This window comes from Pleurodeles waltl, chromosome 3_1 (genome assembly GCF_031143425.1).
Source record: "Pleurodeles waltl isolate 20211129_DDA chromosome 3_1, aPleWal1.hap1.20221129, whole genome shotgun sequence".
Taxonomy (NCBI): domain Eukaryota; kingdom Metazoa; phylum Chordata; class Amphibia; order Caudata; family Salamandridae; genus Pleurodeles; species Pleurodeles waltl.
In genome coordinates, this window is record NC_090440.1 from 151154864 (window position 1) to 151226952 (window position 72089).

General features: G+C 44.8%; 1 protein-coding gene across 15 annotated transcripts; it reads left to right on the plus strand.

Annotated features, from left to right (window-relative positions):
- Positions 1 to 19399: 19399 nt before the first annotated feature.
- On the plus strand, positions 19400 to 52426 carry TPM1 (tropomyosin 1). Of its 15 annotated transcripts, none has more exons than XM_069221986.1 (10): positions 19407 to 19745; positions 23855 to 23980; positions 35404 to 35537; positions 35634 to 35751; positions 36191 to 36261; positions 36933 to 37008; positions 37547 to 37609; positions 37989 to 38058; positions 39685 to 39763; positions 41304 to 41513. In XM_069221986.1, exons 1-10 carry the CDS (start codon positions 19632 to 19634, stop codon positions 41305 to 41307), a joined length of 855 nt encoding a protein of 284 aa, XP_069078087.1. In that variant the 5' UTR covers positions 19407 to 19631; the 3' UTR covers positions 41308 to 41513. The 15 variants fall into 15 exon arrangements, with proteins under 15 accessions (XP_069078088.1, XP_069078087.1, XP_069078101.1 ...); XM_069222000.1 differs by lacking the exons at positions 36933 to 37008; positions 41304 to 41513 and adding exons at positions 23560 to 23685; positions 36474 to 36549 and having other exon boundaries at positions 19518 to 19745; positions 39685 to 39845; XM_069221999.1 differs by lacking the exons at positions 39685 to 39763; positions 41304 to 41513 and adding exons at positions 23560 to 23685; positions 51494 to 51726 and having other exon boundaries at positions 19519 to 19745.
- Positions 52427 to 72089: the final 19663 nt, after the last annotated feature.

Below are 72089 nucleotides of genomic sequence, written 5' to 3' on the forward strand. Positions count from 1 at the left end.
CAAGGAGGGGCATATTCCAGCTAACTGTACACCATTTTTTATTACACTAATAGTGAATAACATATTATTCACTATTACTGTAATAAAAAACTGATTGAAAACAAGGACGTGGAGCATCAAACAAGCTGACTCTGCGTTCCTGGCACTGATTTTGCCACCTCTGAGGCCAGGGGTGCAGAGGCTGTGCCAGGGGGGCGCAAGGGGCAAACTGGGGGTCGCAGCTCCGACCCCTGGAGATCCCTAAATGAGGTCCGTGGGGGGGGGGGGGGGAGGAGGAGGAGCTTCATTCTTCCCAACAATCTCTCTGGTCAAAATACATTATTTGAGAAGCAGGCAAGAGGGAGGCTTAAGGGGCAACCGGAAGGGAGAGGAGTGCGAGAAATGAGGGTGGTTTAAAGCTCAATATTTTGTGAAATAACAGTGTGTGTGTGTGTGTGTTTGTGTGTGTGTGTTTGTGTGTGTGTGTGTGTGTGTTTTTCTTCCGAGTGAAATCAAACTCCTCGCCATACCCGACATAAAGCACCTGTACCAATGTATTTATTGCTAAATACAATTTTTAGAGGGGTGTAACACCCCCCTGAAGTTATGCCCCTTGGCAGGAGTGTACATTGCTACAGGTGGTTCAGAAGGTTGAAGCAAGGGCTTTATGTGAGATGCAAAAAGTGAGGGGTCTCTGAAAGGGGCACGGCCTACATAACTAAGGATGTGGCTTAGGCATCTAAATTACATTTCTGTGATCCCTACAGTGTGCTGTACAAGATAAAGTAAATGTGAACTATAACAGGAAATAAATCGCTGATATGGTTCACAATAATGTTTTTACATGAATTGTTCAGAAATCAATCAGTGTTATTTTCCAGTAAGGTTGAGGACATGAGTATAGGGCCCAATAGAGATCCGTTCCAATCCCGGTTTTTATTACTAATGAGACTATCTCCTGGAGGGACCAGGCCCACTTTAAGCCATGTTTAAAGCACTGTTTGGAAATATCTGTGTGTAATCCATGGTCACCAACTTGAAGCTTCATCAAATGACTTAGTTGATTAAAGAGTTTATTACAGAGGTTCTTCTGTAAGTTTCACGTCGTACGTTATGATCATGGTAAAGTACTGTAGCAAGTTAGGCACCAGCTATGTGTAACTGGCAATGCACACATTTTAATCCTTACAGGTGTTATCCTGCCAAGGATAATAAAGTGAGTTTTGGTGACTAGTGATAGTGGAAGAGATAAGGATGGTGTTTGCACCACAAAAACTTAGCACAAACTTGAATCTCCACTATGTCTTCTGGGATGGACCTTTATCTGGAACTGAGGCTAAAATCATAAAATTCAGCAATATATCAATGACAGTGAAGCAGAGTTTGCCCATGAGAATGACCGGGTTGGGTAATTTTTCAAATCATGAAGGTTTATTAATAAATTAGTAAAGCTAAAATCTCACATTGAATCAGTTAAGCATAAATCAGTAATCATCTGAATACAGCCTGTATGAATATAAATCCAGGCAAGTCAATTCGGCAGGTGCGATTACATGTTATTAAAGACAGCAGAGGCAAAGGAAAATAAAACTCCTTCCCATGAAGGGAGACTCCCTAATGCTAAGCTAAGGTTGTGGGCAAACAAAGGGGAATTTTAGAATCATAATGTGTCAGCAAATATAAAGTTTAAATGGAATCAACTGAATGTTCCAATCAAGAAAAGGAGAAATGTTCTTGCTCTAGAAAGTAAGTCTAGGAGCAGAAATATGAGGGGCTTTGGGGATCGAGAGAGGGAATGAAATGTCCATCAGCAAAGGTGGACAGGGGCAAGTCTTCTAACTAACTCAGATTCACCCGGCTAAAATATGAAATTAAGTCAAAGTGAAAGTCTCAATAAGTCCCCACAGAGGACCAATCAAATTGAGTTTTCCAGGTCTCCTTAGTGTCGGACACCTTCTCAAGGTTGAAGCAAGGCCAGATTCTTCCATCATCTTGGCCTTCACGATATCGCACAAAGGAGTATTCACCTCCTCTGCTTCCCATGCAGTGCTGGTGCTGAGAACCATTGCCCAACCAATTAGTTGCAACATGACCTTCAATCAGTAAGCTAACAGAAAATATACATTTATTGAACACAGTAACTCTGGTGCCTGAAACAAAATCAGAGAAATGCACAGCATGCAGAAATGCAACATTTCTATGTGCAAAATAGAGTCTGGCACCTAGGTCCACGTTGACTCTTATATAAAATTCACATATTCTAGCTATAATTAGTAGAAAACCATACAAATCACTAATTTCCCTAAATTTAAATGCAAAGATATATGTGAAGATTAATCATTTTCACAAGTCACTATATCATAAAGCTTAAATAAATGAGAATAACTTTGCATCACCAACAGTAATAACCACTTATTAGTAAGTGCCAAAAACCAATTCAATTTGTGGTGTAAATGACTAAGAATCATTACACACAACTAGCACATATACGGAACACATAGACCTATATATTATACATAAATTCAGAGTAGTAAAAATGGGTTCAGTTTACAATTGATCTTTTGGCACTTTCGGAATCGGCAATCTTGACTGAGAGTGTCATTTTATTCTCTGTGGTGTGGAGCAGGGTGAGGAGATGTGAGCTTCCAGCTTTTCTACGTTTGACCTTAAACACCTGATACCATTCAAAGCACAACTTAGACAACCCATTACTGACTGTCCGTAATATTAGACCCCTGCAGCAGGGTGTGTGCTACAGAGGGAAAGGAGTCTCCTGCTATGCACGTCGCTAGCACTGCAGTGCGTATCACAGTGTGGCACAGTCCACTGTTGGGACAATTGGCTTGGGCACGGGTAGAACCCGGTTATGGCACAGTACAAGCTTCCAGAGACAGAATCTAGCTGGTTCCCACTGGATATTAGCACTGATTATGATCTTGCAGATATTCATCAAAATAAAATCTTCAAGATTAGGGGTGGGATAGTTTCAGAGGAAATCTCATTGTATGCTTTGGAATCTAACTTAAGTATGGTAACCATTAAACGTGACATGTTTCAACCTGTGTCTAAAAACCTTTATTTGAAACTACTGACGATGCCCATCCTTCTGGATCTCCTTCAGACTCTGCTCCATCTCTTGGGATACACTCTTTTAGCATTCATTCAGTAGAAGAATATATACATCTTTACACTATTCGTTCTTATCAGCATGTTTCATAAAGTCTCCAGCCCAGCGGTCGTCACAATCCCACCCTCGGGTTTACAACCCGGCCTACCGCCATGGTTTTCGTGCCAAACTTACCGCCACGAAAACCATGGTGGCAGGCACTATCAGGGCCAGGGAATCCTTTCCCTGGCACTAATGGGGGTCTCCCCTGCCCGCTTCCCCGTCCCCAAAGGCCAACCCAGTAGTGAGATAATATTTTCTTCTTTTCAGCTGTGTTTTTCACCCTGCCCCCATATTCTGTTCCACCCACAGTTTTCAGGATCATAGTTGCCATACTTTCTTATACACTTCAACCGCTGCTTGGGTGTGCAACAGGGTTAGACAGCGACAGAAAATAGGCACACGCACCAAAATAAAAGTGTCCCACATTAGTGGATCAAATAACTAAAAACGTGGCCCGCATTTGCAAATAGGGAAGTTCTGAACTTTTTTATAGGTGTTTTGCAAGGTATTGAAGACTGCATAAATGTGTGCTTGCTACAAGCAAACTTTGTGGTTATATCAGGGAAATCAACAGTAAAAACTGGTGCATCTGACCCTAAAACAGGCTCAGAATCCTCCACAAATCTGGCCCACACAGTGACCTGTCAGACCAGCCCCTCGGGCACTGCCTGATTGCCCTGTGGGCCAGTCCGACACCGGTGCGCAGTCTAATATACTAGTCTGGCCTGTGGAACTCAGAGGCTCCTCTGTCAGCCAGACAGCTTCCCAGCATTCATTGCGTGTGCTGCCGCTCATAGGCTGCCCATCACAGGCCGTTGACAGGCCACTTTCCAAATCAGTAAGCGCTCATTCAAGCACTTAGTGGGCCCAGGGTACTCTGAAAGGCGAGTTCTAGGCTTTGCTACGAAAGCTTTAGCTCACTGCTTCAAAATACTTCAGAGAAAATATCTCAAATTGTGGACAGTTACTATCCCAACACATTCTGAAAACAGCGTGCTGCCATGTCTGCCCGGGACTGTATCAGCCACAGTGCGACACCGGCGTGTCCAGTCGTGCAGAAAAAGAGGAACACGTTCACTTTCACCAAGTGCACCCAGACAGCGACACGCCAGCAGAACTACCTGCACCGTGTGCAGAAAAAGACGACAGTGGCAGTCATTGAGGGCCATATGTACGAAAGCTTTTTCCCATAGGCATAGAATGGGTAAAATCCTTTGATACATCTGGCCTTAGGTGTGCAGAGAGTGTGCGGTAGCAGAACTATCTGGCATGGGCTATGGAGAGATTGCAGCACCAGCAGCTTTACCTGCACTAGGTCTACAGAGAGAGTGCAGCAGCACTACCTGCACAAGGTCTACAGAGAGAGTGCAGCAGCACTGCCTGCACTAGGTCTACAGAGAGAGTGCAGCAGCACTACCTGCACTAGATCTATAGAGAGAGTGCAGCAGCACTACCTGCACTAGATCTATAGAGAGAGTGCAGCAGCACTACCTGCACGAGGGACGAGGTCTACAGAGATAGTGCAGCAGCACTACCTGCACTAGGTGTACAGAGAGAGTGGAGCAGCACTACCTGCACGAGGGACGAGGTCTACAGAGAGAGTGGAACAGCACTACCTGCACTAGGTCTACAGAGAGAGTGCAGCAGCACTGCCTGTACTAGGTCTGCAGAGAGAGTGGAGCAGCACTACCTGCACGAGGGACGAGGTCTACAGAGAGTGTGCAGCAGCACTGCCTGCACTAGGTCTACAGAGAGAGTGCAGCAGCACTGCCTGCACTAGGTCTGCAGAGAGAGCGCAGCAGCACTACCTGCACGAGGTATACAGAGAGAGTGGAGCAGCACTAGTTGCACGAGGCCTACAGAGAGAGTGCAGCACCAGCAGCTTTAACTGCACTAAGTCTTCAGAGAGAGTGCAGCAGCACTACCTGCACGAGGTCTACAGAGAGAGTGCAGTAGTAGTATTACCTGTGAGTGAGTGACATTAGGTAATGGATAGAACAGCACTATGCCCAGTGGGTAGGTAATGTTACCTTAGCATGCCACAGGACTGTGGTCAAGTGGGTGAGTGGCAGTCAGCTAAAAGTATGGGACTGCACTACAGTCAGTGGGTTAGTAACATGAAATAATGCATAGGACAGCACCACGGCCGGCCAATCGATAAGCAACATTATCAGGGTCGGACTGGCCTACAGGGCATTAGACAATGTCTAAAGGGCTAGTCTGACAGATCAGTGTATGGGCTGCGTTTCTGGCCGTTTGTGTGCCTGTTTTATGGTTTGGGATGAAGGATTTTACTGTTGATTTCTCTGATTTTACCAAAAACATTGCATGCAGCAAGCACACATGCATGCAGTCTTCCATCCCTTGCGAAATACCTATACAGCTTATCTGCACAAGTTTAAAACTGCCCTTATTTGCAAATGTTAACCACTATTTTAGCTATTTGTTTCGCCACTTTTAATTTGGTGCCCGAGCCTATGTTGTGCTCCAGTCTGACCCTGGACGTTAGATAGACATGTGTTTACAGAGCCAACAGACCTTTGGCTTTGCCAAAGTAGTCCTATCGGTTTTGCCAATGCTTTTTGGCCAGTGTTGTTCAGCATTGGAAAAAAGTAGTTATCGCTAATACCAAACAGCATCAGTAACAAAAATAAATCATTTAAAAAATCACAATGTCGCATATGCATGCATGCATTATCAAGGATGTCTATGTATTTGTCATGATGTGTGATGGCCCCAGTGCAATCCACCATTTTGTTTTTATTCACCATTTTGGGTTGTTATACTAGATATCTATGAATTCCTGCCCTCATCTTATCACACTTATCTACTCATCACTCTTATGTCATATCTCTATCAAACTATCCTCCATTCTCACTCTGACTCATCCCAAATCACTTCTACCACTTTCACTCCTAAATATCTCTGCCTAATCTCTTCCCTCCACAGCTAACTCACCAAACCTCACTCTACCTCTGTGACCTCCCACACAACCCTACTAAATTCTCCTAAATACGATTACAATTACAATTTCAAGACGGCAGAGACCTATCTTGAAACCATAAGTAAAAAGAAAACATAAAATGTGTGACGAACAGCATTTTTTGTAAAAAGGAGCAGTCTGGGAGCAAATTGGAGATGGTGGGCTGCCCAAAATACTATTTTATTTAATTTAAAAAAGCGTCGAGGCAGGTGGTAGGAGAGATGAGGGAAGGAAAAATAAAGGCCAATAGGTGGGACAACTTAGGACCTTAGTGGTGGGTGAAAAATAAATAGAGAAATTAGCGGGACAATGAGAGCAGAGTGAAGCAACATGGGAAGTCGCAGGAGAAGCAACACACACTGTGCAGAACAAAAAAGAGCACCACTGAGAGGATGGAGGTGGGGGATTCAGCAGGAAAGCAGAATGTGAGACACCATTCTGCATCCGTTTTTGCGACTTGCAAATTGCGAGTCGCTCAGACTCGCAATTTGCAAGTCGCAAAAACGGATTTTGCTACATCTGGCCCCATGTTGTTTGTATCTACAAGCTTAAGAGGGGTAGAAAGGAACTATTCAGTTATTGATAAGGAAGCGCTGTTAATATTTTGGGCAGTGAGGAATCTGCTGAACTTTTTATGGGGAAGCACATTTCTGATTAAGACTGATCATAAATCTTTGAGAGAGATATTTATGTCTAAAGGCACCAATGCAGTATCTACCAGAATTTGCATGTGGGCAATTGCGTTGCATAAAGTTGATTTTAGAGTAGTGTATGTGCCAGGCATTAAAATTAATTAGTGGACTGCATATCTTGCATTTGTGGGGAAGAACTTACAGTTGAGGAAAACAATGAAATCCTGGAGGGGGGAGCTATGTGAGGATGAAATCAAAATTTGTGAGGTCACTGGGCGTTCTATACTCGAAAAAGAATGGGTTGAGAAGATGGAAAATTATCAGGATCTGCAGATGGTGAAACAGTGGATATTGTCAGGATGGTCAAGAAGGGAAGGTGGTAAACGTGAGGTGAAAGGTTTTTGGCAAGTGACAGAGGAGCTGTCCGTTCGTGGTGACTTGCGTTTAAGAGGTAAGAAGTTGATTCCTCTCATCTCGTTATCGAATCAAATCATTTCATTGGGACATGAAAGTTACCTTGGGATGTCAAAGACAAAAATGAGGATTAGAACTGACTATTTGTGGCCTGGAATGGATATGATGATTGAAAGAAAAGTGAGTGATTGTCTGTTTATCTGACTACTGATAGAATTTTGAAGTGCAGAACCCAAACAATGGTGGTGTGGATGTTGCCTTCTGTGCCTTAGGAGGGGATTTCCCTTGACATTGTTAGGTTGGGGAGTGTTAACCAGTATATTTGAGTTCCGTCGATCGGTACTCGCGTTGGCCAGAAGTGGCAGTTGTAAATTCAGTGGAGACAAGGACTGTAATAAAATTCCAGGAAAATGATTTGATCAAGAGGGTTGTCCTTCTGTGCTGCTGACTGACAACAGGGTACAACTGACTTGAATAGAAATGGAAGATTTTCTAAGAGACAAAGGCATAATTCATTAAAAAAACTGCCATTTAGCATCCAGAATGCAACAGCATCATTGAGAGATTGAACAAAGTGATGAAAGAAACATAAAGCTTTCAAATATGACCAGTATGTCATGGATGAAGGAGATTTAGGGTAAAGTAAGAGTCTATATGCTTACACCTCATTCTACTACAGGTATGACACCGTTTTAGCTTTTCAGGGGAAGGAAGCCCAATATCATGATGTGTCTTAGTTGAGTAAATAAGAGGAGAGATATTTGTGAAAGGAGGTGTTGATGAGGCAATATAGAAGAGTAGAGTGGAAGAAAGAATGGGGAAAATGAAGGTAGAGTTTGACAATTGAAAAAAAGTGAAGGTGACTTATTAAGGTTGGAGACTGGGTAAGGATCAAACTTCCTTAGTTTAGTGGTGGAATTTCTAAATCTGGCAAGTCCATAAAAGTTATCAAATTGTTTACCAAATGCTATAAAAACAGATGACCATAAACTATGGAATGTGAACAGAGTTGCTAAATTCAACATGGTGGAATTAGAAGGAATGGAGAAAAAAAGCTCAGAGTGCCACAATGGTGGAGAAAATCAGGAGGGTCCGAGAAGAAGTGCAAGATCCATCGTCAAGTTATCATACTTAGAGGATTTTGCATCCTGACTTTCACAGAAGGCTTGATGGATAGGCCTGTATATGGATGGGAGGACAGAATGGTGAAGCCACTCTCTCTCACACACACGCACACATACAGAATCTTTGGGCTACAGACTCACACATGCATCCATAATATCTGTTTGCTACAGTCACACACAGTGGGTTTGACTATGAGTTTGGCGGACGGAAAATTCTGTCCTCCAAACTCTCATCAGGGTGGCCACCATCTACACGGTGATCTCTCCGCTGGAGCTATTATGAGTTTCCTGCAAGGTTGGCAGCTGGAAACCTACGCTTTGTGCCCGCTAGCCCTAGCGGGAAACAGGCTACAGCATTGTCTCAAGTTCGTAATCGAGCCGGCAGCAATACTGTTACCTGCAGGGTGCACCAGCATCCTCACAATGTTCGCTGTCTGCAAAGCCAAGTGCATGGGCAGTGCAGGGGGCCCCCTGTAGTCCCCTGCACCTGTTCTCTGCCAGTCTTTTCATGGCAGTGTTACTGCCATGAAACTGCTGGCAGAGAACGAGGTCGTACTCCCTAGGATCTCCACCACCACCAGACCACCAGGATCCAAAATCATGGTGGACCTGGCGGTCTGACCACCAGGGTTGTGATGTGTCTTTATTTGGGCTCATCACAAAAACATTTCACTTGATTGTCCTAGTACTCCTCCTAGCTCGGTGTTGAAGTCAAAATCCAGTAAACCTCCTTTCATCTGACCTTTCAGAGAGATAGTTCTGCTGTCACTGCTGCCTTTTTTAGGTTCTAGTAGGGCTTTCCTGTCACTCAGAAAGCAGGCCTCAGTCGACCATTAAACAGGCAGCAGGTCAGACTTTCTCACTGACCAAGGCATCATTTATTCAGACGCCACTATCCTGACTGCAGTGCTTCATCATCATTCTTTTATTTAATTTTTTTTTTTTACTGCTTTCCTCTTCTTGTCTGTCTTTTCCATGGAGCATGGCTTCTTTACTATCCTTTTTAATGGATGACTTGTAGCCTCTACTATGTGCATTTATAGCACTCAGGGGGTCATTACGACCTCGGCGGTCTTGCAAAAAGACTGCCGAGGCCGCGGGAGACAGAATACCACTATTGCCGGCGGTATTCCTGGCTCCCTATTATGACATTTCTGCTGGGCCAGCGGGCGGTAACAGTGTTACCGTCCGCTGGCCCAGCAGAAATGTCACATCAACATTGCTGCCTGCTCGTAATTGAGCCGGCGGCAATGCTGATGTGCAGCGGGTGCAGTAGCACCCGTTGCGCATTTCACTGCCCGAAATTCGGGCAGTGAAATGCGCGACGGGGCTATGCCTGGGGGCAGGGGCCCCCAGGGGCACCCCAAGTCCCCTTACCGCCAGCCTTTCAATGGCGGTGTGTACCGCCACGGACAGGCTGGCGGTCGGGGACTCATAATCCCCAGGGATGCCTTCCTATTTGCGAGTCGCATTCCCAAATTGCGAGTCGGTACCGCGTTAGGCTGTTTGCATGGCGCAAACTGCGATTTTCGCAGTTTGCACCATGCAAACAGCTACCTACATCTGGCCCATGGTTCTTTCTTCACTATTAACTGCTTGTAGCAGACTGGCGCCCAAACCCTTCGAACTGGCATCCATCATCAGCACTGTTTCCTGCCATGGTTCAAAGTCTGAAAGACTGGGAGCATCCTTAATCTTATTCTTTATTGTCACACATTCTTTTCAGCAATCCTCAATCTATCTGAATTCCGTACCTTACTTCAGCAATTCTCTTGTTTAATACTCTTTTCTGCAAATTCTGCTACAAATTTACCATAGTAATTGGCCATTCCAAGAAATGTCATCAACTCTTCAATGTTCTCAGGTGTTGGCATACTACTAATAGCAGTTTGCAGTTCCACCATCCATTCACCCTTCTTTCATTCATCCATCCATTCACTTATCCTTCCATCCTTTCATCCACCTTCACTCATTCATCCTTATGTGCATCCTCTATCTATCCATCTACCCATCCACCCTTTTACTTAGCCACCCATCCACCCTTTCACTCGCACACTCATCCATCCATTCTTTCACTCGCTCATTCACCCACTCACCCTTTCACGTTATTTATGAGCCTTTGTCAAGTTGTGGATAGAAGAGGCCCATCAAGTAGCCCACCCCTGCAGTAGCTGCTAAAGTGGGGGGGGGGGGTCTGGGGTTCACAATGCCACCTGCTGCTGTGCAGTATGAAAAGCAAACTCTGATGTGAAGTTTGGGAGCTTGATAGAGGGTTCAGGCTACAATGCTCTGAATCCAGCACCTTCTGCGTGCTCTCTCTCAGCTGTTACCGCCCCAGCCCACAGGCCCTTCGTAAGCACTGGACTTTTGGAAAGTCTCCTGCTGCCCCCTTTTGGCTTTCATTTAAGAGCTAGATAGGGCGGGCATGGTCGTCAGTTGCCTCAGTTACTCCTCCATTTTAAAGGCAACCGACTGCTGTCATATCTGCCAGTGCCCCCAACTAGCAAACTTTACAGGGTGAGAACAAACATCTGCCCTTTCTTAGCTGAGATGGCTCAGTGATTTGAGAAGTTGTGGCACAGATGTATGGAAAATGTAGGTCATAGTGTCAATTTCCAGAAGCCAAAATCTCAAAACATTCTTTGTCGCTGCTATTTCCTGCCCTGAGACAGTGTTTTATGTAACCACCTCTTACTACTGTACCATAAGTGGGTGTGTCAAAACAGAGAAGAATGTCTACATATTTAAGCATGCTTAAGCAGATGGAATGTACTTAATTAGCAACAAAACACATCAACACAATACACAACACACAATGTTACATTAATGCAAAACCACAAGTCCTGAAAAACAATTTGACTCAATTCAACCCAATAACATACCAATACATCAACAAAATGCAACAGCAGTACACAACAGCAATGCAAAACACAGTAAACACGACAGCACTACGATTGAGACAGTGTTTTTGTAACCACCTCTTACTACTGTATCATAAAAGTGGGTGTGTCAAAACAGACAAAAGTGTCTCTACGTATTTAAGCATGCTTAAGCAGATGGAATGTACTTAATAAGCAACAAAATACCAACAGAATACCACAAAAACATGTAACAATAAGCAAAACCACAAGTACTGAAAAGCAATATGACTCAATTCAACCCAATAACAAACCAACACATATGCAAAATGCAACAACAATACACAATAGCAAAACACAATAAACACAACAGCACTACAAAACAACACACAAACAGAACAAACAATAAAACGCAAAACATTAGCACAACAAGCCAATACAAATCAAAAATGCAAAACAACAACATACAAGACACCAACATAACACAATAACAAAACAAGATAACAACCCCTCACACACACAGCCAAACAATAAAATAAAAAAATGAAAACACAATACCTCAACAAAACAACATACCAATACAACAGTAGAACCACACAACACAGTACAACATAACACACAATACAACAAAGCACAACACAACAATTCAACACTACACAGCTATGCTTTACAATTCAAAGTTTTTTCTGTCAGGAGACACGGGAATCAGGAAAGAAAAATTAAATCTGTCATCATTTTGGGAAAAAAGTGAAATATTGTAGCACAACTTGGACCAGCCCCAAAAAATGCAAAAATACTATTTAAGAAAATATTATTCATCCAAAACAACCAAATAAAATCCACGGAAACCACTCAAACCCCAAAAAACATTAAAAGACAAAAAACATTCCAAGAAAACTGCAAAAAAACAAAGAAAAATAATATAAAAAGATGGTTTAAAAATTCCAATTATTTTTCTTTGTATAAAAAAGACAAAAGCATATCCACCATCCTAAAACACAATCAGGACTTCTAACACAAACCCTGAAAAAAAGACATAAAAACCCACCCTAAAAACAAGCAAACACTAAGAAATAAATCAGAACACTTACAAATAGTTGAAATATAACATACTAACATTAACAATACATACACATAAAATCAAAATTAGGCATAATGGACCCACTGCAAACTAAGACAGAAACCCACACTAACAATAACCTAAGAAACACATACATATACAAATACTGACCTAACAGTAACCTCCTACTCGGACATATAAAGTACAGAAAATAGATAAAAAATAAACTTACCTTTATAGAACAGCAATGATAAACTGCCAACCTGCACAGCTACCAACATACAAAACTGACAAAAAAAAGTCTACAACATAAAGAAAGTGGTAACAAAAGGCATATTAATGGATATGAATAAAATATATTCTTACTATGCAAACCAATGGAGTAAATGAATACAAATAATGTCTTTATTTTTATAAAATGTACAAAATATATGAAACATTTTAATATATACGTAACAATTGTGTAAACAATGCTATAACAATATAAATATTTATGACAAATTCTTTAAAAATTAAATATAATATATTTATAATATTTCAATATACATGAAATAAAAATGTAAATGGAAAAATTGAACGCCTTTTTGTTAAAAAAATGATCACAACAATATGCACACAAATGTCTGTAAAAGAACTTGCAAAAATGTAGATGTAAAAATTATATAGCATTTTTTATTACAATAAAAAAAATGCCCTTAAAAATGAAACAAGTATGAACATCAATAAGTACTGTTACAATAAGCCATTTTTTTATTTAAGAATCTTTAAAAGTACTAAACGTGAAAAAATACTACTAAAAGTTAATGGGCCTCCTTACGAGTGTGGCAGTCCAAGGACCGCCACAATCGTGTTGATGGTCGGAACGCCCAATTAAAACTTTGGCGGGCGGACCCACCTTAAGACTACCACCCCCGCCAGGCTCATGGATCCCGACGGGGTGACGGTGGTCTGGCTTGTAACCAGCCATGGCGGCGCTGAACTCAGCGGCGCCTGACTGATTACAACCCTACTATCCGCCAGTCTTTTTGTGTGCAAGGATGCTGCCATGAAAAGGCTGGCGGAAAGCCAGTGCCTGGGGCTTTGCAGACAGTGCGTATTGCGAGGTTCTGGAGTGCTAGGATATTGGCCTCAGCTCCTTTAAAAGAGCCAAGGCCAATATCCTAGCACTGTTCCTGCCGGTCAGCCTGACAAGAATGCGGTCAGCCCGGTGAGAACATTGTAATATGCTCAGGGGTGATGCACCGCCATGGTGGTAGCCTCCTCCTTGCGGCTTTGGCGGTTCCGTGGTGGGACCGCCAAATTCATAATGAGGCCCTATATCATGACAAAATTAAATAAAGCTATATTAACTCCAAACTAACCAACATAATCAAACTAAACACTGTAGCGTCCTCCCAAACATGGTACCCGCTGAATGACTAGGCCACACACAGAGTTGTAAATTGCATGTCTTTATTCCTCTGCTTGTACCTGTGAACTCCAGCATTCTAAACCAAACTTTCATGACATTGTGTTCTAGCGATTACATCATACTGTTACAGAGTCCTCGGGGAGCCAGAAAGGTTCCATTCTAAATCATGCAAGACACTACAAACACCATTTAAGTGATGTATATAAACCATTTCTACTCCAACCTTAACAGCACTGACAAAAGTATTTGACTTTAAAGGGGAAGAGATCAGATTTACTATTTCTCCTACTAACGTAACCAGCCTGGGAAAAGAGTTGCACATACGGAAAGTCTGATTAACCATTGCCATTACAAACTTAACAACCCAGGGGAAGTTGTCCGGCTTTGGTGGTGGTGTGCGGTTTGTCAAATTTATTATTTCCTCTCCAAACTTAACCACTTTGGGGAAGGCGTTAGACTTTGGGAGAGTCAGATTTACTATTCCTAATCCGAACTAAAGCCCTCATTACGAGGCTGGCCTCGCTGTGGCGGTCCTACTGCCGCGGAGCCTGAGGTAAAGACCACCACATTAAGAGTTGTGACATTTGGCAGACGCCAAGCCTCCACAACCCCGCCAGGCCTGCCAGTGCAGTTACACCGCTGCGGCTGGCGTGCCGCACCTCCAACCCAGAGGCAGGCCTCAGCCTGCCGTCCGGATTATGAGGCTGCAAACCACCAGGCTTCCTGTGGCGGTCATGCACCTGGCGACAGGAATCTTCATTCCTGTCACCAGCACACACATGTCCCCACACATGCACACATCCCACCCCCACCCGTCCACACACTCACACACACCCCTTCATGTACGCATGCATACACATACACACCCATTCAGCATACATGCACTCAGACACACCCACTCACTCACATTCATCGCGCACACAAACGCACACACACATTCACTTGCATACAGGCACACTTTCACCACCTCCTCTTCAAACATGCACACACACACCCAAACACACAGACCCCCCCTGGGGCACGCATTTACCTCCTCTGTCTAGGGGGACATCTGGGAGGGGATGGGTCCTGGCGGTCTTTCCTTGCTGCCACCACCACGCCAGCAGGATCCGGCAAGCTGTATTACGGCTTGTAATATGTAATATGGCAGGCGGAGTCCTGCTGGCATGGCTGTGCCTGTGAGGAACCCGCCTCTGCAGCGCAGACCACCAGCACGACTGGTGGCTGTTTTCCACCTCAATAATGGTGGAATGCAGCCAGCACTCATAATACGGCGGTCTGCTGACCACCAACACTGACGGTTGCCTGGCGGGTTGGGCTTTCTGAAATTGAAATTGACTGCCAAAGTCCAAATGAGGGCTAAATCATATTGGGAAACAGTATAGGCCTTGAGGGGGTAAGATTTAACATTCCCACTCTAAACTGTTGCACATTGTGGAAAATTGTGGTCCTGGGGGAGAAGAGTTAGTTTTACTATTCCCACTCCCAGCTTAACCACATTGGAAAAGGTGTTGAACTTTAGGGGATGGGGGGTGAGATTTACTAGTCCCACTCAAAATGAAGCACATTGTTAAAAATGTTGGTCTTTTGTGGGTGACAGGCAGATTTACTATTCCTTCTCCAAATGTAACCACAGTGGGGGGGGGGGTTGGATTGGGAGCTGTCACATTTACTGATTCCACTCCAAACTTAACCACATTGAGGAAAGTAATAAACTTCGGGCGGTTCAGTTTATCATTCCTACTTAAACACTTTGAGGAAAGCGTTTTACTATGGGTGAGTCAGAGTTATTCTTCCCACTCCAAACTGAAGCACATTGTTGAAAATGCTGGCCTTTGGTGGGATCAGATTTACTATTCTTACTCCAAATGTAACAATATTGGGGAATATCATTAAAGAGAACCGAAGCACACTGAAATAGTGTTAAATCCAATAACCACAAAGTAGTCATTCTTCAAAGTGATGCTTTATTTTCCCAATTGCCAGAAGAAATGTTCAAGACCTGTTGTACGTGTTTGTCTCCACACACAAAAGCTGCTGACACGTGTTTCACCCCTTAGACGTTTTCAAGGCTGAGAAGGCTTATTAGGTAGGAAACTGCTTGACATGGGACACAGTGTTGCTGCTACACACTATGTGTATTATGGCCAGTTTCCTTATGATAGAATCCTGCTCATGAAATCAAATTTACTATTCCCACTCCAACATACTAAGGATTTAATCCATTTTGTTGCAATTGATGATTGAATGTGCTGCCCCATTTCTATTCTAACTGCAGTTTTTTGAAGAATGACTACTTTGTGATTATTGGATTCAACGTTATTTCAATGTGCTTTAGTACCCTTTAATGTTCGTCTTCCGTTCTGGTAGTTCCAGGATGGGTATCTTTCACCCACGGTAACACTGTGATTTGTACCAAGTGAGCACCTCCCTTCTTACTATGGACATTACATGAGTCCAGGTGTGAATTTCTATCTCCCATCCCGTATTGTTTTACTATATTCGTATGAACGGACATTATAGCATTCTTACCTTTTTGCATTATTAATATGTATTTCAAAATATTGGGGAATATGTTGGACTTTGGGGCGGGCAGAATAACTATTTCCACTCCAAACTAAACAACACTGGGGAAAGTGTTAGACATCAAGAGGGCCAGATTTACTATGTCCACTCCAAACTTAACCACATTTGAGAAAGGTTGGAGTTCAGGAAATCAAACTTACTATTCCCACTCCAAACTTAACAGAATTATGGAAAGTGTTTGACCTTCGGGGGGCAAATTTACTATTCCCACTGCAAACTTAACATTGGGAAAAGAGTTAGGCTGAGGAGGTGCACATTACTGTTCCTCCTCCAAACATAACAATATTGTGGAAAGTGTTTGTGTGGGGGGCGGGTGGGGGTCAAATTCTCTAATCCCACTCCAAATTCAACCACACTATGGAAAACGTTGGACTTTGGGGGAGAGGGGTTCCACTGAACAATCAAATTGCAATCTTTATCACAACCTACTTAAAAATAAAATATATTTTTAAAAACACTAAAACAAGCCAACTGTATTAAAATAAATAATCTTAAAAACACTTATACCTATTAACACATTACATAAAAAAATATTTAAAACATAAATGCAATGTGTTAATAGGTTAAAAAAAAAATGATATTTAAAAAAAAAAATTCTGACTTAATTGCGGAAAAATAATAAAGTAACTGATTTTTAATTTTGAGTTTGTTTTGTAATTATAGTTTGTTTTTATTGTTTTTTATTATTCATCTCTTTAAATGTTGAAATTAATTTTAAATATATGTATATATACATATATATATAATTATATATTAACAAAAATTAAATACACATAAAAATATAAAAAAACAAACATAATTTCAACATTGTATATTCATACAAAATAGAGAATAATTAAAAAATTATATAAAAGAACACTTCCCACCCGATCCCCCCTACAAACCCTATGCCCTGCTCCTTAATTAAAATTACAAAAATGATAAAAAATATTTTTAAAACATACACAGTAAATAACTTAAAACATAACAAAATAACCAATATTACATATATTGGTATGTAACAAATCATTACTCAATATATTATTTTTAAAAATATATTCTTACATACAATATAAGATACCACAATATAAAAGACATCACGCTATTACTGCAATGATATTAATGACTGCTGATATTTTTTTCAAACAATATTAAGGTCGTGCACTGCTGTATGACTTCCATTCTCAGGGTCCAACTGTAGGACTCATTTTGGAGGATGTTAGTATAGTACTCACATTCTGGGGACTTTTAGATAAAATTCTTTATTCTTCTATAATCATTTCAAGACTCCAGTTTTCTGGGCATTGTTCAACAATCCCGAGCAAGGTATAAATGTAAGACCTTATTCTCAGGCTGCAGTTTATGAGTACTGGTTTCCGTGTGTTTGAATAGCACAATTTCAGAACACTGTAAGGTCCTGCATCCTCCAGGTGATGTAACTCAGTGTATTGTAAGGCTAATTCTCAGGGACTTATTTAGCGAACTCTGGTGTGACTGCTTTAAAATACTCCATCCTTTGAGTTTGTAAGTGTTCCTCCCTGTGCTCATCCTGGCTGCAAGGTGTGAAAGACTGCCTTCACCCCCTCTGAGTGGTGCAGGACTCCAACCTTGGAGTGACTGAATGTGCCCTCCACTCTGGGCATTGTAACACTTGTTAGCAGTATATTATTTAAAGAATGTTATTACCACTCTATTGGAATACTCCATCCTTGCCATTTTGTAAGTGTCCACACTTTGGCACGAATGGGTAAAAGACCTTCCCCTTATGCCTGAAAGTGCTGCAAGGTCAACTTTCCGGTTGATGTGATCCATACTCTCGGGTACCTTGTGTGTCACCTCAGGGTTTGGCACATCCTGGCCTCTGGGTGCTCCGAGGCCCCTGCCTCAGAGTGTTGCAAGCCCTCCATCCTGAAACCGCTATAGGTCTCATTATCATGGTGCTGTAAAACTGGTTCTTGTTGAGTAGTAAGGTCCCGCTTTATCGGGGTGATAAAAGCACCCGAGTCTCAGGGCGTTGTAAAACCAACTCCCTTCATAATTATGCAGGGTCTCTGTTGTTGATATTATTCCAAAACCCTCGGGATGCTGCAAGATCTCATCCTATAGGTGAAAAATGTGTGTAACACACTCAGAGTACGGTAAGAGCTCAGCACTTGGGTTTTACAGTACGACAGCTGAAAATCTTATTCTCAGAGTATGTGCTTTAAATGGGCCGGTTCTGTCAGGTACGGAGAGGAAGAGTACCTGCGCGTGTCAGCAACTGATGATTAGCGGCACTCCTCAGAAGCAGGTAGGTACTGTGGTATAGGGTATCTGCACATCTATATTTTCATTGCAAGCCCTGGGTACGTTTTACAATTTGCATCGTCACTATTTGGCAGAGTCCATCCATAATGAGCTGCAAATTAGCACAACGCGCCTCCCCACCCTGCTAGAGAGCCCCGCCCCCACTGAGCTGCAAGGCACATTCTCGGGTTATTATTCAAAACTCCAGATCGCATTGTGTTTAAAGTCTAAAGTCTTAAGGGTAGAAAGCCCTTTCTCTGATGTAGACCTGCCCCTATGCTCTCTGTGAGTGCAATTTCCACTCGGGGTGATGTAGAACTACTGACTTAGAGATGCTGTGCGCGTCACTCTAAGGACCCTGCCAGCCCCGTTCTCAGGGCACTGTATGAGCCGCACCTTCAGGGCACTATAGGCACCATTCTCAGGACACAGTAACTTCCCTACCCCCGTCCGTAGGGGGGCCTTATATCCCCATCGCACCCTGTAAGGTGAGACCCGCCCCCGGGGTACGACAGCCAGATTCTCAGGGTGCTTAAACTCCATTTCCACGGTGACGTAAATGCCACGTTCGTGGTGTTGTAAACTCATCCACAGGGGACCTCGGGGGGGTGTAACTCTCACTCTAGGAACCCACATTTATTCCCAACGTGTACTAAGCCCCAATAGTTTATGCATTTTCCTAAGACCCACTCAGGTACCCTCAGGGTATGTAAGTCCCACCCTACAGGTCTGTGCGACACCCTGGGCTCCCCCCAAGTCCCACCCTCAGGGGCAGCTCTAGCAGAAGCACCACACACCACCCCCATCCCCCTCCAACCCGTCCCGACCGAAGTTTAGAAATAGCGGCCCCGGCCCCCTCCACTAGCCCTCGGCCCCATATATAGTCACATCCTCGGTCCAATGTTTGACGGCAGCGAATGGGCGTCGGGGGCCGACGGGCGGGGGGCGGCGGGTGCCTGGGCCAGGCCGGCGCTTCCAAAAAAGTCTAGCGCCCGCGGAATGCGCCTGCCCCCCCCCTGCCGCCGTACTTATAGTGAGGGAGGCCTGCCTGGCAGCCGCACTCCGCTCCCGCCTCCGCCGCAGCACCAGCCGCCACACCGCGCTCCGTTCACCGCTCACAGCCGCCCGCCCGGCCCGCACTCCCGCCGCCATGGACGCCATCAAGAAGAAGATGCAGATGCTCAAGCTCGACAAGGAAAATGCCATGGACCGGGCAGAGCAGGCGGAGGCCGACAAGAAGGGGGCAGAGGACAAGAGCAAGCAGGTCTGCACCCGCGTATCCCTCCGCCGCGGGCTGGAAGGGGCCGCTAGCCGGACCCAAGGAGAAATAGTGCGCCGGGCAGGGGGTCGCGGGGGAAACCCTGGGGGAGCCTGGCCGGGGCTGACAGACCACTTAAGGAAAAGTTAGGGGGCTCGCAGCCTCCGCCGGCTCGATCCAGTCACGAAGCATCCTTACTGCAGTTAAGCGCCCTAGCACCATGGTCAGGTCCCAAGACTTCTCTACGGGCTGCTTTTGTGGTCTGAACGGAGCCCAGCACCCAGGTTCTAAATAGTGGATTTTTGTCACTTTCCTGGTTCGATTTCTTCTTTTTTAATTATAAGTGGATCTAGGCACGTAGAATATTCTTTTTTGTCATTGTTTCCACGTGGTGCGTTTCTGGCGAGTTCTAAGAAGCGCAAAATATTGGGACACTCCAAAAGCCTTCGGTTTATGATTGAAGGGTAAAACAAAGTGTATATTCTGACATGCACTGCTCCAGTTTCTGGCTGTGCTTAGCTCCAGGAATGGAGAAGATACTCCAGTATGTTGATGTCGTGCCATCTGCGAGTAGTTATAGCAGTGGGCGGTGCGGATTGGGGATTCGTACACTTTAACGTGCCTGTGGTTAGCTGTGGAATCTATTAATTCGATATATTGGAATGTATCTGACTCACCCTGTGGAATGCAGACTGGTCAGTGAGATGTAGCCATCTCATCTTGTCTGTGGGAAGCTCTTATGGCGAAATATATTTCAGTTTGAGTGTAGTCTCCCTTTCAGGTCTCTGACTATCAGGGCCTAGCAGACATTCATCCTCCAAGAGTCCCCCACCGGCTTCCCCTCTTAAGGTAGAAAGGTGCCCCGTACATGAACGTGCCACCTTACATGGTTGTGCCCCTCCCTGTTCAGCTCCGGAGTGAGCGCCCGGGGTGAAACCATTAATTTCCCATAGAAGGCGTTATTCCGAGGGGCCCGTAGCAGAAAGGATATCGCAATACTGGTGTGTTACAGGGGCCCCCCGCCGCCTCAACAGAGTGCACTCTTTCTGAAAGTACATCTATTTTACAAGGGCCTGGGGTGGGACCTGGTTCTTGCCGCAAAAGAAAAGAAAGTTATCGAAATAGGACCCCGTTGTAGGAACTTTCGGTGTTCTTTGGGGGCTCCGCCCCCTCGTTTGTCGCTTTAGCTTAACCTTTTTGGGCACTTAAGGAGTTGTTGTTCGGCAGTAAAAGTATAATATCTATAGGGGAAGAAGGTATTCCCATGATCCAGATGTTAGGCTTGAGGAGTAGGGGGGGCGGCATCCCTGTGCGGGAAGCCCCAGCTGGGAGGAGGGGGGTCAAATGTGGGGAGAGCCGATGTATTTGAGGTAACGGGGAACCTGTGTATGCGAAGAAGGGGAACCCTCAGTGTGCTTGATGGTCTGTAGTGTCTAAGGAGAGTTCTTTGTGAGGAGGAAGATGAGCCATATGTGAGGAAGATGGGGGTCTGTGTTTGTGTCTGAAGAGGGTCCCGTGTGTGAGGGGAGAGTAGCCCTGTGTGGGAACTTCCGGATGGAGCGGGGGCGCTGCGAGGAACCGGCTGGACCTGTGATTGCGAGGTGTAGGGAGGGGGCAATGGCTTTGTGTTTGGGGTGAAGTGACTAATAAGAGAGGGGTCTTCTGTGTGGAGAGGGAGCCGCGTGTGAAAAAAGAGAAGGCGTGTCCATGAGTTCACCACGAGGTATGTGTAAGACATCGCCATATGGCACATACCCCTGTGATATGTATAACAGACAACACCTCAGAGCGGTTACTCTTGTGTTTGTGTAGGGGTGACTATAGTGTATAGTAACTATGGGTATGTGTAAGGGATCACCATAGTGTACAGCAGCTATAGGGTATGTGTAGGGGATCACCATGGGGTACTGTACCTATGGGATATGCGTAGGGGTCATTGTAGTGTACTATAACTATGGGGTATGTGTAGGAGAACACTAGGGGTATGTTTAAGGGATCGCCATAGTGTACTGTAACTATGGGGAATGTGTAGGGGGCGCCATAGTGTACTGTAACTATGGAGTATATGTAGGAGATCACTATAGGTATGTTTAAGGGGTTACCATATAGTACAGTAACTATAGGGGGTAGTTATTATCATAGAGTATAGTACCTATGGCGAGGTAGTAATTACCATAGAGTACAGTAACTATGGTGGTAGCTATAGATTGCAGTAACTATGAGGGACGTATGATCATAGAGTTCATGGACTCTTTGTGATATCATCACTATATCGCTATAGAGCATATTAACTCTATGGGGTTAGGTATAGCAAAATCATACATAGAGACTCTAGGGGGCAATTAGAGAGATTAATCATAGAGTAAAGTAACTGGGGTGACTGTTAGGCATATGTAGAGGAACGGCCTAGAGTATAGCGATTCTATAAGAATTATATAGGAACAATCAGAGAGTAAAGGAACTGTCTGGGCATGTGGAGGGAATCACCATAGAATGCAGTGGGTCTGTACGTGCTGCTTAGGGGACTCACCATTGAGGACAGCAGGTCCATGGCTTCATTCACCATCTGAGCCTACAGGCTCCGTGTAGAAAAACTCAATTGAGTTCAATGAGTCTATAGGTTCTGTACAGGAAAACTCAATTGAGACAGTGAGTCAGTAGGTTCTATAGAGGAAAGCTCCATCGAGGACAGCGAGTCCACGGGCTCGGTAGATACATTCTCTTTTGGGTGAGTAAATCCACAGACTGTGGCTAGGATAACTGCATTAATTAGAAGCATTCCCTGAGGGTTAGGCTGCATAAAGCTGGTATGTTTGAGTAAAGTTCTGCATCAGAGAGATGGCTTTGTCCTCATTCCGGTAGGCATCTTGTTTGTGAGACTGTGTGTTGTCCCTGGGCAGGGTTTCCCTCCACCCCTCACTTCTTTTTCTTGCGATACTATACAGTATGAGAGTGTGGGGGGTCTCACTGGTCATTGTGTGCCTGCAGACCATCCCTCGTTTGGCAGTGGTGATATGTGGCATGTGAGATTGGCCGTCTGGTTGCTTGTTTGCCTGTAGCTCTCACCTTTATAACTGTGATGATATGTAGTGTGTGAGGTTGCGCAGTGTGCACCTGTAGCAGTCACCACATTCTCCGGGCCTGTATTGTTATGCAGTACGTGAAATTGTGTTCTACCGATGCATTGTGCACCGTGGTTCTCCCCTCGTTCACCTGTGATGATGTGTACTGTGTGAGGATTGGGGATCTCCCTGTACAGGGTGTGCCTGCAGTTTTCCCCACATTCGCCAGGCCTAGTGAATTGTGGATTCTCTCTGTGCAGTGTTTGCCTGTAGCTCTCCATTCATTCACATTCACCTGTGATATAATGCAGTATGTGAAACTGTGATCTGACCATGCAATGCGGCCTGTACTTCACCCCTCATTCTCATGGCCTATGATGTTATGCAGTGTGCCAGGTCTGGGATGTGTCTGTGCTTTGCCGCCTGTAACCCCCCATTCGCCTGTGATGAGGTGTAGTGTGTGAGACTGGGGGTCCCTCTGTGCAGGGTCTGCCTGTAGTTGTCCCCACATTCTCATGGCCTGTGATGTTATGCAGTGTGTGAGGTCTGGGCTGTGTCTGTGCTTTGCAGCCTGTAACCCCCATTCGCCTGTGATGACGTGTAGTGTGTGAGACCGGGGGGCCTCTGTGCTGGGTCTGCCTGTAGTTCTCGCTCTTCGCCTGGCCTATGACGTTGTGCAGTGTGTCAGGTCTGGCCCGTGTCTGTGCACCGCAGTTCATGCTGAGCTCTCCTTTGCCTGTGATCCCATGTGATTGTAGTTAGAGGAGGAGATTGTGCAGCTGGAGAAGCAGCTGCGTGTCGCGGAGGACGAGCGGGACAGGGTGCTGGAAGAGCTGCACCAGTCCGAGGAGAGACTGCTCACCGCCGATGAGACGGCGTCTAAGGTATCCTTCCGCCAGTGCCACTCTCTAATGCTCTTCTTTTCTGTCTTTCTCTCCCTTCCTCTCTGTCTGTCCACCCTCTCCCTGTCTGTCTGCCTTTTTCTTCTGTCTCTGCACCCCACGCTGCCTCTGCTGCACCCCCCACCACCTTGCACCCCTCACCCGCCCCCAGCTGGATGACGAGCTGGTAGCCCTGCAGAAGAAGCTGAAGGGCACTGAAGATGAGCTGGACAAGTACTCTGAAGCCCTGAAGGACGCCCAGGAGAAGTTGGAACTGGCAGAGAAGAAGGCCGCAGACGTAAGTAGAGCACCCCATCCCCTGACACCCACCGCGAACACCGCTACTGCATGACCCCCGTAAGGGGGACTTGCACCTTTGCATGCCTCACATAGACACCAACATAGAACCCTTTACATGCATTGATAACCAACCTCTGTTTCAGGTATATGAAAAAAATGGCCAATTCTGGCTGGGAATGTATTATATTGGCATCGGATACCCATTCATCCAACACACACACAAACAGCTATGCATCAGTTGGTACAAACTACGGTAGCTTAGTGAGGACAATACTTGTCAGGTGATAACACACAGACAGCTATGCATCAGCTGGATCAAACTATGGTGGCTTAGTGAGGACAGTACTTGTCAGGTGATAACACACAGACAGCTATGCATCAGCTGGATCAAGCTACGGTGGCTTAGTGAGGACAATACTTGTCAGGTGATAACACACATACAGCAATGCTACAATGCTGGATCAAACTACGGTGGCTTAGTGAGGACAATACTTGTCAGATGATAGCACACATACATCTATGCATCAGCTGGATCAAACTACTGTGGCTTAGTGAGGGCAATACTTGTCAGGTGGTAACAGACACACAGGTCGTAACACACACATACAGCTATGCATCATGTAGTACAAATGACGGTAGCTTAGTGAGGACAATACTCTTCAGGTAGTAACACACACATACAGCTATGCATCGGGTAGTACAAACTATGGTGTCTTAGTGAGAGCAATACTTGTCAGGCGACATCCATGTCAGTTGTGTTGGCCTTAAATATGAGACTCCAGAGCCCTTCTTCATGACGTTGCCTCTTGGAGGCCAGAAGTCCATGCCTATAAAATGTGTGCTTGCCTCTGAGGCCTCTTTGCACTATATTAGCACACATCCAATAACATAATCGTCAATGGATAGCAGTGGTCACTTTATGCCCAATGAACTCGTGTCATTTTCAGTTGTAGTTAGCAACATAGCATCCCTTGTGCTGCCGACATCCCAGTGCCAGCCAACTGTCTGTCCTAGGGTTAATGTAGCGAAACGTGCAGTTAACACAGTCAATTGACTTATCAGAAAATTTCTATGGGCAGAATTGGGCCAGCATCCAACCCCAGCTCCAATGCATGCTTCTTCCTGTGGTCTGGGATGCCCACGACACTTAATTTGACGTAAAGTTCCATAATGCCCCTGATTGCAACAGACTCTGTTAGGGTGGAAGGAGGAATGGCTTAGTGGAGGAAGACTCCTAGCGTGATCCAGTGGCAGTCCCAAGGGTAGTATCTGAAAAAAGAGAGTGCAGAAACATACTGTGCAAGAATATAGCATTCAAAAGATAAACTACTAAAATGTCGGCCTTATACAAACATCTCCCTACAAAAATGGCCACCTGCCCTCAATCCACCATTAGGTATTTTCCCAAAATATACCAGGGCAGAACTTAAAATACAAAATTAGAATGGTGTAAACTCAGCATTTTGGCAGTTTATATATATATATATATATATATTTTAATATATATTTTTGCAATAGGTGTTTTATAGTCTGTTTTCGCATAGAATCGTAGCTGGTTTAGATTGGCACACTTTGTGATTTTACACACATCAACTAAGCCCCTGATCTCCCTGTCATACAAGTGCCAGTTTATACCCTGACCTGCAATGCCCTCCTTACCACACACCAGGTTACCTCTTCGCCCAAAAGGAGCTAGCTACACTCCTGTTTCTCCAAACACTGGAGGCGGCCAGGATGTGCAGGCTTGGGTCTGGCCACCACAGCGCCCCTCAGTGCTCAGCAGCTGATGCTGCTGGGGCACATGGTGGGTCAGACACACGCAGCAGGCCCCTGCAGACGGAGGGTGGCAGCTGTCATTCCATTGTGTATCTTGAGATGAGAGCTCGCCCCTGGCATCTGCCAAGGAGAAGAAAATAGAGCGACACTCAGAGCAAGGCGGAAGGTGACACCTGCTGGCTCTGCAGTCTGAGGAGACAGGCGAGGAGGCCGGGGATATATATAGTCTATAGCTTTATATGGTGCAGTCTGAGAGCTCCTTCCCTCCCGCATCACCCGGAGCACGACTTAAGTAAGAACTTTATTTCATCTTACGCAGAAATAGCTCTCACATTTTAGTCTCTAGGCCTCAATAAGAAACACGGGCCGCAAACACTGTCGTTCAGCCCTGAAATAAAATGACATTTCTGGTTATTTTATTTATCCCTGAATTTCAGCATCTGACGAATGTATGCGTTTTCTTAATGTTGGCAACTATAGAAAGCAGGAATCGGACAAACTAAATAGGCCCAAGATCAACGTTGTCAGTTGGAGAAGCTGAGTCGGGATTAAAACCCATGACTATTGGCTGCAGACAGCGAATGCGCCCCAGGCCCATATTCTGCACTTTCAGCTGCCATCTATCATACTTGTGTTGGAAGGCATCTGTTGACGGTGCTCCAAATGACCTGCTAAAAGACATAATGGGGAAAAAAGTATGCAAAACCTGTAATTGTAGGAAATCCTGCAGCGAAATGGAGACCGGCTCCTTGATGTCGGCTCCAAAAGGCAGTGGTGGTGTTTTGTTGAAATGGAATTCTTGAGCGCATGGCTGGCCTAAAAAAAAAACACCGGCTTCTTGGAATGCCCGGCCCATGTGTGTGCTGTGGGCAGGCTGCCCTCGGAGGTTTGTTTAACTTGATTAAGACGCTGCATATAGATCCTGGCCTAGATATTCCTTATAAGGAAATGTATGCGGCCTACTTAGACAGGGCCTCCCCGGTGGAAGGCAGGCGGCCCAAGACACGCAGGGCCTGGGCCCGTGTTGTGTTCTTCTGCGGGGTTTTGCAGCATGTCCGTATTTTAAATGAAGCGACATCGGGGATTGGCGGTCTGTATGCGCCAGTAAAAGGTGGCGATTGTTCTGAACCCACATTTCTCCCATAAAATCGTTTGCCTTTTTTGTGACTTTTCATGGCCTCCTTGCCGTTCCTGTTCTGCCATTGTGCCTGACTCTGCCCTGAAGGGGAGGGGGGCATGAATGAGCCATTGTATTGTCCCAACGCACAGTTTGTTCTGCTGGGGGGAATATTTGTAGGACGGAGGAATGCAGGGCCACCCATGCCAGGGAGCTCTCCCCCTTTAACCCAGGATCACATTACACCCCCCACCCCTTCCTGGATGGTGAAACCTGGCCAGAGCCGACTTCCTTTCCAGCTGGAAAGAGTGAGACATCCCAACCGAGGCAGGCTCTGGCGTCTCATGTGAACAAAGAGAAATAATATTGTGTGTCCTTAGCGTGCACTTTAACCCAAATACCTTTAATTGATTCGATTTAGATTCGGTTGTTGCCCAATCAAAATCGGCCTCGATGTTATCGACCCTATTAGAATGAAAGACTGGAAATTGAAAACAAGTATAAGCATTGTCTTTCAAAGTATTAAAGTTATATTGCGGACTGACGCAGGACAATCTAATAATTGTATGGCTACTTGTACTTGCATTATTAGTCCCTACGATAAGCCGTAGACTGGTGTACCTTTCAAGCCATAACGTCTGTGCGTCCTTGTTGCAAATACCGAGATCATGGCCTTCCTCGAGTGCCTGCGGCTCGTGTACTTTCAAGGGCCTGTACTGGCACTTCTCACCAGGATTATGATACTTTGTAGGTGACAGTACAGGCACTTTTCCTCCTGGTTGTGGCAGCACTTTCCATCAGGGTGATTATCGTTTTAAGTGATGGCACTGGCACTTTTTATCAGCCTTGTGATAATGTTCAGGAGACAACGCCGGCACTTCTCGTGAGAGGTAGGATCGCTGTATGCGACAGTACTGGCACTTTTCATCCTGGTTGTGATAATGTGTAGATGACAATACCAACACTTCTTATGAGAGCTAGGGTCGTTGTATGTGACAGTACTGGCACTTTTCATCATGGCTGTGCTTCGATAGGGGACAGTGCCGTGACTACTCAGCACTGTTACTCTTATGTTAATGGAACAAACAACACTCGCGGGTGTTTACACGACTGCTGTATGGTGAATGGACATAAACAACACTTCTCGTAGGCTGTATTTTAATAAGACAGTGCAGGCTCTATTCAGGCCTATATACGCCCAATATGGCAGTGCGTTCAGCTTTCGCTCGCATTGCTACACGTGAAACGGGACAGGACTGGCAAGGCTCAACAATCTTATGTTCTTTATTGTGACCCTACTCCCGAGCCACAGCAGCCACATTCCTTAGGCCATGTCAGCACATCTCAAATGCGGCTTTAAACTTCGATGTGGCAGAGCCGGGACTTCGTAGTAAAACTGTTATATGCTGATGGGACAGCGCCGACACCCCATAGCACCGCTCTTGTATTTAAGGTACTGCCATTTTTCGGACAAGCAGGCATCCGACTTTTTACTCAGAGGTGTGGCTTCAATAACAAGTAGCGTTCGTGACGCATCGCCTTAAAAAACCAGACGGCGATGATGTATTCCATTCAGAGGCTTATATTCACTCAGTTTTACTCCCTCCTCCCTAAACTCTAAATGGATTGCAATAAACCTTCGGTGACCTTTATTCAAACACGCGTGGTCAGCAGGTGGCGCTGCAACTCCTCCATTGCCGCTTCGAGGAACGCAATACTTCAAAGGGACAGTTCCCTTTTTTTAATTCTGTTTCTCTCGAGGCACCCCATAACAGTTGCCAAATAGTCCGGCTATCTTCGCTCTTTCAATTTTTGCCGTTTTATAATTTTTTAGACCTCTGGAATGTTTTTAAAATATTGTGTTCAAGTCCCCACAGATTAAAAATGTATCATTTTGCATTGTGTCGCAAACTGTTAGGATGCAAGACCCTAATGGGTGAGACGCACTCACACCCTGTGATGGAGACTTCTCAAAGGTTCGAACACAGTTGGTTTGCTCCTAGATGCAAAACTCACCTGCAAGTAATCTAATTCCTGACGCCCATTCTCATAATGAGGCTGTTCCCCAAGCAAAAAGCAAACTCTGCCTTTCTCTGCGTCCCAAAGTATGTGTCACGCTCCGTGAGTGAGACGTTAACCGAAGCTGCGAGACACCACACATTGATTGAGACCTTAAGTGTTTTTTGTAGGCAGGTGTCTCCTTCACAAATATGTTATTTCGGGATAGGATGAACATCACAGGATCAGGTCTTTGAAAAGGCGTTGTGTCACTTTCAAAAAGAACGTGAAAATATGCTGCGCACTTTAATTACAAAATATGATGTCCTTTAATAATACTGTGCAGTGGAGTCCAGGCACTCCACGTCATACTTTAAAGCTAAATAAATAAATCAAAACTTAAAGAAAGTATCTTGTAGGTCTCCACAAGGAAATGTTCACTTACAGAGTCCACTCAGCATTTTATTAAGTGGGTTCACGGGGCGTTGAGTCTTAGTGAGGTTCCTGATAACCTCAGGAGATATGGAGATCAGACAGGTGACTCACCTGGGGCCAAGGACATTCCAGTCCCACGTCTAGCTAGTGCTCACCAGTCTCAGCCCACGGGTACGAGTGGCGGCCATCTTGGAAGTGGAGATATTCATTCCAAGGCAAACCACACTATCCAGCTAATGTGAGGGAACTGCAACTTCCCCTTATGGCAGATAGTCACTGCTGGTCACTGGTATTTTAACCATTCATCTCCCCTAGCTGTTCGATGTCTGCAACAGCTTGCCAGAGCTGTGTGCATTTAAAGAATACACTAAGATTAAAGGGAAAAATGTATGGTCAACGTGGCTTCTCGACTTTACCAAAAAGCAAACCATGTTCAAGTGGCCGCCTTGTTTCTTGTTTGGTGAAGAGTGTACAGAGAAATCCACATCTTGTCAAATTTGTACTTTCTAAAAGCGTATTTTAATTTGGAGAAAACAGCACAGCTTTAGGTAGTCACTATTCACCAAAGATTATAAACCATTTCATTTTTTTTAATTCGGGTTTTGTATATTATACTCATTTAATAAAAAAAACGGATACTACTTTGTTGCTTTTAGAAACTTTTATCAGATTTCCTTGTACACCTTTAAGCATCAGGATGCCACCATACCATACCTAGCACCATTCCAACATGGCAGCCTGGCTCGAGCTATCGCGGCGCTGAGCCGCGGGCCTGGCTTTGCTGAGGTGAGTGGGCGCGCTAGTCTTTCTTCTCTGTCGCGACCCCGCCTACTCCAGGAATGCACATCCGTGTTACTCTGGGCAGCTAGGCGTGGCGCCCCATAAAGTGCCCGTAGCGTAGCCTCCCTGGGTTGGCTGTTCAGACGTCCGTGAGGTCAGAGGGCAGTGCGGATACCGTAGCGCGAGCGCGTCGAGATACCCGGAACCGCGCGTTACCTAGGTGCAACTCTTGCTGCTCGTCCCTTCTGTAACCCCTTGAAGCACGGTTTTCCGTGCCCCCTCTTCCTGCGCGAAGGTAGCTTGCCCGTTTTTCGTGCGGACCTGTCCAGGACGTTTCGTCTCTCGCCTCCCCTGGTGCAGACGCGGCCGGTGCATCCCCTTTACCTGCCCAGCTGAGCCCCCCTCGCTCCCCGGCCCGTAGCATGTCGGGGGGCACTTCCCTGGACGCGGTGCGCCGGAAGATCCGCGCCCTGCAGGAGCAGGCGGACAGCGCCGAGGAGAGGGCCGGCAGCCTTCAGCGGGAGCGGGACACCGAGAGGCAGCTGCGGGAGGCGGTAAGGCGCTAGGAAGCGGCGGGGGTTAAGGATGGGCACGAGAGGGTGGAGAGGATTTGGGTGGTGGTGTCGGGGTGCCATTCAAAGAGGGAGCTTCATCCTTGACATATGGTAATCTAGTGGGTATAAGGATAGGTCGTAGGGTGCACGCAAGCCCTGCTTGTTATCGGGTGTCTGCAAGGGTCAGAATGTAAGTCATTATGTATGAGGGAGTCATTGAGCCCATTTAATATTGGTAAGTGACCTCTCCCAAGTGCACAGTGAGGTGTAAACTAACGATTAGGTGACGTGCCTTCGGAGACAATTACTTGAGCAATTATATTTTTGCAAAGGCTTTAATTTATTAGATGGAGACGGTAACTTGGCGTGGTGGCAGGGCAGGCGTGAATATAATCGAAACTAGCCTGTGGCAGGACTTGTCACAGCTTTTCGTTGGGGCCGTTTAGAATGGCCATGGTGGGTTGTGCAGTGGCCACAAGGTTATTGGACCTGCTGCATTCTTTCGCCGACTTCTGTTTGCTCTGTTCGTGGACACTGGGTAGGCAGGATCAGAAAGTGACTACCACACAGGGTTGTGTGAGTTCGTTTGGGGTTCTTATAGCTCACACAAGGCTTATGTCATCTTTAGAACTTTTCCCCCAATAAGTGCATCTTGTGAATTCTATCTGGTGACTATGTAATGGTGGGCGTTTTCATAAGGCTTCACCTAAAGATGTGGTTTCACTGGAGTGAAGCAGTTGTGGACCTACTCACGTGAGTGTACCAGGTGTGCATTTGTAGCGGCCAGGCTAATTGTCGGAGTTCTTGTCACCAGTTTGTTAGGCAGTAAACCTGTTAATGTTTCTTGAACGTCCTCTCATTTATGGCCGTGTCTGATGCTTATGGTCGTGATTTTTAATAACCTCTTATCCTTTGCAGGGTATGCCTTCTGGTAGTGTTTTGTTTACCTAGCCGTTTTACCCTGTTCTCTTTTCACGTCCTTATTTAAGATTATTTTTTTTTTTTATTTATTTTTTTTAAATGTGGGTGGGAGTGGCCTTGACCTGAAATTCTTAGATGACGTGAGTTAACCAAAAGCAACAGTCCCACTGTTAAGAATGGGCCCCCAGCAGGATTCTCTTAACCGGAATCAGCTACCTTGTTTAGCCTAACGTTTGTAACAACTTAAGCGGGGGCAGACACCGCACCACTTGGTTAGTTGAAAATCCATTTTTATAGTACTTACGACCTCAGACAAGGCGTTGTGTAGCTGACGCTTCTTATCCGCGACGGTGGTCGTCGAATACCTGAGCATCGAAGGCCGGCACTTATCCCTGGGCAGGGTAGGGTACAAGCTCTGGTTGTTTGCACTAAGGGGGCGGCCGTAAGCTTCCGCCCTTCCCCCATCCAATCTCCTTGCCTTCTAGAAAGCCTCGAACAGGTTTACGTGCCGGCCCTCATGGAATGAACGTGACCTAAGCTACTTTTACACTTTTTTTTTTACTTTATTTTTTTATCCCTTCATAATGCATTTTCAGGCTCTCGGCAGTGCTTACCTTTTGGCGTCGGTTTTATCCCTGCTCCAGGCCGGTTGTGTATTGCACTAAAGACCCCCCTCTCACCAAAAAGATTTCCATACAGTTTTTGTTTCAGTTTTTTTTTTTTTATCACTTCGCCGCCGACCACTTTTGTAATATTTCTGGGTAAGGCACCTGTGGCATGTTTTTAATTCCCCGAGCGTTTGGCGTTTGTTTGGTTTAGCCTTCCACGCATTCACTGCCGAGTACCAGGCCCAGTTTGCTTCATAATAACTTTGACCCACTTTCTCTCATACACTGCAAGGTGTGCGTGTACTAGAATTATGGGACGTTCATTCCGGAATAACCATTGGGTGTCTCTGGTTTAGTGCACCAATTAATGCTGCTTATTTACCTGAGTTGTGCGCAGGCAGCACAAGTTGGCAGCTTCTAAGCATCAATCATCTGTGTAGGTATTAACAGTTGAACATGCCACAGCTGCACCTAGAAGGAAGGGAAACAAACCGCATACTGAAGCGGCAAGAAAACCATATGTGCATTATACATAAAGCATGCTTTGCATAGTTTATTTGAAGGCCATGTTCTGGAAGAATGTAAACTAAACAGTAGGTTTATACAAACTACAGTACCCTTTAGCTCTCTGTCTATACTTTTAGAGCCTGGTTATTCGTACAAGCAAAGCAACTGCTTTCTTGTACATAGGCTTTAATGGTGTGGGAGTGAATCTTTTTCAGTGTAACAGGAATTTGTTATCCACCAAGGATCCAATTAACGTCGCAGTAAAAGTGATAGGACGCTCATGATTTGGACTCAATTAAAACTTTTATGGTGCACGATTTTTCTATGTCGCACAGCTAGTGCGGACTTCAGTTGTGTGCAATGCATTACTCTGCAGTTCATGCTCATTGTGCGCAGTTCTGGTGGGGGAAGGGACATGTAAGGTTGCTAGTGCAGTGCCCTGAGTGTCGGGTGTCTTTAGTAGATGTATTTGTCCCCACTGTGCCAGTCCAGCTTTGTAGTCCATAGCAAACTCCAGTTGAGAGCCTTCCAGCTAAAGAACTACGCACAGCGTATTGGGGAATTGAATGCTTGCCACATTGACCACGAGGTTGAGAAATCTGGTACTCAGTTTAAGTTGCTAGATCCCTGGCATGCATTGCCAGTCAATAGATTGCCTCAGACTCTTCGAATCCTCCACCCTCCCCCGGGGGGGGGGGGCATGGTTTCTATTTGACGTTTTCAGGGTTGGTATGGTGCTCACTGAGCAGTCTACTGTTCAACGAGGGTCCTTGGTTTGTTTGCAGGGGCTGTTTTATGTTGAATAGCACTGATTCAGATGAGCTCTTATGTTGCAATAGGAACACTGTCTCCGTGATCTACCCTAACCCCATCGCACAGGGAAATGCCTCGTTTTTACCCTACATGTGGTTTTATTTTGTCAAGTATTCGTCAATGAGCGAAAGTCCTCGCATAGCGCACCCACTATCCACGTGTTTGCAGGTAGAGCCCCGTAAGCCCAGTCCCTGCGCCTGGAAGCGGAGTTATGAACGGCCGTTCACGAGAAGCCTGGTAGGGGCCGGGCAGTGCCATTCAATGTCAACACCTTTTCCTTCTCCTTGCCTTATAAGGCTGGAGGCTTGCTGCCGACTTCCCTCTCTGAGGGCAGCTGAGTAAGTTCCTGGTCATAAAACAGGAAATTATAACTTGACAAGTCGCCCTTCTGGTTTTTAGGTGTGCATCTCCTGCACCAGACATCTCTCCGCTCAAGTCCTATTGGGTCACTCAGCTAACATTACCTTCTTTGAAGGATGGAGCATGTCGGAATTGGTTTTGCCGAAAGCCATTTTTTTCTTCTTTAAAGGCAGCACGCTGTGATTAAAATGAATCGAGTTTTCTTTCCCCAAAGCAGTTTAGTTCAGCTAAACATCTGGCCTCAATCAAGCTCCAGAACCCTCAAATTCCATTCCTGCCCTTCTATTTATAAAGAAATGTGGCTGAACGCCTGAGAATTCCGTGCAGCGCATAATGTTTAATCTGCCCGAGATGTAGGGAGGCCTCTCGGGGTAAATTGGCTTTTTTTCGCTTATCACTTCAGTACACGTGCTCCCACATTTAGATTTTTCTGCTCCACGTAAACTAATGATACACCAGTAACCCAGCACTTTATTACAAATCGCTTTTATCTTCGCCAGGGTCTGAGTTGGGAGCTATTGAGTAAATTGCATGGGTTTTGTAACACAGATAAGCCGGACACTGTAGGAGCACGCTGGAGACTACAGGTTCTCTGCAGCCTCTTAATGAGAAACGGGTAGCACTGTTTACTAGTAGTTGAGGGTATAAAGCCCCACCAGGAGCGGGGGGGGGGGGCACACATCATGCTGGGCCACAACATTCACCGCCTCTTACCTGTCCTAGCCACCTAGCACCTAACATTGACTGCATTGTCAATGCAGTGTGTGCGCCTCTGGAACGGAGATCAGCCACCCTAATGTCAGTCTATGAGGAGTGTTTTATATATTGGGGCACGTAGAAGGGTGCGTTTATCACAAACTTTTCATACACATTTCGCTACTTAAAGAGCTATAACGGCCTATTGACTGTCACTTTTTATTTTCTCCAGAAAAACAAATATTTTTGTTGAGGAACTAATTTCCTTAACTCCAAAATGGCAGAGTCCTTTGGTGCACTTCTGAGGGTTGTCCGTGATAACATTGTGTATGAAAACGATCTGTAGTCTGCTACCCTGGTGCACCCTTTTGTGTAGCAAGTTTTAGCAGTCCCTCAAGACGTCAAAGCAGATGAGATGCATCAGCGGGCACACTGCAGTACGTGGTCGTGTACGAGGTACAGACCTTGATTTGTGCACTCTGAATTGTAGTGCCAGGGCTGGCCTGTTCATGAACAGCCCTGAATGAGAACTAATCATCTGCATGATGATGGGCTGAGGAATCCCCACACAGTGTAGGCTCCAAGCTCAAGAGTGTATTGTACCACAGTTTTAGTCGTTATGACCTTGACCAGCAGTCTCACATTTGTGAGCTCCCCTTTAATTTCAATGCTTTTAATTGTCTATTTCTGTATTTATGCTGTTGGTGACCATTCATGGCCTTGAATCCTTCCTGAAAACTGAAACTGTTGGTTGGGAACCTGTGTGAACTGTTGGGACATGCTCGTTGTTGCACCACACACTTGCTTTATCAGTTTTGAGTGTTTGTCTCTAACCACATTTCTGGTCCTTCGCTAGGCTGAGAGCGATGTCGCCTCCCTTAACAGGCGTATCCAGCTGGTTGAGGAAGAGTTGGACAGGGCTCAGGAACGTCTGGCCACAGCACTTCAGAAGCTGGAGGAGGCTGAAAAGGCAGCTGATGAGAGCGAAAGGTGAGACTTTCTGGCAGATTACCGAGGGGATGTGGTTAAGTCTATCTGGACAAGGTGCAAAAGACAACTCTAATGCTTTCTTTTATTAACTCTCAGAGGAATGAAGGTCATTGAGAACAGAGCCTTAAAAGATGAAGAAAAGATGGAGCTGCAAGAAATCCAACTCAAAGAAGCAAAACACATTGCTGAAGAGGCTGACCGCAAATATGAAGAGGTGAGACGGCAAAAGAAGCCTGTCCAGGGTGGGCCTCCTGCAGCCTCCTCATGCCTGAGTACAGTGATTCTGTGATTGTTCTTCCTGTATCACCCCTTGGCTCACTTTCGCCGACACTGCTATGGCTTGTCCATCTTTGTCTCGATTTCACTTGTAAATCGGTTCCCCACCCTCCAGACAATGCTATTCATCTCTGCCCACTGCTTACATATCCTCCCTGGAAGGTCACCGGGCAGCTTTCTTGTCCTGAAGTTCCTTGATCACTGTCCTTGCTTCTAGCACACGTGTTCGACACCAGTGCACACCTGGTTTTCTGTGGAGGCCAGCAACCTTGACAGTTGTATTTACCTTGGGTCCCCTTTTCATTCTCAAGCCATGCCTGCTTTGTTCCCCTCGCAGTTTTGTATGCTAAAACGTCCTGATTATTTCTTCCCTATAGGTTGCCCGTAAACTGGTCATTATTGAAGGTGACCTGGAGCGTGCAGAGGAACGGGCAGAACTCTCTGAAGGGTAAGTAATCCATCCTTTTGCCGGCTTATGCATCAGAAAGGTAACCAATTGCATGGCAGTGCCGCAGGCCTTTGTTTGAACACAGCCCCCATAGTTGACTCCCATTTTGTAGTAAGTAGTCGCATAAGTAAATGTTTTGAGTTTCCCACTGCATGCCGTGCCCCACACTGATTTTATGAATGGCCTTGTGCATTTCATGTGTTCACTAACAGCGAATGCAGAAAGATGGAGGAACAGTTAAGAATAATGGATCAAACGTTGAAAACCTTAATGGCTTCTGAATCTAAGGTACTGGTACCGAGCAGCAAGCCTGCACCTCTTACTCTCTACACATTCTGGTGTTTACTCACTTAAGCCCAATCCATTGGCCTCACTGCATCTCTTCTGCTTTCCTTGCATCTGGCTGATTGCTTCCTTTTTAATACCTGTACGATAATCTTGTGCATTCATACTGTAGCTGCAGCATTGCATTAGAAAGCAAGGCGTGAGACTTCTGGCGCCTGCATTGTGTGCAGGCTCTGTTCCACGTTTGTTTTCCCTGCAACGGTGTTGGCTCTTTTTGCTCTGTAAATGGTTTTCATTCTCCCTATCTTTTCTCTCTATTTTTTTCCTGTCCTTGATTGTATCTTCCACCCTTCCCTTTCCTCGTTCTCCTGGGGGCAAATTAACAGCAAATGTGCTGAGCTTGAAGAAGAGTTGAAAACTGTGACCAACAACCTGAAGTCACTGGAGGCTCAGGCTGAGAAGGTAAGGTCCGAGTGGTCTTCCGCTTGCAGTGCAGGAATACGAATCGATGTACCTGGTGCTGTGGACTGGATCCCTTGCTAGGAGAACTGGCTTTCGAATGAGCCATCTCTGCTCTCCAGCCTTCCTAGGAAAATGGCTCTGGTGCTTTAATGGCACATGCAAGCTCTTAAGACTAATTCTTCTGAGCAGGCCCTAAGCACTTTTTAATCTCTCTGGCTTCGTGTGTGCAGTGTTAACACTGAACAGGAGGGTTGGTGTCACGTTTTGAAAGGCCTAGTCCATGAGTAATCTCTAGAGTGATGACGAGTTCACACGAGCTTGGCATTTAGATGCTTTTATGATCATCCCTGTGCTCCTCAAGTATAGCCTTCCCCCTCCAGTCCAGTTGCTCTTTAACTGCATATTGTGCACCAGTCGGCTGGGTTGTCTCGCTTCCTCGGTAGTCTGCCCTCAGATATAGGCCGGTTATCAGTGTATGAGCATCACTGGCATTTGGGGTTCAGTAGTTTCTAACTTTCATCATCTTGTGTGCCTGCAGTACTCCCAGAAGGAAGACAAGTATGAGGAGGAGATCAAGGTCCTGACTGACAAGCTGAAGGAGGTGAGTGATATGTCTTTGTCCTGGAGTCAAATGCACAAAAACAGTGTGTGGTGATACTTTTTGTTTTTCCCTTCCCCGTGGTGGGAGGGAGGTATAATCGAGATGCTTGTTTCAGTAGAAGGGGTGAAGATCTGTAGCCTGCCCATTTGTTAATCGGAATCCATCCAGGTGCATTGGCACTTGCCAAATACTCGGGTAAATGGGCCCCGGGGTTTGTTCCCGCCCTCTCCACGCAGGTGATCGTTTAATTGGGTCCCCCTCCTTCTGGAAGGGATAATTTGACTGTGTGCCTTCGGTAAAACGTTAGTGGTGCATGTGTTTGGAGCTTTGTTGCAGGCAGGCAAACCTTCTTAACGTTTGTCTGGCATCTTCTCCCAAGGCTGAGACCCGTGCAGAGTTTGCTGAGAGGACGGTAGCCAAACTGGAAAAGAGCATTGATGACTTGGAAGGTATGTGTTTTTTCCCATTTTTATTCTATGGTTCGGGTCTTCGTGGGTTAGCAAGCAGTTTAATCATCCATGCCCTTAGTATGTGGTTCAAATTTTGCATCTTTAAAAATTGGGCCCCCTAGTTTTTTAAAGTTTCCAGCTCTTCTGTCCATAGAAGTCAGACTACTAGAAATGGAAGATGTCCGTAGGAACAAGGAAGTTATTTTCAATTAAAAATGACATGACGTTAAGGGTTCTCTTTTGCTAACTTGTTGCATCCTTAGAATTGGTATTTCTGTGTATAGCCGCCCTAAAGTCCTTTAGCCATGGGTGTTCTTGATACTTGAGTAGACTGTATGCAACGTATGAACTTCAGAAAGGACACAGCCTGTGTAACCCCCAACGGTGCAAACTTCGGCCTTCAGGTGGGACACAGATGCTGGTGCTCCTGCATTATTTCCCTGAGCTCTTGTCACCTTAGAGCCCCAGTCGTCCTGCATACGTGTTCACTTCCGTTGCACAGACGTCTAACAAATTAAGTACATATTGCCCATTATTAATACAGGTGAAAAGCCCAATAACTAATTCAGGCTAATTGCCAGCGTCCTGCATAGGGCTTTTTCTGCCCCATAGAGAAGTACATTGGTTATGTAATCTAGCCTCTTTAATGCCAGTTGCAGCAATGATCTTTTGTTTTGCCCTATAGTATTCTTCTTTTAGCCAATCATGCATTATAGCGGGTTTTAATGCGCAATCACCTGAAGTTTAGTTGGGGCGGACTTCTTACCTGTAGAAGTGGTCATTTATACAATGGAAAGTCTAAGCACCTGTCAATCCTTCGTCCTTTAGTCTTAATTACGCTTTATTTGGTAGGCAAATGCAGTTGTCGATCAGCTGGAATGTGCTACATGTAGGGCAGAAGTGATGTAAGGGGGTTTATGATTGATGGAGGATAACTTTCCTCTAGCTAATGGATAGCATCTAAATGTGCAACAAAGGTTCTCTATATATATATATATATATATATATATATATATATATATATATATATATATATATATATATATATTCTTAATTGCATACTCTAGTGATGTCACGTATGCAGCTTATGTTCTTTATGGTAGTCTTTTCGTGATCCATCAATACTGTTGCTTGATTCGCTGCTAGTTCCTTTTTTAACCAATTCGGTTCTAGCAGAACTGTTTCACTGCCTTGCCATGACCTTTTTACACCACGCGTGCCCTTTGTAGTCTTGTAGTCTGCGAGATTGCGTAGGAGTGCAAGTGAGGCGTGTGCTGAAGAGCAACTCTTTGCTTCTGCGCGCTGTTTTCAATGGAATCGTAGATTCGTTCTTCCACGCCTTTCCTAAGGAGCCAACTGTATTTTCTGTTCCATGCTTTACGTTTCTTAAAAGGGGCTTTCTGTTTCTTTCTGATTGTTCATATTTTGTTTTCTCCCCTTGCTAATTTATATTTTCTCTACTTCTGTTTCTCACCTTGTTGTCCTGGTTGACTGCCTCACCGCTCCATTTTGTGCACTTTCCTTTTCTGCTGCCTTTCTCGATGGCCTCCCTCACTGCCACCTCCATCCCATCACCTGGCCTTCCCTCTGCATCCTCCTGCTTTCCTCCATCCTCCGTCTCTGTAGACGAGTTGTATGCCCAGAAACTGAAGTACAAAGCAATCAGCGAGGAGCTGGACCATGCTCTCAACGATATGACTTCAATGTAAATGTTTTCCTACTGTGCTTGCCTGCTTCTGTACACTCATACTTGCCTAATAAACTCACTTCTTTCCTTTTACCTCTAATTTGTTTCCATATACATCCGCTTTGTCCTGGTTTCACTCATGATTTTATTACTTTAGTTCACTTCTGTTTTGGCAACTAAAATGTGCAAGTGCCTTTTTTTGACTCAAGATCTGACCAAGTGCAGCTGGATTTATGAGCGAATGGCCTCCGAGCAGCGTCTGAGGGAATGACATCCTGGGCCTAACCCCCTTAATGTCGGAAGCTAAGTTAAGGTTGAGTGAACTGTGTTGTCTTCCACATTAGAAGCAGAAGTATCTATTCAGTTCTGTTAGTATCTCTAGAGCTATTTAGCCCCGAAGTAAACCCGGGGCTTTCCGAATTTTTGACGACTGTATCCTAGAAAGTTGAATGGAAGAGCAGAAAGCAATTTGCAATGTAGCTTGTGGGTTAATGTCTGCAGTGGCAGGCTGTAGTAGGAAGCGTATCTGTTGGGGAAGGCAGGGCGAGTTGAGCAGAAATCCCTCGGTGTTTCTTGTTGGAGGAGAATGTCATGGCTGTGGATTAGTTGGCACTTGGGTTTTATTTCATACTGCTCGTCAAATGCTGAACAGAAGTCAACTAAACGTTCTCCATTTATGCAAAACTTCTATCTATGCAAAACTTGATTTTTGCTCACATGCACTAATTTTGTAAAAAAATAAATGCGAAACCCTAAACATGTGGCTCTCACCAAATGTTGCTGTTTATTTTTGTGATTCGTCCTATTTGGATAGATGAATATTGGTATTAAGAATTTGGTTGGAGCCTGTGTACGTGGTGTGAAGATTTTGCATTTCATTTTTTTAACTCACATTTTTGTTTTTAGCCGAAATTAAAATTTGACTAATCAAAAGGCGCCTTTTCATTGCCCTCAGTTCTAACATTTCCTTTCTTTTTATTCAAACTGTCCGTTTGAGCCAAAGAGTACTCTTTCCTTTTAATTATTGCACTAACACGCTGTTGACCTAGAAGTGGACTTTTCCTATTGATATCGAACACTACTGAATCTTGCTACCCTGATTTTGCTTTGGCAAAGTGAATGGTCTCTGCTTCACACCTGGACAGCCTCATTTGGCTTTTTGAACTGTGCACTCACATTGGACTTCGCATCTACTCATATTAATTCAACAACGGCCAGTACAACTTACTGTCTTTAGGAGGGATTATTCATATAAACATGTTTGCTTAGCAGCTGGGCAAATCCACTGAAATGGGTTTAAACTGCATTTGAATTGTATATTTAAAAACTTAACGTTTTCAAAATTATAGTGCTTACCTACAGCTCGTGTTTTGTGGGGGTCCCTCCAGTAATCCTCCTGAATTTCCTGCTGTGATAATTTCACATCTTCAGGTGTGCTGTGACGCTCACTAATTTGAAACCCACAGGCATGATTTTCCCTAGATTTTTAACCTCTTCCCTGGCTAAACGGTCTCTGTGGGTCATGACATTTTTTTTGTCCACCTTTATCTTCATCCAGATAATCTCCTTCAAAGACTTCCTCACATGGACTGGACAACCATCTTTTATGGGCTCTTTGCTCCTCTCCTGCTCTGTTGCACTAGCCGGTCTTCTCTGGGTTGTCTTATTTTTCAGCATTGGCTCTCACCTGGGGCCTTGCTGTGCCTTCCATTGTACAGTAGCAGAATATCATTCACTGTAAAATAAACCACCCCTTGTATAAACTGTATTGGTTTGCTATTTATTGATCATTATTTATTAGTACGATTCACATTTAATAAACCAAAAGCTTGATCTTCAGCTGTAAGTTATTGTTTCTTTGTTCTTTTTGTTTTTTTGTTTCTTTTATTTTTTAAAGCAAATTGGTATTGGCTTAATCACTGCAGTGTTGACCAGTTACTAGTCGCCATGCACACAACATCGTGTATCAACAGCCGTGTTGAAGTGATCCTGCACTTCCCCCTCGATGGGTGGGAGGCCCAACATTTTGAAGCGTACCTCCCATTCTTTCATATTCTGTCCCAGTGCATCCATTGTCAGCCCTACATATACCAGCCTCCATGGCAGTGTTGTTTGTTGCTGTAACCTTCCTTGCTGTTAATCTTGCATTCATTTAAACGAGTAGTACATTCCTAGGAAGCATGCTGTACGCCTGATCATTGTGGGTTTTTGTTCACTTTTTGAGGTGTTCAAGAGTTAGGATGTGCTTCATCTGACTCATTTAAATCTGGTGACTTTTTGTTTTATAGAGTAGCTCTAAAATCTCACTGGGGCATTAAGTGGAATGCAATGTAGTTCTGAAACTTATCATTGCTCCTAACGACGCACGGTTTTGGTCTCTTCAGCTGCAATGCCTACTGGTGCTTCTCATAGAGCATAAAGTTCAGTTTTGTCACTTTTCATACTGTAGCCCTAGATAATGGCGCTCCATTCCGACAAATCGATTCTCTGGCGCTCTTAATTTGAGCTCTAGTCCTTACCAATCTCAGACTCCTTACCTCTGGCTCCTGGACAGTCATGCATCCAGGTCGTGCCACACTTCTTGAACACTAGTGCAGTCAGTTGGTCATTTTTATGGAATAAAGCCCTTAGAGTCCACTTTCAGTCACTTGTCTTTTGATAAATGTAGCCCATGTTGTAGTAAACTGGTTTGGTGTTGCACAGCTATTGTTATGCAGTGTTCATGCAACAATATCCAGTCCTGATTCTGTATGAACTATATTCTCTCCTGTTTTTCTGTCGCTCTCATATCTCCAGTTTGTGGTGCTTTTTGGGGGGTATTTTCTAATTTGAGTTGCTCATGCAGCACAGTTTGAGACGGCTTCAGCAACAGCTACTCCCCACCTTTGCCAGCTAATAGCTTATATGCTGCAGATTCCAGTTTCATGTCCCACACACATCATTCACAACCTCCAAGTCCCTATTCCAGTAGATGCTGGATGTTTAATGCTTCTGGTGTGAATTATGAACACCTTCCAGCAATTGCTCCTACATACAGAAAAGTATTGCCAAGGGATTAGTATTTCAATAACAGTCCATGGCTTTGTGCTCACTAATGCAGAAAAATAACCACACGTGACACTAGAACAAGTTGACACTACTTTAGGTATAGCTTTGCTTTGTCTACTTCTAGGACACCAAGGGGAAGTCTGCTAGTAACATGGAAGCTATTGCTAATGGGGGATCTTTAAAGTTTTAGAGGTGTTTTAATCTTTCATCACATCCATATCAAAAGCAAAAGTAGAATCCATCTCTACCGAAGACAGATATGGTTCAATGTGGAGGAGGAGGCAGGCTTGAGACTCCCGCAAACAAAACTGGAAATCTTTGCTAGATACAATAGTCCACACAATCCCAGCAGCTGCTCTACAGGCACTGTATACATACATATATATGGTGGGCTTTAATGCCCCAAAAGATGATGCAATATACTGCACAGTATATTACTTCTATTTGATATTTCGGTGCTGGAAAGAATCCATTAACCTCCAGTAACAAAGCTAGTAAGATAGACCAGGTGGCCCACGAAGGAAGGAAATAAAACCTACTCCTGCATCAGTTACTTTTTAGGTTGAGCGTGCAAGCACTCTGGCGTGTATAATCTCAGTGTGCTTTTAACCACAGCCACCCCATGCCCATCACAATCACTCGTTCATGGGCTTGCCTTTCAAAAATCCTTTTATCGATGGTAAATGCTTTACGTTTGTCCCTCCTTGGGGCAGTTTTGTTACTGCCTAGGCAATCGACCTTGTTACACGGATAATTGTATTTTGACTTTATCCTTCACGCTTATAGCGGCCGTGGCGCTTTGAATTGGCTCGTGATGTCACCTGTTTTACTTTTCAATTTATGTGGCAAAAGTCCAGTTAGGAACTAATAGCTCCAACTCCAGCAAACACGAGACCCATTGCATTGCAAATGCTTGTTTCTACATTCCGGTTGGACAGCTTGTAGAGCTGCACTCGAGGAATATACTTAATCTCTAACGGGTGAAAGCACCAGTCATGTGTTTTGACCATGCCAGGTACTGCTCAACACAGATTTTGTCCTCAAGACTAAAATTGCTTGACTACCCGAAAGGAGTCCCAGATGTAACACGTTTTCTGAGCTAGAATTACCTTGGGACGTCAGGTGAAAACATTGTCCCCATCCTTCTTGCATGTAAATGGAACTCCTAAGTACAGAAACCTCTTCCTTTGGGGAAACTGAGGATCGCTCAACTTGAAGATCTTTCCAGTGCTGTCACTCTGCTTATCGGTGACTGCTCCCCAGAATTCTGCCCATAAAGTCTGGTCCTTCCTACGGGCAGGTTGGAAAACAAGAATACCAACACTGCTTCTTTGGCCGCAACTTTGAAGTAGTCAGCAGAGCAACGTGTTGGAGACGTGCTGACCTAATTTATCACTGCATCAGTGAAATCTTCTCACTGGCCACAAACTCTAGCACCAGACAAGTATTTACTAGTAGTGGGGTCACTATATCCTTATTCTCTATTCTAGTACTTGTCCCGTTTGTTTAATGGACACCTATTTTAGGTTGTAGGCCTAGATATTTTTTAAACTTTGTATTGTTATTATTTATATATTTTTTTTAATCACCTGTGCAGAATTGGCCATTTGTGAATTCCGAACCCCAAGTGTTTGGTTTTCCTACAACTGTCCCAGAGACTACTAGTCCGAGCTGTGACTAAAGTCTTCCTTGGGGCCATTCTGAAAAGGACCAAGACTTTGGCTGCCTAAATGCATCTGCGTTGTTTGCTGGAGCAGGTTTGCCTGTTAAAGTGTAAACGTGTCTATGGAGCAGCTGGAATGTAAAGATGCTTGATCTGACCTTTGCCAGATAGCTCTGCTGTTTCTGACTTCCTTCTGCAGTCTTGAGAGTTGGAGGCTAGAGTGAGCATGATAAAGAGGCAGACTATTACAAAAAGCGTTCAGTGTATTTTAGCCTTTTACACAGTGTTTCTATATAGTATCTGGGTTTTTTGTTGAACAGTTGTGTACATTATCCCCAACCTTTTCTTTACCTTGAGAACCTTTGGAAAATAATTTGTTCACATCTGGTTTTGTTTTTTGCGATCAGTCCTCTCGCTGGGTATTTTACTGCTTTCCAGTACTATGCTGAGGTAGGGCTTACATGCCTCTGAGGTGGGCTGCATTATTATATATGGGGTTTTGAATTGGAGGGTGGGAGGTTAATTTACTTTGAAGTTTTCTACTCAGGTGTTTGAGCGCCCCTGCCCCGCTTGGTTGGTGGGGTGGGGGGAGGAGAGAGAGAGAGAGAGAGAGTGTTGTTGTATGCAACCTTAACAAAGGTTGTTGGCCCTGTAGCATCCTATCTAGAAACCAGTCTTAAGCCCTTTAGGATGGATCTGCAAAGAGCTTTGACCCAAATTCTCAGATCTTTGTTCCTCGTCCTTCAGGCAGCGTTCCCGTTTGTTCATACGTGCACAAGGGGAACATTTACATTAATGGAGCTCTAAAACGGTGCGTGTTGGGATTGGGGGGTGGGGGATCTGCTCTCTGCAGATGTTTTCTTAGACACTGCATGAGTCCCTGGTTCGGATATATAAAATATTGGCTTGCACATACAAGTCACACACCCCTCCCTTAACCCATAATCTCTCCTCGGAGCCCAGCATTTCAGGCTTTAATTGACACATTACTCTCCTTTAGTCAAACCACGCTTCTCTTATGATGCTATGCCATGTCTGGCCTTGGCATGGTCTGTCTAATCATTAATGCCTTTGTTATTGGGGGAGGGCATTGCCTTGTCCCCTCCAATGCGTATATTTCAAATCGACAACTTTCTGGATTTAATACACACAGACCACTCCATTCTAAGTCTTACACCAATGATATCTGGCCACACTTCCAACTTCGGCCATGATGCATCTGAGGCCTAAAACCTGGCCAGTGGCATTCCCAGACAATGATGGGCACAAGTGGATACAGGAACGATAGATGTTTCTGTCTTAAAATATATGCTCTGTGCCCTCTCTTTAGCAGTTAAAGTAACGTCTGCATGGCGCAATATGCCAAACTTAAAATATGGAGCACAGATTTGAAGAATATGCTTCAGTTGTAGATTTTAATTTAAAATCCCTATTTACCTTCTTTTAAGTGTTATGAATTGTATTAATCTGTGTTTCTCGTTAGAGCTCGCACTTGGTTTTATTTAAAAAAAAAAAAAAAAAAAAATTGAATTTGTATCTTGGCTGGTTGAGGTGGCGATTTTACGAGTACATGTACCATTGTCCTAGCACTTTTGTAAAGAGCGAGTGGGTGTAGCAGTAACTTAAGGTATGTCACTGCCATCCACTAACTATCAATAAAATTAGTTCCAATACATTTTGTACAGAAATATAGCACACTTATCACGTAAAAAAATTAAAAACCATAAAATTATCAATACATAAGAGTATTAATGCAATATCCTATTACTTTGATGAAAGTCACCGAGGAGTTCCCTTACCAAATAGAGGAATGAGGCTGAAGGCCAAGTTACTTTAAGGTTATTGAACTCCGAGGTGACTTGCAATACTATCCTTCTCATGCACGGCATGGGATACTTTTATCCCTTCAAGTTACATGGTCCCACTGTTCCCTTTCTCACAAACCATTAAATCCTTATCGCGTAGGTCTTTCATATAATAAAGAGCATGCTTGCAGTCATGAAGAATAGAAGTAGACTACTGCAAAACAAAATGCTTCCGCTGCCTTTTTTTGATAGAAAAAAATACTCTAATCAGTGTAACACAAGTTAGTGTTTTCTGGGGGCAGAGGGGTTCTTCTCCCCTTAACGCAGTAGCTTAGAACGTGCTGAAAGATTTTAATTTTCCTATAATGAACTAAGGAATCCAAAAATAAACATGTAGTCTTGTCACTAGTAACCAGAGTGCTTTTGCTGGGGCTTTGTAATGCACATAAATGCCACATCCTTCAAGAAGTGGCCATAGATGGTAATTCTCCTGCAGCAGTATTGATGTTCGAAGATTCATTTGGAGATGTCCATTTTGTTTTCAGTGGGTGTGAGAACAGCTCTGTAGTGGATTCTGGTTTGGGCCACATGCCGCCCACCTTTGAAGTGGTTTCAATTTGAACCCCCCCCCAAATCCAAAAGTGTAATTTTCACCTTTGCAAACGATGAAGGAAAATACCCAACAAAAGATGGGGGAAGCAAAGGCTAGGTGGTGTTGATGAAAGAGTATAGTCTAGTGGAATGTCTTTTGTCCAGATCTTCATGGTAGAATCTGCTTTTTTTTTTAATTATATAACCATTCCTCGCTGCCTTGTTCTTATTCAGTGCTCTTGAAGCTCTGCAACTGTCTTCTGACTTATGTCTTGGCAGATACAACCAAAGGCATCATTCGTGAAAGGTGGCTTCTGGAGAGTAACTTCTAATGCTTTAGTTGTCTCATTAGGTGGTTGGTGGCTTAAACCCAGATCTTTGACTGGAGGTGAATGTTTGATTGGTTCTATGTTCCATCCATCATTTGTTTGCTTTTGTTGCCATAAGTGCGCCGGGTATGTCCAGATGTGGGTCCTGGGATCACTATGCCACTGGAATCAAGCTAGCCTGGCTGATGAAGGGTGATACCCTGAAACCGGTCCCAGGATGCTTCTTTCCGGTCCAAAGAGGACCTGGCCTTGGAGTTCAGGCTGGACTGTTTCCGTGGGGAGCAGGGTCAAGACTGATTTGCATATGGCTGGGTCCAAACTGGGGGTGAGATGGTGAGCAAAATAATTGATGGATTAAATTCAGGTCTGTGATTGGGGTGAATGTTTGGTTCTGCAGTACATCCATCATTTGTGTTTCGCAAGCAGTTCAAGTTTATAGTACATTGAGGTCTCCTGGAGAGTTCCTCGAAGTAGTAAGTATATTGCATTCTATTCGTGCTCATCATTTTTGGTCCTGCCACTTCCTTTGCTTCTGTGTTATGGTGTAACTTAGACTATCGAGCGGAGTTAATAGAACCTAACATTATTTCCTACTTGTAATTAGCTTATCGAAATGAAGGCAGTCTGCCAGGAGAGGCCAACAGCCAGTAAAAAGGAGCCAAAACCCACTAATATTTAAATCTTTCTTCACCAAAACAGATCCATTTTATTTATGGACCATGAGCAGTGGGTAACGGGCCTTGCTCCTTCATTGATGCCTGCTTATTATGCGGAGTATGGCAGCACCATGTAGTGGCAGTGCTTAATTTGTGCTTGCTGTTTCCGGTGCTGAGCACCGGCACTTATTTTTGAGGGCCAGTGCTTATTCTTTTGCCTCAAGCATTTGCTGCGAGCAAAAGACACACGGGAAAGATGCAGGAAGAGGAACAAAAAAACTTAAAAATGGTAGAAAGCAGAAACCTGCAAAAGTGAGCTGAAAGGCAGGGGGGTGGTTTAAATGGATTGAAGAGGCCTGAGTTGGCTTCAGGATTTACGCTGCCTCAGTATTCCGTGTTACCACATTTAATTGCAGCAGCCGCATGTTTAAGAGGAGGGCTTTGGGCACCGGCACGTTTGTATTTACAAATTAAGCACTGTGTAGTGGGGCTGCATTCGACTACTATCATTCACGAACCCATTCCTTAAAATCTTATTTTAGTAATTCTCTGTTGGACTGGCTGTAGAGTTTCAACAGATCACTTTCTCAATCTAAAGCTCTGTGGGATGTCTATCACTCATCCGTATTCCAAAAAGAAACTAAGCAAATGGTGAATTCCGACTTGTTTTTGAGTTTGTTTTTTAGATTTCCTTTTCAAACTGCGGTCTTAAGAACTTGATAAATCAAACCTGTACTCTTGCCTTGGCTTTAGGTTCATCAGGCTCTGTATGAAAATTTGAATGTTTCAGTGTTGACTGGTTGGATGGATGTGATACAGCGTCCATCTGGTGGACGCTTGTTTGACATGCATCTTGGCTTTTTCATGTGATTTTTTTTTTTTTTTTTTTTTTTTTTTTTTTTTTTGGTGGTGGGGGTTGGGGGTTCTCCAAATACTTCTCTAATACAGAATACAAATGTTGCCTTTGTCCTTATTGCAGAAATCATTCTGCACCTCGACAAAAATGGTTTATGGGACCATTGCTAACACCAGCTTTCCCTATAAATTCTTTGCGTATACGTTTTAGCTAGCCATATTCCACGAATTAGCCTACAATATTTCTGTAACGTGTTGGAGCATAGGCTTACCTCTACCTTTGCACGCTTTCATATTTTGAGTGAAAGTATTATTATTTTTTTTTTTTCTTAGAAGCACATCAGGCAGTATACAATCTGCTTCACCCAGGTTCATCCTGGTGCACATGGAGCTTGTCCCATTACATAAGTAGCAAAAACGATGCAATGGAGTTTGTGTACTTTTGAGCCTTGGAAAGTGGGGGGGTGGAGGAGCATTATTTTAGGTGGCCTTTCCTCCATTACCTTCTGATCCGCAATAATGCATTGGTGGATTAGAAGTTGAGTTGCTTTGTAGCTTTGCCATTAGTATTGCTTGGTATCAAGTCTGGTTTTGCATCAGTTTATCAGTCCGTGCATTTGACCTATTCTCCCCACACGTTAGCAGAGGCTTTCCTATTTTTGGTCTTAAGTGGAGGCGAGTCCCCTATAGGGACGTAGGAGCATTGACCAAATGCCTGAGCCATAACATCCCACACACTACTTGGTTCCTATGCCCATTAATCCCCCACGCCATACTGTGTGGCATGCCGTTTGTTTGTCTTCCCCGGAGCCACCATAGAGCGGTCTGTCCCAGTAGGTACACCTGCAGTTGTGGTTGAAGAGAAACTATCGAAGGCCCCGTTACTGCTTGCACTTGTCGAATTGACCAGTATTATGCTTAGTCTGCCTGACCTGCGCGGTTCAGGCTTCCCCGGGGATTGCTGTCAGTGCTGGGGAAGCAGCGACACAGCCCCACCTGACTCTGGCGTGTTTGCCTGTCCCAGTTAAACCTGGTGCTGCTCTCATGCTGTTTACTAGTGTAAACCACAGGGAACAGTGCTTGCACTGGTTGGCATATGACACTTGTTTCCGCAAGGTTTTGCCTCTGTGCAGCAAGGCAATGGATTTTAAATCATCAGACCTCAGTTACGTAATGATCGTCAAGGTAAGCTGGTTATTTTAATAAGTGAACCATGTAGCAGCTAGTGCGTGATGTATGGCTTGTGGGTTTTTTTTCTTTTTTTTTTTTTCTTCTTTTTAAAAAAAAAAGACCCCCAGCCACCACTGTTCATAAGGCTTATAACTCTTGGTTATGGTTCAAAATGGTATCGGCAGTGGGGCTTGGGCAGATAAGGTTGGATGTAAAACCAGATAATAGCTTATTCTGGGATCCTCAGACCCATGAGCTGAGTGCCCTTGCTGTGCAATCTGCATAAAGTGAATAGGGAATAGTAGTAAGTATTAATGTTTTTTCATTTATTCACTTTCCTGTAAGCTTTTTCTTTCCCTTCCCAGACGTATCTTGAAAATCTCGAATTATGCAAACTATTAGCTACTGTCTAGTTATCTTTCCACCTGTACAGGGAAGCCTTGTGGTTGGAACCATGGTAAAGTCTTTTTCTCTTGCTGTGTTGCCTTTTGCATCTCTTTGATCTGAATTCACTGTCTTTATTACACTTCCTGTTGGTCTTGTTTCTGCTGTCTAACCATTGCTCCTGCCTTTCTGTTTTTTTTCTTCTAACTTGCTTGCTGACTGTACAGACCAACTCTACCAGCAACTTGAGCAAAACAGGAGTCTGACTAATGAACTAAAACTGGCCTTGAATGAAGATTAAAACTGTAGTGTCAATGAGTTGTGACGCATAACCTTCTCAAACCTTGCCCAGAGTTAGCGAGATGCACTAAGGCGTGTGCACTGCTTGCTGGAAGCCTGTGTGGCGGTCCTAGAATGGGGGTTGTGGGAGGTTGCTGGAGTGCGGTTCTCTCTCTGTGTCCGGTAATGCATGACATGCTGTGTCCTGGCAAACATAATTTCAACGGGTTATCAACATTGGACGTATCTTTTTTTCTCATTGTCCTAGAAGTGTTACTTTTTACAGTAACTCTTAATGTTCCCCGAGTCTTGCATTTTCAATATGAATGACCGTTGTGTATGAGGTGGGGTCTCTTTTATGGGGAAGTGGAAGGCGAACTTGCAATTCTGAGAGGTGTTACTGTTTATAGAGGTCTGAATCGGGCTTGTTTAACTACTAAATCAAATGTTGACTATTCAGTGAATTGCGCATGTAACTTAATTTTTTATTTTTTATTTTGGTGCAGCTGTAAACCACCACATTTTCCCCGCCACCTCCCCCCCCAAAAAAATCGGACTTTTCAGAAAGTCTTGCTACTTCAAGATTTGAAATTTTAATTCTCTGAAAGATGTCCCAATATAAGAATTGGTGCATCTAGACTGTACGTAGTCCTGAAACTCAAATGTTATCTCGCCATAAACATGGTCAGTTGCTAGTTGGTTTACAGATGCACTTACACAAGTCAGATTTTTTTTCTTTTTTTTTTTTTGAGGGGAACGTAATCCGAAGCAGTCTCTAGCAATGTCCAGATGTTCCAATGATGGGTTTAGTAGATGCATGACTGTATGGAACTGAGATTTTGTGAGCACGCACTTAAAAATAACCGTTGCATGTGGTTGGTGTTAAGAATAACTAGCGTTTGGAGAAAATGGAAGCAAATACAAGATTCATGTTTTTGAACTTTTTTTTTTCTTTAATTACTTCACAGAGAAAGTGGCGCATGCCAAAGAAGAGAACCTTGGCATGCACCAGATGCTGGACCAGACTTTACTGGAGTTAAACAACTTGTGAAAAAACTGCATTTACTACCGCCACACTTGTGTTTGTTTTTTTGTTACACCTGCTTGCCAAAAGTCCCAGTACATATTTTCGTTTTGTTGTTTTTTTCTATTAAAGAAAAGCAAGTTAGTTCTCACGAGCATCTGCCAATCGTCCAGAGTTTGCGGGATGCTGGGCGAACCAGGAAAGGCAAGCAATCAGTGAAGCCACTCCAGATCGAGTGTGCCCTTTTGTGAAATGTTGCCTAATGCTTGTGTAGCGTGTTGCAACGAAATCCTTGCAGACGACGTTCAGGGATCAAGAGGCAACGGTTGCAATCCCAGGCGCCAACGCTTTCTTTTCGCCAGATAACTGGGGCGGCGTTGATTTAGGAAACGAGATCAATCATGGATTGGTGCTACTTCAGACAGTAGACATGATTGTCATAAAACCTTTTGATATTGTACAATGACAAGAGCTTCATAAAATAGTTTTCTTCAGCAGAGAAATGTTTTTATGGGTTTTATTCAGCTGTGAACTTGATCTGTGCCCTTGGGTACAAAAAAGGCATTTATGTTGCCGCCAAATATTTAAAGGGTCTGAGCTCCTGCAGACTGTACCTGCTCCTTATCAAAATTTGTAGGACCATGTTCGAGCGTGGATTTGCATTCCATTTTGTTTTAACCAGTGGAAGGAAATGTTCCGTTACGTATGGGAGGGTCTAACATTTGGGAGAGATCATTAAAGTGTATTTTATTGGTGTTTGGGGAATAGTAAATTGGTATGACCTCACTTTAATTGACACTTGTTTTAGATGCAAACATGTATGTATACGTTGTACAATGATATGGAATAAATATGCACACTTATGCCATTTTCTAAATCCTGCCTGATATTTGTTTTCCCTGTTCTGTAACCATATCAAATACTAGAGCCTGTGGTTGGATCAAATTGTTCTTCTCAGAAGAATTTATATTCCTCCATCCTGTTTTGCTACTGCCACATTGACGTGCTTTCCTTGAGATATTTTAGTTTTAGGTCTCTAGGTAATAGTCCATGTTACTTCTGCAAGTTGAAGCTCCACTCAGTCCTTTGGCTCTCCTTGAGGCTGCATATGATGGCTTCTGTCACACTCCAGGTTTGCAAATGTCCTTCACATGTAACATGTCACATAAGAACGACACTGCTACCAGGCCAAACCCTGATCAGTCCTCTAGTGCTGCAAACCACTATATGCAGATGTTAGAAGAACATGATATGGGGTAAGGGTGGGCCACATAATAGGAGCTCCTCTACTTTGGAACCATAACCAGCAGGTCTAGTTGGAGTAAAGAAGTTGGCAAAAGCCCATCTCTGATAGCTGGTTAACATCTGTTCCACTACAGTGCCTGCCAATCTTGTAGTTGCCACTTTTTAACCCCACTTGCTCTACCTTCCCGTTGTATGCACCCCACACTTATGTGGGGTCTCGCTACACCTCATGCCTTTGGCTGCTGCATTTGACTGGGCGACTATGTAGAGTGCAGTAATATTATATGGGTTGTTTTATCTCTGCAACTCTGACTTCCTGCTCACCCTACCGTATTGCTAGTCTTTGTTGCAGGTCAAGCAATCATTTCAGTGTCCTCACTTGGAGGAACTTGATGGAGAAGTTAGGATTACATTCTTAAATTGGTGTTATTCTCTTCCCTCTCTCCTGTTTCTTTTGCAGCAGAGCCCCATGCCAGTGTGGTGAAAGGCTGCAAAAGTGTATGTGTATTTATTTTATTTATATATATATATATATATATACACACACACCCACACCCGTGTGCCCCCGTAGTGTTTTTTTTTTTTTTGGTGTGTGTGGAAGTTTTCCAAGACTGAAGTTAAAATGGCTAAGCCTTCGGGACTACTTTGAAGAAAGTTGTACTTTCTGTGGATATATTCTGGGGAGTGGTTCCCAACCTTTGGTCCGGGGACCCCCTGGGGGTCCGTAAAGCCTCCTGAGGGGGTCTGCGACTGGTTGGAAATTTAGATCATAACAGAGTATGTTCCGAGTTTTCAGTAAGGACCAGATTCCAATAGTTATTCATTGGGGGTCCCTGGGTTCCAGTACTGATACATTGGGGGTCCACAGAAGTCAAAGTTTGGAGCCACTGTTCTAGGGCTTAGTAAGAATAGTACATGTGCTGTACCAGCACCTACAAAGCCATCTGCTGCCCCGAGGGACCTAATGAAACTAGTACATGTTCCAACCACTGCAGCTATCCTTGAGATCAAGCAGCTTGACTCCCGGTGGGTATGGCTAAGCCAACAAGCATGGTGGATGCGAAAAAATAATGATCTGTCCCAGGCCTGCACAAGCGCCCGCGACAGGTTATGCCCCAAAACACAACATGGACACATCCCATTTTTTGACAGAAAACAGAGGTGTTTGCAGCCTCGCGACCCACACCACTCAACACTGCTGGACACCCCTTTACTACTACACTGGCATCGAATGGCACCACTAATGTAATCGAAAGTGGCTCCTGGGCCAAATGGGCACCCTCACCTTCCACCCCCCCCCCCCACACACACACACCACACACCACACACTTGTTCAAACCCCATATGTGAACCCCATTGAATGTTCGATTCCTTACATTTAACGTGAGGGGCATGCATACAGCGAGAAAGTCTACTCGTGTACTGTCAAAACGCTAATATAATCCATGCAAGAGAACCCCCCCCCCCCCCCCCACACACACACACACACACACACACACACACACACACACACACGCTGTCAAGCAACACATCTTCATGCACGGGTCGAACACTGGTCCCTCACAGATATAATGCATATGTAATCTCCCACATACAAACTTAATTCCTTTTACTCTGCACCCCACCAGATCCATGTACGTCCAGATCGCTTTATGTGTGCACATTCCCTCCCCAATGTAAGGGACCCAGACTAACTGTGGAGAGTTGTGACATCACACAACGCATATAGTAGACATGAGCTGGTTTCCTCCGAGCACCAGTCCCTCTTTGGTGCCTCCAACACCACACCTTAGACAGCCCAGCATTTCAGGACATGCAAGACACCTACGTACAGCAATACTTCACAGACAATCAAAACCTAGCCGGGAGCAGAGTCAGAGTGGGATATACTCAAGTTCGTCTCGTGGGGCATTTGTGTAAGACACCGTGGGTGTCCACGGAACACTGGACAACGAAATAGGTGAGGTCGAGTTGTGCTTGGCCACCCTGGATAGATAAACAAAATCAATGCAGACATAAATTGGACAGTTATCCATGCAAAAGTGGCCATCGTGTCTCAGCTCTAACGTCAGCGGCATTTTCATTTTGCAGCATATACAGCCAGGGCCAACCAAGGAGACTGGGGAGGGCCCCTGCTGGCTTGGCTAGTACACCAGGAATTTACTATTCCACCCCTCCCTCTTCCCCCCCCCCCCCCCCCCCCCTTTTGATTTATGTAGATTCACTCCCAAACTGGAGAGAGACTCCATGGCCAGGAAGCGATACTCTGAGAATTTACCGAAAACTATGCATGTCTATATGAGTCCCAAACTGCAGTTCTTCCATCTGTCCTCACTGCTTTTTCTGTCAAAAATCGATCTTGTGCATTCCAGCGGCCATCTGTGCAAAATTGGGGTGTCTAATCATGACTCAAGAGGTCCACCAGGTCATTAAAGACTTGGTGCGTCACAAGACTCCAGGCCTGGACGGTCAGCCACATTAGTACTACCCCCCCCCCCCCCCCTTTGTGTCTAAATTGGCCCCATGTCTAGCAGCGGTGTACGAGGAGGTTCTTGAGCTGGGAACTCTGTCGGGATCCCTCTGGGAGTCACTGCTGATCTTGATCCCTAAACCAAACTGCGACCCAACTTTACTGAGCTCCTACCAACCAATAGCCATATTGGGAGCGGATTACAAAATACTAGGCAAGGTTTTGGTAGGTCGGTTTTCCCAGGTCTTTCCTGCGCTAGTTCATGGTGACCAAAATGGTTTTGTACCCAGGCGGAACACCTCACAAAATATCTGCTGCTTGTTTTGTGTCCAGGACTAGGATTTGCACCAGTCTCTGGCCTCCACATCAGCTGGGCCAAATCTGCAGTCTATCCTTTATATCCTGGGAACCCACACCAAACCATTGTGTTAGGCCAAATGCACCTCCAATGGAACCCAGAGGCAGCCCATTACCTGGGAATCCGACTCGCTCTACCATTCCATACCGGATTCTCAATCTGCCCATTCCCACCCCCCCTCCAAAATCCCCATTGGCAGGCTAGTGCTTATTGTTCTCCTTCTACCCAGGCTGTTGTATTACTTTGCGAATTTCCCACTTATACGCCCCTCCCCTGTGCCTTCTTCAAGGAGCTAGACACACTCAGGCTCCCTGATCTGGGGTACGTGGTGGCATTGAGTAGCCCTTGCAAAATGGCAACTCCCTGCAGACCGAGGGGGCCAGGGAACCCCCTCCTTTTGAGGTCTAATTTTTTTTTAGTGGCCCAATTACAATGGCTGTCCAGTAGGACAGCTGGATGCAACATGGGAGAGGCCACAAGTTCACCAGGACCCCTAGATATGATCAAGATGCACAGTCTACTGTTCCTTAATTTAATGCCCGCCCTTCCTTGGTCTTTGCAGGAGGGGATCATACAAACCTACATCTTTCGAATACATTGCGTCTCGAGCAATAGGCCCTGCTATGCTCCTAATATTCCACTGTAGTTTCCTAGCCCCCCCCCCCCCAACCTAACTTCCTGGGACATTACACAACGTGCACTCTGAAACCCTGGACAGCAAACACCCTCTGCACTGCAGGGGACCTTTATGCTGATGGTCAACTCCTCACATTTGATCAGCTAACCATAGGTAACAATCTACCACCTGGGCAATTCATCACTTAACAATTGTGCAATTCCATACGAAAACTACAGGGAGCTATTAGTAGGAGGCTGGACTGGTTTGTAGTGAGTACCAAGGGGTACTTGCACCAGGCCCAGTTATCCCTTATTAGTGTATAGGGTGTCTAGCAGCTTAGGCTGATAGATAATGGTAGCTTAGCAGAGCAGCTTAGGCTGAACTAGGAGACGTGTGAAGCTACCACAGTACCACAAGTGTCACTTGCACAATATCATAAGAAAACACAATACACAGTTATACTAAAAATAAAGGTACTTTATTTTTATGACAATATGCCAAAGTATCTCAGAGTGTACCCTCAGTGAGAGGATAGGAAATATACACAAGATATATATACACAATACCAAAAATATGCAGTATAGTCTTAGAAAACAGTGCAAACAATGTATAGTTACAATAGGATGCAATGGGGACACATAGGTATAGGGGCAACACAAACCATATACTCAGTGGAATGCGAACCACGAATGGACCCCAAACCTATGTGACCTTGTAGAGGGTCGCTGGGACTATTAGAAAATAGTAAGGGTTAGAAAAATAGCCCACCCCAAGACCCTGAAAAGTGAGTGCAAAGTGCACTAAAGTTCCCCAAAGGACAAAAGTCGTGATAGGGGAATAAGGCAGGAAAGACAAACCAGCAATGCAACAACGATGGATTTCCAGTCGAGGGTACCTGTGAAACAAGGGGACCAAGTCCAAAAGTCACAAGCAAGTCGGAGATGGGCAGATGCCCAGGAAATGCCAGCTGTGGGTGCAAAGAAGCTTCTACTGGACAAGAGAAGCTGAGGTTTCTGCATGAACGACAAGGGCTAGAGACTTCCCCTTTGGAGGACGGATCCCTCACGCCGTGGAGAGTCGTGCAGAAGTGTTTTCCCGCCGAAAGAACGCCAACAAGCCTTGCTAGCTGCAAATCGTGCAGTTAGCGTTTTTGGATGCTGCTGTGGCCCAGGGAGGACCAGGATGTCGTAAATTGCGCCAGGAGGTAGAGGGGACGTCGAGCAAGACAAGGAGCCCTCTTAGCAGCAGGTAGCACCCGGAGAAGTGCCAGAAACAGGCACTACGAGGATGCGTGAAACGGTGCTCACCCGAAGTTACACAAAGGAGTCTCACGTCGCCGGAGACCAACTTAGAAAGTCGTGCAATGCAGGTTAGAGTGCCGTGGACCCAGGCTTGGCTGTGCACGAAGGATTTCTGCCGGAAGTGCACAGGGGCCGGAGTAGCTGCAAAAGTCGCGGTTCCCAGCAACGCAGTCTGGCGTGGGGAGGCAAGGACTTACCTCCACCAAACTTGGACTGAAGAGTCACTGGACTGTGGGAGTCACTTGGACAGAGTTGCTGGATTCGAGGGACCTCGCTCGTCGTGCTGAGAGGAGACCCAAGGGACCGGTAATGCAGCTTTTTGGTGCCTGCGGTTGCAGGGGGAAGATTCCGTCGACCCACGGGAGATTTCTTTGGAGCTTCTAGTGCAGAGAGGAGGCAGACTACCCCCACAGCATGCACCACCAGGAAAACAGTCGAGAAGGCGGCAGGATCAGCGTTACAGAGTTGCAGTAGTCGTCTTTGCTACTATGTTGCAGTTTTGCAGGCTTCCAGCGCGGTCAGCAGTCGATTCCTTGGCAGAAGGTGAAGAGCGAGATGCAGAGGAACTCTGATGGGCTCTTGCATTCGTTATCTAAAGTTTCCCCAGAGACAGAGACCCTAAATAGCCAGAAAAGAGGGTTTGGCTACCTAGGAGAGAGGATAGGCTAGCAACACCTGAAGGAGCCTATCAGAAGGAGTCTCTGACGTCACCTGGTGGCACTGGCCACTCAGAGCAGTCCAGTGTGCCAGCAGCACCTCTGTTTCCAAGATGGCAGAGGTCTGGAGCACACTGGAGGAGCTCTGGACACCTCCCAGGGGAGTGGTCACTCCCCTTTCCTTTGTCCAGTTTCGCGCCAGAGCAGGGCTAAGGGGTCCCTGAACCGGTGTAGACTGGCTTATGCAGAAATGGGCACCAAAAGTGCCCATGAAAGCATTTCCAGAGGCTGGGGGAGGCTACTCCTCCCCTGCCTTCACACCATTTTCCAAAGGGAGAGGGTGTAACACCCTCTCTCAGAGGAAGTCCTTTGTTCTGCCATCCTGGGACAAGCCTGGCTTGACCCCAGGAGGGCAGAAACCTGTCTGAGGGGTTGGCAGCAGCTGCAGTGGAACCCCAGGAAAGGCAGTTTGGCAGTACCAGGGGTCTGGGCTACAGACCACTGGGATCATGGGATTGTGCCAACTATGCCAGGATGGCATAGAGGGGGCAATTCCATGATCATAGACATGTTACATGGCCATATTCGGAGTTACCATTGTGAAGCTACATATAGGTAGTGACCTATATGTAGTGCACGTGTGTAATGGTGTCCCCGCACTCACAAAGTCTGGGGAATTGGCCCTGAACAATGTGGGGGCACCTTGGCTAGTGCCAGGGTGCCCTCACACTAAGTAACTTTGCACCTAACCTTTACCAGGTAAAGGTTAGACATATAGGTGACTTATAAGTTACTTAAGTGCAGTGTAAAATGGCTGTGAAATAACGTGGACGTTATTTCACTCAGGCTGCAGTGGCAGGCCTGTGTAAGAATTGTCAGAGCTCCCTATGGGTGGCAAAAGAAATGCTGCAGCCCATAGGGATCTCCTGGAACCCCAATACCCTGGGTACCTCAGTACCATATACTAGGGAATTATAAGGGTGTTCCAGTAAGCCAATGTAAATTGGTAAAATTGGTCACTAGCCTGTTGGTGACAATTTGGAAAGAAATGAGAGAGCATAACCACTGAGGTTCTGGTTAGCAGAGCCTCAGTGAGACAGTTAGTCACTACACAGGTAACACATTTAGGCACACTTATGAGTACTGGGGCCCTGGGTGACAGGGTCCCAGTGACACATACAAACATACTGAATACATAGGGTTTTCACTATGAGCACTGGGCCCTGGCTAGCAGGACCCCAGTGAGACAGTGAAAACACCCTGACATACACTCACAAACAGGCCAAAAGTGGGGGTAACAAGGCTAGAAAGAGGCTACTTTCTCACACTATTCATACCAAGTCAATACCACACATGGTTATACAGGCTATGGGTGACATTGTATATCCTGGCTCTATCGAGCAATGAGAGAACTCTTTGACACCCCACTAACCTCACTCCGGAACTGCTGGGAGGCAGAAATAAGCATGGAATTAAGAAACCAGGAATTGGACTTAGTATTGTCCTACCCCCAAGAGTTTCCCCTAACTCTCGCTTCAAGACCATTCAGTTTCATCTTCTCCACAGGGCATACATCACTCCAGCCCGCTTGAACAAGTATTATCCCATGGTGCACTCCACATGCCCACGCTGTCCCCAACTTAGCACAGATCTCCACCATGTGCTGTGGACCTGTCCAGCACTACACCACTATTGGACCTTGAGCCATGGCACATTGAGGTATGTGACAGAAATACTGAACCTCCAAACATGGGAGGCCTGTGCCTTGGGTATCTACAAGCGTAAGAAAATACACAAGGTTTGGTCCCACTTTGTAGTACTAGCACTCCTGTTAACAATCTACATACTTACCCTACTCTGGCGAGTGGCCTCCCTCGCCATCTGCGGCAGCCTGGAGATAGGCCCTGAACAGATGGGAGAGGGGGGCGGAGAAAGAGGTGCTTCTCAGTGAGGAAATGTGTGGTCTTTTTCTGCTGCCGCCCCATCTCCAGCCATTTGTCAGTGATCCTCACGCATTTTCAGCAACATACTCGTGACTGCACTTTACCACCCTGATCCAAAACACCCAACACATCCAGGTACCTGTGACACCCTTCAACATCTGAAGAGATACCTGCTTATTGTCTCGGTTAGAAACACACGCATCCAGTCCTCATGTGGCCTACTTGCCCCAGGACTTGCTGTCCTGGTTGTGTGACACCCACCAGTTGGGCGTCCCTCTCTTTTACATTAGTTATCTAACATGTGACAGTCATTCGCACAACACATTATGGATATACCCCTTGGCCACCGACCCTATCCAGTTTCGACCTTAAAGTATACAGTGTATTATTACATTGATAGTACCGTCAACACTGTAACTCCTTTAGACCTGTAGAGCCTCCCCCTTGTGGCAGAATTGACACACGCTGGACTTCCGCATTGCTGTAAACACTGAATACCGCCCTAGATCCTATTGTTATAAGACGGTTGATGCAAATGCTGGACTTGTGTTGTATGCCTGTTAACTTGCTTAACGGTTTAAATAAAATAAAAATAGATACCAAAAAGCCGCTTGTTTTCAATATATCTCCTCTTTTCTCACAAGTGCTTAGGAAGTTGGGTGGTGGAGCAGAACTGTTATTTCTGTCACTGAACCTGTCTTTGTATGTGCAGAGGAATTGCTGCCCTGGCCATATGGCGTAGCCCTATGTGGTGCAGTATATTGTGTCCTCGCATCAAGAGACCATTCTACATCTGCATTATCTGTTGTCGGGCTTCTTGCTTTTGCCCTTTCTTACTGCATCTCTCAAGCACTGGAAAGCAAACAAATGCATCAACTTTCTGGATATTTCTTCTATGTTTGCCGTAGAATCCTGCGCTCTCAGCCACTTGTACTTCTAGTATTCAGCTGGGTTTAACCTTAGTCACTCCATTTAATCCATAGGAGTTCACTCAGCCTTCTAAGGTTGCAAAATGTGTATAACTGAGTTAGATACCAAACGTCCATTATCTGTCAGTGCCAGGAGACCTCTTTGGCATTAACTTGTGCTTTACAAAGATGCTGTGTGTATGAACACAGATTGCCCGAAATGCCAAGTGTTGCAGAAGTCACGCACATAATAGGTCGGTGACTGGTTGCCCTACCTTTAGCCCCTCAAGCGCAAGTTATTTGCTGCTAAGGGCTATATGTGGAAACATGTATGTGGTGGTCTTCCATTCATTGCCCATGTGCTGGGGTAGTGATGGGCAAGCGAGGTTTAGCACCTACTACCCTCACCCGAAACCTCCACTAAACGCCCGTATTGTTTTGTATACCCTTCAACTTTGAACTTGATGCTCACCATTTTCTTGTCTCAGCAAATTAGCAGCTAGTCTTTGTAATGCAGTATGTAGGTAAATGTGATGAGGAACAGATTAGGCTACGTAATGTTTTTATTTCTCAGCCAAAATCCCTTTCTGCTTTTTAAAAAAAAAAAAAAAAAAAAATACAGGGTATCTTAATGGGTCTTTTCCCAACCAAAATTGTATTTCTCACAAAGTTTCTGCCACAAAAATCCAATAAGTATGTTATATAGTGCATGTTGTGTTGATCATGTAGGTATTTTTTTGTGAGAGCAGGATTATGGCAGTTTCGAGATGGCTTGGTAATCAAGTTAAATCATCTGAGTTAGTGTCTCACATAGTTTAAAACCAGAAATGGCATTTTAAGCTCGTGTATTGCTCAGAGCTCTAAGCAAAACGTATGATCTGCAGCCACCCTCTGCCTAACAAACACTGATTTCTATGATTAATAGCGGGGCAAATATTTTCTCCAAACTAGATGCAAGGGCTGCATACCACGAGGCTGAACTTTTGCAGGGTTCAAAGATATTGATGGCATTTAATATGCCCTTTGGGCTTTTCTGCTGGTGAAGGATGCCATCTGTTTTGGTGTCTGCATCTGGTTTCCAGATAGCTATGGATTCCCGCTTCAGGTTAGTCTGCCTTAATATTGTGTCACACAAGGTGGTTCTGCATGATATTTGTTCAAGACTAGCAAACATTTTTATTTTATCGTGCTGAAAAAATGTAGCCTGTTTGAAACCAAACTCTGTTATTTCTGTAATCTAATTTAAGCTGATGGCATCGTGTCAAAGGAAAACTTGGTAGAATTATTTTGAATGCCCCTCCCTCCACATTTTAATTGTCATTTAATAGTGTGGTTGACTAATTTAATAAATTTGTAAAGACTTTGCTAGCAAAATGGAACAATTGTGTGAACTAATGCAAGGGCAAGGGTTCTGCACCATAACAATACGGCAGGCTACTTGATCCAGCAGCCTGTCGCTCCACAGAAAGAATGTGAACTAGTTGAAAGATTGAACTGTATCTGCCATTTATGAAGAAATTGATGAATAAAGGATGGCAATCCACAAAGTTTAGCCAGAACGCCTTAATGTTGTTTTGCCCCAGGGGATGGGGACAACCACTTTATGTGGTTGCATTATGGCTTATACCGCCCTTCGTACACCGGAGGACTCTGTGTCCTTGACATCCTAATCTGGCATGGCCACAGGCACTAAACCCATTTTACATTCTCCCAAGTGCCCAAATGTTGCCCCATTGCACCACACCGGCATCTTCAGTGTAAGGGGCGAACCAGAGCTGGTCTTTGCCAAGATAGCACCCTGGGCGGAGAGAAATTTGGCACTCTTGTACTGATGGTAGTGAATTAAATGAGGTACCAGGGGGATCTCTATTTGGATGAGCAGCAGCTTGCCCCTGAACACAGACCTCCCCAGCTCCCCTAAATCACTGATAGATTATCTGCCTCACCAGACGATGGTTTGTTGATGTGTGTCGGCAGGTGTCGGAGTGAAGGAAGGGCAAGGTAGGGGGCTTAAAGGGAGTTAAAAAGATCGCCCGCTGAATGATAAAGGACTAAAACCACTTTAAACCGGCAAATCAGACAGAAGCAAACAGGCAAGGACGAGGCTGGAGGAAGAGGAGAAGGGCACTGCTGTTGGCATAGCCTTAACGCATACACAACTCCATGCACCTCTCTGAATACTGGCACCAGCTTCCCTTTGCTAAAGGCCAGCCCTGGGGTTATCCCCTCCCACCCTCACCCCAGTCCATTAACCTAGGCGTGGACTTCAGCGGTGCAAAGGGAAGTTTGAGGTGCACAGGATTCACCATTTCGTTAATTTTAATGTCTGAAAGGAATAACTGAAAACCCGAAGAGGCACTCATGTACTTACTGGTCCTTGGTTTGATTTACTCGGCAAAATGTCAGTTGGCAGTAAAATGTCACCCATTCGCACACTGAAACCGTAGAAGTGCCACACAAGCAGTGCTTTAAATGGGGTGGTACTCGGAGGCTGCTCCTCCATTAGGGTGGCGGAGTGTCGCTGCTCTCACCCCCCCCCCCCCCCCCGCCCCTGCCAGCAGCAAACAGCTGCACACCTTTTGCAATAAAATGATAATAAATGTTTATTATCATTTTATAGTAAAAGGGGATGGGCCTTGGTGCTGTGAAGGGGATGAGGGGGAGTGCACAGGACTTCCCTTCAGAGCACATGTATGTTTCGCCGGCTGTCTCGGGCACACTTGCGCACAGGGCCCTCTCCAACCCAGCAATGCTGGGCGCTCTGCCCAATGTTAATGCAGCTTTCATGCTGCCAACATGAAAGCAACGTTACGATTGGACACAGGACAGGCTGGGAGCCTGTGCCTGGGTCCAGTGTAGGAGCGGATGGTTGCAGCGAGGTGCGGCACAAACATTTTTTTTTTATTTTTTTTTTTAATATAAATTGCATTTATTTTTTTCATCTTCCTGCCACGCACCGTGCTGCCCTGCCACTTCTCCATCCTGCGAGCTGCTCCTGACGGTACTCCTCCGTACTGAGTACCAGAACTTCTATATTTTTTCCTTCTGAGTACCTGCACTTGTCCTGTGTCAAGCAGAGTACCAGTACTAATGATGTTACAGCCAGGCAGGATTAGTGGTACTGCGAGGATCAGGCTGCCAGAGTGGCGCACACCTGTGTGCCAAATTGACGGCTAGTGCTGGTCCATTCCTGCTGCGCTGCCTAAAAGTAGTGCTGATACAATGGAAATGTGCTGTGATTGACAGCACAGAGCTTAATCTGTCACTGCCCTGCCAATCGTATGTATGACGGAAGGTCTTGTGCGTGCCAACTGGTGTTTATGGTGGGAAAACCAGCCCGTGCTAAAGAAGTCTGCTTACAGTATGAATCAGTGGAAAAAATATAAAGCTAGATGTGCCAGGATCGATTCTCCAGTCAAATATATCACAGTGGAACCTAAATTAATCACTGAAAAACTAAAACCGATGGCTATGAACAACTATTTTATTCATAATTAAACTCAGGTGTGAGGTTAGAAGTATACTCTCAGTACCTGTGGTTGTACCTGAAACTTAACCCAACACAAAATATTCAACAAAATGCAAACAACTGTTTGATCAGCATTGATTCCTTTCCATGATCATTTTTTTTCATGATTGTGCTTTACAATACAATAGCCAGTCCCATTGTAAAGAGGCTGCTGCAGGATGGTAGAAAATCTTGGGCAATAATACCCCTGAACATTCATTAAACTACAGCTATCTGCCAGTCTAGTTTCATTGATCTCTGTGTCCAGATGTGTGTGGGGTTATTTGGACACAGTCCTAGTTTATTTTTTTCTTTTCCCCTCCAGATTACAGTGTGAATTGGGACAGGAGCGGTATGCATTATAGTAAGAATGTCTGCAGAGCTGTATGTGCATCTGTGCACATTATTGCATATTTTTCTGACTAGTGGTAGCTCTTGTTAAAATTATGGCCTCTTCGAAGCGGTACCAACATTTTTTGTTGAAATTCAATTTTGTAAAAATAGTGAAATGTTATGTTGATATTTATAGGTTTATCTTGCTACTGTAATAAAATCATATTGTTTTTGTTTGCTGCTTTCAGGAATTATGAGGAAGCATGTGATTTTTGTAAGGGATTGATATCTTGTCCTGTTTTACTTAAACCAACAAACATCTGTAAACTCTTTAGTCTTGCTAGTCCAAATGGGTTGTGAATAATGGCTTTGTTTAAAAATAAGACTTTATAAGACATAGCTGATGCCCCTCCCATCATTTATGAGAGGTGGTCACCCAAAATCACATTATGCTAGTTCAAGATCACATAGTGGTGGTGCAAGAAAACACAGTAAGGAGCAAAGATCATATAGCTCATTCAGAATCAAGCCAGGGACACACATTTTTGGCCAAATATCACCCGGTGCTGGCCTATAACTTCTCTGCACATGTCCATGCCCAAGATCACACAACTCTGTCCCAGAGTTGCACTGGGATGATGGGCTAGTGTCAAGCAGCACTGACCAGAGACCAAATAGCATTGGGCCAAAGTAATTCAGTTCTGCTGTAATATTGTAGGGATCTTCACATTATGCATAGTTTCAAACCAAGCTAGTTTGTACTGAGGGTCGTGTGAAGAAGATGAACCAATTTTGTTTAACCACAATGGACTAAATAAATAATTCAGAGCAGCAAACTGGCTATTCACTTAAAATAAGCTTGACTCCTTTCAAATGTGAATAACTTGAAAACTGGACTGCAGAAGAGGAGGGCCACACAATGCACATGCATAGGTTCTTTAATCAGCCTTCTTTATTACTTTAGGTAAAACGTTGAACATATGGGGTGTACTAATGAATGAGGGTTGACACCGAAAACAATTACAGATAAATGAAGAGGCCTGAGAGTACAAAGGCAAGAGCTTCACAAGCAGCGCTGAGCGATGGCTCTGCTTCTACTTCCCTACTTATGATCCTGCATGTTAACTCCTGCTACATTGACTCCTCTGGCCTACGCTGCAGTTCTTCCCTATTTTATGATTCTGCTCACTACTGGTATCTGCACTGTCTCACTGTGTGCAGGCAACCAAGATTTTTTGTGTTTTTGTAACGTTTTTAGTTCTCTAACCACCACGATTTCACTTATGCTAAGCTTTTGGCCCTTCTGCCATCTTGGTCCCAAAAGTGTTAGGGTTCTTTACTGTTAATTGCCTTTGGTCATGTGTTATATATAATTTGTACAGTATTACAGGAGCAGGCCACATTATAGCTTTATGGGTCTGTTGGTTACATCAAAAATCGAAAAGTATAGTTACTTTGTTTAACTTCACTGATCCAGGCCATGTATTGGCTGGTTGCTCCTGAATGAAAAGGGGGTAGAAATTCGCTCCAAAGTCTGCAGAGGAGAGGACAGTCTTGCAAATACTTTAGGCTTATTGAAAGTTGGGATTGCTGATAACACAAGCTTCCACCAACCAATGAGCACCACTTTAATTTTTCTAATCTGTATCATATTCGCACTGTAGGTGTTGGAGTACTTTTATGTTAATTTCTTCTCACCATCACATGACTAAATATTGTTACTGTATTACATTTTGGGGGATTCAGTTATGGGGTTAAGAGAATTGCAGTGTGTGCTATTTACATGTATCACCATCACCCTTTGCTACATTAAAGATACATTCTATAGATGATGTTGAAGAGAAAAGGGATGTAGAAGTGTGTCACTGTGAGCTAGTGCAGGATCGTGGTATTGCATTATTGTATTTTTTTCCCCTTCTATTGGCCCTATTATCCCTTTTTGGGCATATTGTGAACATTCTAATATCTTTCATGTGCCATAACAATCAGCACATATGTGAAATTTTAAGCATAATTTTAAATGTAACTTTTTTTACTCGCCTTGGGGAAAAAAAATTATAGACCTGGTATAAATGCCCCAACATGCATACCTCTAAGCCCCGCCCTTAATAGCGGCCTAGCTCCACCCTATCCCTGGGCCTTACTCACCTCTTTTTTTCCCCATTTAAAGCAGTGCAGACAAGCAATGTAAAAACCTTTCAGCTATGTACATGATTTTTTCAGATGGCTGCTCTCTCCTTAACGGCCGGTTCCTGAACCCGCACCACCTTTGCTCGCCTTCTGCAAATAAACGAAAGCCATCTTCCTATCGGAGATCTCAACGGACCGATAACTAGGCGGCCGCCCCCCCTTCCACAACGAGCGTCTGCGCCTCAGGACTGTGCAGATCAGAGGGGTGCAGAGACCCCTGCGCCGCCTCGGTGGCATTCGACTTCCCAAAGCGTCACTTCCTGCTTCCCATGGTGCTGACAGCTTCAGTAATGACTGCGTTCCATTCCAAGGTGTAATTACACAGACTATTGTCCTCCTACCCCTAGGCAACCAGACGAATCCGCGATGACATCACTTGGCATTAGAATAGTTTGGAGTTTCTTTGAATGAGTAACGATCCTATCAAATGCTCTGGATAATAACATGGTACACGTGGCATTTTAGGCGGCTGCATTTAGAGGTAGATGAGTGAGAGGACAAGACGTGTAGAGGGTGATTTACAGGTTGCATATTCTCTTATGAGAGAAGGTGGAGCAGGTGTGTAGGTGGGACAGACCTCCCACGCTGCCTCCGTGTCTTATCTGGCACCTGATTCCTTGACATGGTTACCCAGTGGCCAGCTGATACAACACGGCAGAGAGGACACACTGGAAACACCCACAGAGTATGGTTCCTGCCGTCTTTGGAGGCTCTAAGCAGCCATGTTCATTAGGAACACCCAAGGTTACTGGCGGCCGCCTGCAGGCCTTTGTGGGTGTATTTTTGAAGGTATAGGTTGTGGAGGAGGAGGGCAGGAGTGGTCCTCGAGCAGTATGAAGCTCTGCTTCCTCCAGGACCAAGCCCCGCCCTCACACGGTGTTTCTTGTTTTCAAGTTGATAGTTCTGGAGAGAGGCGTTTGTACATTCACTTGTCATTTCGGGGCCTGACTTTCTAATGAAGAGCAATGAATTAGTTTCATTTGTAAAAATAATATTGAAATAACAGCAGGGGGTCCAACGTTTTTTTTGTTGCCCTCTGTCAGTGCTACCAAACCCCAAATCTGCCTAGTCTTGATGCTACCACTCTCCTGAATTTTGATTGCACTCTTGCAGGTTCTTTTTCATCCCTGCTTTCTCGATTGGTCACTGTCTTTCTCATCCTCCTGACTTTTCTGCCTTTCCCTTTCTCCTGCTTTGGAATGAAAAATGAGTTCAGAGCTCCAAATGTTGAGTACCAGTGCCCACTTCCAACAGTCACCTGCACAAATTTAGCAGACGTAATTAGGATGTTTCAGAGCAATGGCACTGAAAACCTGGAAGATTGAACTGTGGATCAAGCACAGGATGGTTAAGGAGTTGTAGAGTGGGTTGGGTGGCTGATCATAGATTGCAAGTTGCAATGAGCCAGGCTAGCATTTACAATGGGTACATTTGCACTTTTTGTGGCGGGTTGGTTGAGTACAGCTACTCTTGTGACAGAAGGGGTGGTTCACTGTTTGCCTCTGAAGGTTAAAACATTGTTGTTGTTTTTTAAATGTTCAGGATAGAGGCAGTGTCTATAATGACCTGAAGTGTGGTGGTCACCTTAAACCGAAACTTTATTTACCTCACCTCTGTATCTCTCTGTTACTTCTTTTTCCACCTCACTACCATACATCTGTGTTGCACTACATGACCTCTTGCTCTACCTCACCATTCATCCACTACTTTGCTTCTCCACCCCTCTCTATCTACACCAAAAGGAAGTGGACGGAGTTTGAAAAGACAAGGGGACCAACACACAGCCAAAAAGTAGTTTGATTGGTAAGAGGAGAGCCAGTCTGTAGCTGAGCGTCAGGGACACACCAGGCTTCCAGAGGCCTTCCCTGCAGCTGCCCAGCTGACCAACACCGACTGGACCTGCCTGAGCCCTGCTGCTGGCCTCTGCTGGAGTGAGTCCTTTCCCCAAGAGGTGCCCCACCAGATCCTGAACCCTTGGCTCGCTTTAAAGTGCACTCCTCCCACTTCAAAATTAAGCTACACATGAAAATCCAGTAGTTTTAGGCTCTTCGGCACTGCAAGCATGCTCCTCGGGTCAGCAGCGCTCACCTTCTCTTCCACCACAGCGACGCTCCAGCGGTGACCTGTTCTTCGTACTGACAATGATGTTCTTGTGGCCTGTGTTAACACATAGCTCCAACTGAGGCTTCTTGTGTGGACTCGGAGAAGGTAAAGTCTTCACCAGGACAAACCTGCTCCCTGTTTCTGACCTGCTCTGCATCACGGTCGGCCTGAATTTGGGATTGTAACCCGGTCCAGTGCGACTAGATAACCGCAAGTGTTGCTTTATGCATCTTGGTGCTATTTTCACCTGCAACTTTAAAAAAACATAACTCTGTTTTACTGATTAGAGTTTTGGTATTTTGGGACCACTTTATGAAAATGTACTCTATTTTTCTAATTTTTTGGGGGAGTTTACTTGTGTTGTGTTTTCACTTTATTGGTGTTTGATTGCTGCATAAATGCTTTACATATTGCATCGAAGTTAAGCCTGACTGCTTTTATGTCAAGCTACCAGAGGTTTAAGCACAGGTTTATTTAATGACTTTTGATTTTCACCCTGACAAGGACTGTGTTTATTACTTGAGTGGGGCTCTCATCCCTCCCAACTACAGGCCCCATGTCCTAACGTGGCCACCTCTTAATGTGTTTTCTTAAAAATAAAACAAAACACATTACAAAATGGCTATTGCACGTGTGTACACAAATGGCGGGCATCAGCTGCTGTGCCTGATCACACACAGCAGCTATCATGAAATGGGCTTTGGTAAGTACACAACATGCCACAACATACATGCCAAGATGATTGTATACACACACACAGCAACCAGTTTGGAATGTTTTTCAAGTTAATGTTAAGAAACATCAGTCCAAGACTGTTGAGGTGTCTGCAAGCAGGCGCACATTGTGCAAGCATGTATACACAAGTGAAGCAATCTTAAAATGGGGTGAAAAACAGCACTCACTGTAAGGAGTGAGGGGCTGAAGTGGATCCTGAAGGGATGCAGGTGAGCCAGGATGAGTGTAAGTGGGCAGTGGGGGGTGGAAAAAGGGTGCTTGATTACACAAAAAGGTAGGAATTGAGTGAGGAGCGGGAAAACAGGGGAGGAACGACAATAATTCCTCTTGAAGGACAATGCATGACAAGCTGCGGAGCGGTACAAAATGATAAACATCAAAAATAATAAGGAGGTGAGACCATCTGTGACCAAATGTTTCATGAGTGGGACAAACACAAGAATAAGGAGCAAAACCACTGAATTTTCAGCAGTAATCAAGTCACAAGCAAGGAGTGGATTCAAACCCCACTCGAACTCAACATTGAATACCAGCTAAAGCTGGTTGTAGGCAAGATGTAAAAAAAACTATGGAAATATAAAAGCACTGGCAAAGTAAAGTATTGGGCCACCAGCCATACCTCTGACATCTACTTCTTTCTTAGGCAGATGGGCATGCGTGACCAAAAGAAAATGCAGCTCCTCACAGTGCAAGAGCCTTTGGCTGAATTGGGCTGACCCATTGTCGTGATTAAGATTTGGGATAAAAACAACACTCTGCCCGTGATGGGGGGCCAGGAGGAGATCGAAGGCAGTCATTGAAAACGTAGAATTTTCTGAACAATAGACTAATAACTGCAAACCTATGCACTACTCCTTTCCAAGGTCAGTTCTGGATCATTTATGGCAAAGCTCCTACGTACGAGGACTGATTCATCCTGCCTGGCAATAATTTGTAAGTTGCATTAGCTCTTTACTTATGCTTAGTTCACACCTATGGCTCATTCCTTCAGTTTGTTGTTTCCCTTGGTGTCCCTAGTCCCTTGCGTCTCATTAGTCTGTTCTGTGATGCGGTACCTTGTTTGTTCCAATTTATTTCTCGCGTTTGGACCAGTGTGTTGTAAGTAGTCCTATTTTTCCAACAGAATACATTTTTAAAAGTATATAAATATAGTCAACATTTCACTTGCTTCTTTGTTTTTCTTTAAATGATTAAATAAATGAATTGCTCACTGTATGTTTGAGATGTTACTTGGTTTCTGTCATGAGAAATGTCTCGGAGACATTTGACCAATTTAAAAAGTAATTTGTACCAGAAAATGTAGAACAAATACATTGAGAAAACATCATTTATAATAGTTTACAAGAGCACATACCGCTCCGTTTACACATCCTAAAACTTGTTATATGTTCAAACTTCTGCCACCACTCTTCTGGAGTTCTCCAGGGCTCCTAAGCATCAATTGAATGTTCCAAGCGCTATGGAAAATAAATCAGATCAATACTTTTTGACTAGATGTGGGAATGAATAGCCTAAAAAGTTGCGGGTACTCAGGCACTGTACTGTTTAAGGCACTGTTTGGTGACCTGGTTCTTGTGGGATTTAGCACTCTGAACATCCTGAGTTCCTGGAATTCTGTAGAACATGGCCTATAGTGCTTTAGGGTTCATTCACAAGGGGGTGGAGGATCTGTGACATATATGTGAGAGCCTTGAGGTTTAGTAGCTTCTGGGCTCCTTAACTTTGTGACTACAAAATGTTGGTATTTGGAGATGTGAAGCTCTGGAGCCAAGGAGCACAAGTGGGTGGTGTATGGGCTCTGTTGTTCAATAGTTATTGAGTCAGAGACTTAGGGATACTTGTGGCTAAGAGCCTCTTGCCTTAAGGATCTTGGGGGCTCTGATGGTCTAAATCTTTGGGGGCACTAGTGCTCTAGGGTAGGTCTTTACAAATGTTTTAGAACCACAGCCCAATTGAAATAAACGTAACTAAAGCATTGTGTGGTAGTGCACTGTCATTTACTACAGCCTCTAAATTTGCACAGACATGCATGTTGTATTGTGGAATGTAAGCTGGGCTCCAATGTTCCGACTGTCTCCAGGCGACGAGATTCTGGAGATTCTGGAATGCGGGGTCGTGGAGAAGGAAGACGGTTGGTGGCAGAGGCAGCCGGAACGGGGTCGTTGTAATAA

Excerpts from the sequence above, each read along its gene's own strand:
- TPM1 (XM_069222000.1), top strand. The coding sequence starts at position 19,632 with ATGGACGCCATCAAGAAGAAGATGCAGATGCTCAAGCTCGACAAGGAA. Across the intron at positions 19,746-23,559 it reads CAGAGGACAAGAGCAAGCAG|TTAGAGGAGGAGATTGTGCA; the intron begins GTCTGCACCCGC and ends ATGTGATTGTAG. Across the intron at positions 23,981-35,403 it reads CAGAGAAGAAGGCCGCAGAC|GCTGAGAGCGATGTCGCCTC; the intron begins GTAAGTAGAGCA and ends GTCCTTCGCTAG.